The following is a 53,737-nucleotide window of genomic DNA, read 5'->3' as shown; positions in this document are numbered from 1 at the left end:
TTTCCCTATATAAAGGCCTAGCGGAAGAAGGTTGCATCAGGAGAAGATCTGACTTTGAACCAGAATTGCCACAGTGAGGGATGTGAGTTTGAGGAAGAGGATGCAATAGTTATGGCTGCGATGTAGCAATAAATAAGCCAACTTAGTTGGCAAGACCCCACGCATTGAGCACTCCTATCAACTAGCACTAGGAAGAAGAATAAACAGGTAAGGATAAAATATACACACTCCAGCCAAACTATACGTAAAAGCCCCCTGCAAACCAGTTTGAATGCCAAACTAGAGAGGACCTTATGCTGCAAAAGCTTAAACCTCAGCTCAAACTGAAAGGTCCTGCACCTCCTGCAAGACAAAATGCTCTACCAGATTTCCCTTGGCCTCTCTCAAACATACAGAAACGACCCAGTAGCAAATACTAGGCCAAGAGAATACAGCCAGCTAGAACCACAGCAGTGCTGTGTTTATTGCTTGTTGTTAGTTAAATACACTCTCCTAAAAGCTTCCTCAGTCACACTGGAAACACTAATGACCCATCCAGACACCCGGTCAACCTTACCTGGTGCTGTCTTCTACCATGGAAGGATCAGTGACTTGCCACCTCCTTCCATATGTCCTATATGTACAGCCAACAGTCCAGCTCACTATTTTCATGGTGATAAGGCAGAACTACTGCTTCCTAAAATATTGAATGCCCTTCATGGGGTGCAATGTTAAATTGTCCCCACACAATCAATGGCCAAATGACCAGCCACGAGCCATTCCCTGCTTTTGTCTGACACAGAGAAAAAACAACCACTCCCGCTGAGAAAGAAAGTCAGAATGGCTTCTACTAACCCTAACCGCCCCTTGACCACTTGGGGTAATCTCAGCCAACCAGAGAACCAGAAATGACACCATATGATTTTCATGGCCAATTGTAGCCCACCTAATGTGCTCAAAATTCAAAAAAAGCAATGCTAAAATGGTCAAATTTGACCTTAACACCAAATAAGCTATGGGAAATTTTGTTGCAAAATTTTGAAAACTTAGTGTAATCACTTCCATTTTGTGAATGTAAAGAGTGGTTTTAATGAAAATATTTATGCCTGTGGAGCTAGTTGCTATTAATAGCCCATTTCCCAAAGAGGTAGGCCCATGACATTTAAACTCAAGACACATTTGAGTGATGGAGGAGTGAGCACACACCGCTAACTAATCAAAAATCCCAGTTTATGCAGGCAGACTCTTGCACCCCCGAGGAGCTGATTGCTGGATTAGGACCTAAATTGGTAACTGCTGAGAATTTTTCCAGACAAGGTACAGCTGTGTTGTGATGAGGGTCAGTTGCTATGTTGCAATACCATGCCGGACCTGGGTAATGCAACAGTAAAGTACCATTGCATTGCCATCATGTTGTGATGGAAGGCCATACTTTTAAGGTAATGCCACCACAGGCTGCACTTAGATCAGAGCATGAGAGAGCTTTCCATCGTGCAGTATTGCCAACCTCAAGCATTCAAAACTTAGGTGTCAGGCTGCACCCATCAGGAGATTGGCTTAAAAATCTTTTTAAACCAATGAATGTTGTTGTGTGCTGGTTTCTGAGTCTTTAGGGTATATTCGCTTCACATTTGCAAACTTTTCACCGCACTCCGGAGGGCTAGCACTTCCTTTTTCTGAACGAAAGCTGAGATACTCACGCAATCTCTTGATTTCAATATCTGGAGTGTCAAGAAAAACACCAAGTATCACAGAGCTCGCAATTAAATGAGAGATGGCAACAAGGCCGCATCCTGCAATGCAGTGTCACAAAGAGATGTCTTCACAGTACCCAAGACGTTTTAGCATACTCCAAACCAGAACCCCAGTTCTTCAATGAGCTCTGTGTGGGCAGGGTCCCTTCATGCACAGGGATCCAATCACATACATGGAGCTTCCCGCAAGAGCCAGACCTTACGTTTGCAGGGTGAGGTAACAGCATCAGGCCCAGAACTATTGGGTTGGATGGTGTCACTGAGCTCCATGGTCTCCTGTATTATCCAAGAAAGAACATGAGGTAATGTGAAAACCTGGGGAAATGGGCACTGAAAGAAAACCTCCCCAGACTAAAGCTGCAGGAAGTTTGTTCGCTAGGGGAATATTTTTTCCCCTGACGTATTAAAAACTGATGCCAGTGGCTCAAGATCTGGCTTAACTGTGTTGAAAACGTTTGTTTAAAAATAACTCAACAAGCTCACGTACTAAGACAGTGGAGCCTGAGCAACAGCAAAGTGCCACAGAAAGAAAGAAGCTGCTTCAGCATTTTAGAATATTCCTGAGGGAGAGTCAAAAGGGAAAACAGAACGACCACCAGGTGGCACAATTGCTCCATACAGCCAAGCTGGACAGCTGTGTGCACCTTGTAGCAACAAGCTTTACTCCTAAAAAAAGAAGGGCCAGTTCCCAAACCTTGAAAGTGTGTCACATTCCCAGGAGTGCACAGCCAGGCCCTGCACCTGCAATCGGCTCTGTGCAAGAGACTGCTCATGCCCGCATCAGGTATGGCTACTCTGCAATTAAAACCAAACAGCTGGCCCATGCCAGCTGACTTGGGCTTGGCTAAGGGGCTGTTTAATTGCAGTGTAGATGTCTGAGGTGAAAGGGTCCCAGAGCTCAGGCTCCAGCTCTAGCCCAGAAATTTACACTAAAATTAAACAGCCCCTTAGCCTGAATCAGCTGGAACGGGCCAGCCATGAATGTCTAATTGCAGTGTAGACCTATCAACCGTTCCAGTATCACTGACTAGTCCACTCAAAAAATGCTGCTTTAGCAGGGGGCAGATGAAAGGTGTCTTAACGCATTCAAAAAACAACAACAACCCACCAATGTAATATCTATTCTTTAAGCACGGCAGGTAGCCTTCAATATGATTCTGACAGCAAAAATACATGTATCAAATAAAGATGTGATTATGGCTGGTTTTTAATAACACTACTATGGAAACCTATGGGGATAAAGTTCATTAGCTATTTGCAAGTTGCTGCCTTCACCCAACTCACGTGAACAGTCTTGGCTGCAGATGCAACGTTTGTAACCAGCAGAACGCCACATGCCTAGATTCCTTCATGAAACACACCCAGTCAGGGCACTGAGCTTTTATAAGAGAAGTGGTATAGTACTTGACTGTTTTACATGCTTGAATATACTCGTTAGCTGTAAAATAATCACCCAATGGCAAACAGTACCACAGGAACTCAGCAATGAACCACCACCTGAGCCTTTGGTCCTGCCCACAGATCCAGGGCTGGGTGCACCTTTAAAAACGGATGAATTCTGCGGCTTTTGAGTATTTATGCTAGGATCATCAGCCCACAGATTTTTAGAGCAACATTCCCTGTTGATATCAGTGGAAAATTTTGCTTTTTAAAAAAACAGATGGGTAGATATGGCCCATAAAGACCAGTGACACTCAAATGTTTGATGGGGAGACAAATCCTAACCACTTGTGGTCTTTAAAGAGCCCTCTGTACTTTTCATAAGGCAAATAGCTAAGGGGACGGGTGTAGCCAAATTCTAATTTATAACTATATTTATCTAAATTTTTCTATATAGTTTTAATTGGTTTGTATTCTTCATCTCCTGATGTGTTGGGTACAGCATTAGTGTGTGCAGTTCCTTTCCAGCACAGAGGTGGCTGCATTTCAGCGGTAAGTAGTATGAGTGTCTTAAACAGCAGGTGCAGTAATTGCTTTAGCCTCTAGAAAGCACTTTGGCACTTTCCAGGATGACAGCAATTCTCCAAAGTGCAATTCCCAGATCATGCAAAGAAAGACACACGCGTGCCTAACTTCATGCCCTGTCAACTAGTGCCATTGCTAGCTTACTGACTTCAGTAGGGCCACCCCCAGCACATGCAGAAAGGCTTTGCAGAAGTAGGATCTAAGTCAATATTTCTAGAACTGTCCCCCTCGTCCAAGATGAAATTGCAGCTGTATAATTCAGTTTGCTTCTTTATGGTCAGTAGATCAATGGAGAAAACAATGAGGGTTGCTGCTATATTCTGAGCAGAAGCAGCATTCCTGTTCCACCCCTCACTGCAAGCACAAATGCTGGTTCACGCAGGCATAGGAGCAGGTAAAACACCTGCAGTCTCTTCCCAGTAGTTTCAATGTCTGCTCCTTGAGTGGCTATTGCCTGAAGCCCTGCACATCCTAGATCTCTAGCTCAGCATGACAGTCATACAGACAAGACCATAAAACCTAGCTATTACTTTTCAATCCAAAATCATTCTGTTGAGCAGCTAGTCCAAGAAGGAAGCTGAGCAAGCCTGAAATCTTATTTTAAGGTGCAACTCACCAGTTCCACTGCAGCTGCTAACAGGTACATTTTTAACCCACGGACTGCACGCTCTTGGGGAGGAAGCGTTCTTTAGTAGCTAGAGTAGCAAGCTGGACATTTGAAGTCTTCCTTTTATTCCCAGGTCTACCAGCGCACTGGGTGTTTGAGGCTCAGCATTCATAAAATGCTCAAAGATGTCTGAATGAAAGGAGTTGCATGTAGGCAGTCCTGTGTTCATTTCAAACATAGCAGGTTGCTCAGAAATGGTGAATGCCACAGTGCACAAAAATTAAATGCACACTAAGTATGAGACTAGCCCAATTTTCCACAAATCCACAGCCGCTGCGCCTGCAAACACAGCTAGCAACAGCTCTTCTCTCCACTGGCTCATATGGGAACTCCCCCCCACCCGCCCCATGCCCTCACCTCCCAAAAAACCATTTCCCTGCAGTTTGGCACATCTAGTGTTTAGAAGCAAGACCACAAAGTTAGGAATAATTCAAACAGGACAACAGCATGTAAACAGTTGCTTAACTGTGCACAAGGGTCACTATTAAATTGCAAAAAGCCAGCAGTCTACAGCCAGAGAAACTAAAACTATATGGGCAGGCTTAGAATAGCAAAAGCTTCCCAACCTTTTACTGCCTTTTGTTTGACTGACACAGGCAGCTGAGGATTGAGCTTCAACTACTGCCCTGCAATCACAGGAACTTAGTCATACAGCAAAAGAAATCAGTTAACTCAATTTTTAGATTTTTTTTAAATTTTACTCTGAGCCCAGGTGTGAGGCCAAAATTAAAACAAAGAACAAAAGGTATCAAAACCAAGAACCATTTTACTACAGCTGGTAAAATAATGTGTAGTAAATGCTTTATCCAACACATTTAACACTTGTTCCTGTTCAGCAATCCAGACTCTGGTTTTTGCCAATTTGATATCTGTAATTTTTCAGATAAGTGGCATAAACACATGGCTGCCAATGGTCTGATTGGGACTTAATTCACTTTGAGGCCCAATATTTGTGACATGTGATGGTCACTTCAGTGGGATGTATTGCTTCCACTTCCTCTTTAGGTGGCAAGAATTAGAAATAGGAGGGCAAGAACCTTTGTCTGTATTCATGCCCTTGTTCCCAAGCAAAAATGCCTATTTCCCCAACTTGTTCTGTGAATAACCAGGCCTGCAAAAGTGAATGAGCATGCTGAATCAAACACCTACTTGTATGCATGATTTTGTAGTAATTTGCTCAGCTTTCATTACTACAAAAATAAGATCACTTTAGAATAGATTCAAGTCCACCACTGTACCTGATAGGCTACTATTTGCCATAAGCAGTACAGGGACACCAACAGAACATTGGGGGCACATGGCTCACTCTGCAGCGGCTGCCTTGTGTGAAGAATGCTCAGCAACAAGAGCAGAGATGAGGCCTGTGCCCCAACACCTAACCCCGTCCCCCCATCCATAACCAGGAGTGTCTCGTTCTGAAAATTTTAAAGTAACAGATGGCTAATTGTTTCAGGTGAAGCTAACTCTAAGCCCTGCAAGACCTGCCATCTCACCCTTCAGTGTGAACATCCTTACTTTACCGGAGTATAGCGTGCAAACAGGTTCCATTCCAGCTCTGGGAGGTGGAAACCAAATGCTGCAAGTTCCATAGATAGATGTAGGGTGACCAGATGTCCTAGTTTTATAGGGACAGTCCCAATATTTCTTATATAGGTACCTATTACTGCCACACACTCCCATCCTGATTTTTCACACATGCTCTCTGGTCACTCTAGATCAGAGATCCGCAACCTTTGGCACATGGCTCACCAGGGTAAGCACCCTGGTGGGTCGGGCCGGTTTGTTTACGTGCCACGTCTGCAGGTTCAGCCGATCGCGGCTCCCACTGGCCGTGGTTCACTGCTCCAGGCCAATGGGCCCGCGCCGCTTCCCGCAGCCCCCATTGACCTGAAGCGGTGAACCGCAGCCAGTGGGAGCCGCGATCGGCCAAACCTGCGGACGCAACAGGTAAACAAACTGGCCTGGCCCACCAGGGTGCCTACCCTGGGGAGCCGCATGCCAAAGGTTGCCAATCCCTGCTCTAGATATATGTGCACAAATCCCATTGACACCATGATGAGTTGCACAGGTATTCATGAGGGCAGTATTTATCCTGGAGTGTCAATGGATTTTGTATATTAAAACAAACAAACAAAAACTATCCAGCAGAGAATTGTACTCCCAAGAGCTTAGTCTGTTTTCCCTAAGCCCATGTGTGGAGCAGGGAACCCAATGCACACTGAGGGGGCAACTCTTCACTTCCCAGATATTCAAGCTAGCTTTTTGAGAAGTGCCTCAGAGATTTGAGCATTTAGGGTCTCTCTGTACACTGGTCTATAGCTAAAAGAATTACTGCAAAAGTCAGTCTTTAAACCAGTTTAATGAAAATACAAGGCTTATGTGTATCATCTTAAAGTCACCAAGGTAATTACGGGAAGAGTAACAAGTTATATGCCTTAGTTCAGCTCTAATCTGATGTTTTATCATCTTCCCTTCCATACCAGGTAATACTCAATGTAAAATTACTCTTCTTGTGATAAGAGTACATTTGCCATAAAAAGGAAGCCACCCTACTGACTATGGTGACTAGTAGGAAATGCTAGTAAATATTTAAATAGCTTAAATCTACCACATTGCTCTTTAGTACCCCAGAACAGATGCTGTCTTCCAGGCTGTTCCTCCCATCTAGTAGTGTAAATTCAGATGTACACCAATGTGGCTATATAGTGCAAAGCACGTAAAACGTATGCCAGGGGAAGAATCTCCCTGAGACAGCCCCCTGAAGGGGGGATGTCTCTTTAGCAGCATGTGACTGCATTTTATAAATATATGCATATATATTTATCTTATTTATAAGTCCCCAAATTCAGAACTAGAATTGTGACCTTAAAGTCAGTCTTTGCATCTCCATGTTAGGAGGATCACTGCACATGCATTTCCAGTATCCCTTCTAGCAAGGTTCTCTTCCACTTGGAGCTGTATTCTAATACCTAGGAAATCTTTTTAGCACTTGCATTACTGCAACAACTTCAGGAGTTACCACATTTAATCACTGATACTTGCCAAGAACTGTAACATCAAAGGAAAAATGCAAACTTTATCTCCTATTTCTCACTCTAAGGATTAAAGTAAATCACTGTATCTTTCACACATTCTAAATAGAAGCTTAGCATACTCCTGCTCACATGGCCAGTTGATTGTACTGAGTGGGCCTCCACTCTGCAGCCAGACACTAGTGGGAGATGTAGGGGGCATTTTTCAAGTCAGACGGTGTAGTGAGTGTATTGTACTCTCCAGACCAGTAGGCACAGAGTACGGGATAAAATGCACTTGGTCCATGGAGGGACAGGAGAACTGGAGAATACGGAAAGAGGGCCTTGTCGTACTACAGCAATAGATCAAGGGGTGAGGTTCACTGGCTCCTAAAGGAGTTCCCATCCAATCGTCCTCAGCAGAAACCTGCTTGCTTCAACATGGGTCAAAAGGACTGGGCCCATAACGGAAGCTCACGATCACTGATGACTAAGGTGTGTGGCACTACAATGATTTTATAAGTAAACTAAAGCTCACTGAGCCTTATCAATAGCTAAACTCTTAAAATATTTGGAGGCACAAATATGTGTGTGTATTTGTTTTATTCATAATTTGCGTTGTCTTGGGATACCAAAAGTATTTCTAATTAAGGTGATTTAACAAAATTGCTGACCTCATTTCAAAACATCCACTGATCCATTTCTCATTCAATGGCAATATCAAAATGTTAAAAGGAACATAAAAACAAACATGCACACAACTGTACAGTTTTCATAAAGGTCTATTTCATTATTTGTGGGTAGCGCATTAAACAGTTAAATACATTTAAATAATGTATAAGTGACTGCACTAATGCAGAATTGATAACTAGATAGGTAACCAATTTAACTAGAAACCAGCTAACAAGTAACTGTCTAAAATACTTTGAATACAGCTCTTGTTCTAGGTCATCCCTGTTGGGATGAAAAGCCTGCTGATCACACTGGAAATACATTTTTAAGGCCAAATTCTTCTGATATCCCTTCCTTGCAGCAGTTCCTTCGGCTGTTTCAAGCTTCCAACTCCAGACCAAGACCAAGTTTATGACCTCCAGAATTGATGCTCTTCCCATCTACCAGGGCAGAGAGTGTAAGCTTCACACCTGTAAGATTAAAACAATCCTGTGTTAACTTGTAATCTGAAAGTACTAACTATTGTGTCAATCAGCAATTCTTTGTTTCATCACAAGTCCAAGTTAAATTGTAATTACTTTCCAAGGTAATAATTCAATAGCAAAGCAAGTTTCTAAAGCAATTTCCACTTACGTACATCAACTCCATTCAGCTTTTAAAAGAAAGTTGTTGTTCAGCTTAATTTTGTACAATTGTAGGTACCAAATGACTATCTGGGGGCCATGTAAAATGCAACTGCTTCACACAGAAGCAAAAAACCATGCAAATTCTATATAAGTATCACATTTTATATATTGGACTTATGAGATCATTTATTTACTCAAACTAATATGGAAATGAGCCCTTTCACGCATTATAGCTCGCACACAGAAAAATATGCTATGTACATGAGATAGCCATTTGGGAAAAGTGCGATGATGGCTCCCCCCCTCTTAGAGGTAGGATTAGAGATACTGCACAAGATGTTTTGTTTGGGCAAAAATACAACAACTTCCATAAACGTGAGGGGAAAAAAGTGCAATTTTAAGAATGAAGCTATCTTAATCCTAGCTGTTTAGAGAGCTATCAGCAACCAGTAAAATCAGAGATAAGACCTTTGGAGGAAGACAGTGAAGAATGAAAGAGACCATCTTCTTTTCATCAACTAAAACTATCCCCCTAACAGAGAAAAAAATCTAGAAGTCAAGTATTCTTTTGTCTGAGCCCACAAAAGACCAGATTCAGTAAGCTACTGAGTCCCTTCTGACTACCCTAATAAAATCAAATGAAAATCCCATATACTGAAAGTTATTTAGATTCCACTCTCTGCCCCAAAACCTTGATCAGAACAAAGGAATGCTAACACAAAAGGGTGGATTTATAACTCTCTCTAATCGGAGATCCAGAAAGCATTTTGAAGCAACCCAGAAACCAAAACCTTTTCAGGCCTTCTTAATGCATCAGAAAGCAGCACACAGGAAAAAGCCCTTTTTTTCCCCCCCAATTGATTGCAAGTCACCTGTAAGGTTAAAAATCTACAAGAAACCCAAATATTTGGAAATACAGAACAATTAAATACTAAGTTATGTCAACTCTGTCCCCCACTTAACAATTCCAACTTCCCTGGTGTACTCCTTTTCCCCCCTCAAGACATAGTGGTGTTTTGGATCACAGATTTAGAAAAAGATCCTCCAGCCTGTGCATGCAATATGAGCAGCCAATGTACTTATAAAGCTTTCCATTTGTAAGTGTGCCCTACACAGCCCTGGTTTGATGTCTCCATTGTACACATGCTATATCTGTCACCTGGATCATGCACTTGCACATATAGCTATAAGGAACCCTCCGTATTAGACAGAATCAGGCCCTTAATAAGGAGTGACTACCAGTTCCTGATTAGGAAAACAGTATGAATATAGTAAAATAGTTTGCTGAGTAAAGAAGGCACAACCCGGAGGCAATTAAGAATAAAGCATTCTATTTTTAGTGGTGTCTGATAACACAGTGTTTGTAAATGGATGGATAAAGCAGTCTGAGTTTCTTAGATATGGAGCAGACTAAGAGCAGCTCAGCTACCTTTAACTGCACACATGAAGTGTTCGGAATTTCTCATTAGTTTTTAATCCTAACTCTAAATTTTCTTAAGCGTTTTTGCAAACTGAAAAAGGAGAAAAAAAAAAACAAAGGATTTTTATCTTTAAGTTATGGATACGAACAGACTTGTGTCTGGGAATTTCCTTAGTTTCTAAGAACAGAAAGACATCTTCCTCCTCCTGCCCATGTGCTTGTCCTACAAAAGCAGCAGCTGCAATCATCCAAGGTATGCAACCGAAATTTTGAGAGGCATTAACTCTTCTTGCCAACCACAAAGTTAAGAGAGGACTTATTTCCTAGTCAGAGAGATGAGTCCCAATATGTTTTAATACACTAGCAGTTAACTTTTCTAAACCAGAAGTTGCTTCGTTTCTGAAACAAAACTATGCTGACTGAGCTCGCTCCACAAGACAGCCCCATCGTGTATGTGGTGTTAATGCTATTTGGACAGAAGCCGCTCAACCCAAGACCAAAAACAGGTCAGGTTTTTCTCACATAAGTCTGGTGTCTTAATGGTTTAGTTATTCACTATCATGTTTTATAACCAAAGTGATTTAAACAAACAGCACAAATGGACAATCACTGAGAAAATTGTTACCAAGGTATTAACTGAACACAGATAAACTGTGTTAGCTGGTGATCAAAGGATGTGTAAATTACTGCACTTGCTTAATATCTTCATAATAGTTTTAATGTGAATCAGGTCTTCAAAAAACAAAACCAAACAGTTCTTTCACTCTGCTGCAAGAAGTTGATTAATGGATATCAGCCAGATAACAACTGGACATTTTCTATGAATGATGATTAGACCTTCCAGGATACTACCAACAAAAATGTTTTGGTTAAATTAAGATTACTAGAGCTTGCTTGTTGTCATAGCAGCGTAACACCGCATTGAAAGTTAGGAACACATTTGAAATCCATCCTACTGGAAAACAAAATGGAGGACACACTTAGCCCTAAATATTCCAGAAATGCCATTGGATTTAGCCAAGCAAAACTCAAACTCAGTAGGAGTTTTAGTTTATGGTATATGAAACTGTCCAAGTACAAATCAGCCTCCAATATAGATTGAAAGGGAGAAAGACTGCAGAGATAGTCATTCTGAAGAGAGAAGCAATCTACTTTAACTGGCATATGAGTGTAGAGATAATATTTCAACAGCAGTTCCATGCATAATACCTAGGAATGCATGATTGAAGCGAAGTGATTCGTTTATAAAACATTTACCTGGCCTCAAGGTCTGGGTGTAACCCACTCCAACTAAACTGGAGTTGTTCACTTTTGCCTGCAACAAAATGAAAAACTGAGTAAGAAACAGCAATTCAAAGAAAACCATGAAAGAAAGTTCTTTGCTATAATCCTGTAGTGACTATAATAATAGGTGTCAACAAGAACAGACATCACAAATTTAAAGCCAGTTTATATTTTGCAGTATCTTTATATTTACTGGATACACTACTCCCCTCCCCCGCAAAAAAAACCACACACATACACCCTTCTTATCCCAGAGGGAAAATAATACATAGTTTGAGTGGGCAGGCAGAAATTTACCTTTCAAACCACATTCCAACAAATCCCTGTTAGGACTTTTCTAGGAAGAGAGCCAATTCACCTTTTTTTTTTTTTTTTTTTTTGATGCTTCCGAGATTAACTCTATCAGAACAAGCCACAACATTTAATAGTATTCATTGAAGAAACAGAATTTCATTGATTCATTCAAATCAAGGAATGGCCATTTAGTTTTACTGGGCTGGTACATTTCTATACTAACCATCATTGTAATGCTCTCAATCAATAGTATGTGCACCAGCACTAGAAGTTCACGTTTGCAAGACTCTTATTCTAGACCCAATGACATCTGTTGCACTGACACGACCCACTTCAAAACTGAAGTTAAACTAGAGCAAGCCAAGCTCTATTGTGAATAGGGTGCTGACTGTTACAGGAGAGTTCTCAGCATGGGAACCCAGTGCAGTAATCTGAAAAAGTGTCTGAACTACCTCTCTAGAGTGATTTAATTTAATGTGTAAGGCACTGAATTGTGTTACTATAGGCATAGTAAGACGACTTTCTGTAGAAAAAGTAAATCACAGTTACTTTGTTGTATGAAACTAAAGTCACATACTTTACAAGATTTAGTTGTTAACATCTGGGCTATCACAGACCTTTACATTAGTGATACAGAAGAGTAACTGGCATACTTCTTGACCCTTCCATATCAATTCAGAATATGTATACTACTATAAAAGATATCCAGTTGTATATTTACACAGAGCAAGAGGAAGCTTAAAGCCATACTTACAGAGATAGAAGCAGTGGAATCCAACTGGTATTTAGCGGCAATGCCAAAACGAGTGCTGTTGCTGCCCGCTGTCCAAGCTAGATTTACAGCAGTATCAAGACTGTCGCTCACTTTCTGGTAAATTGAGCCACCAAATTCTGACCCATCATTGCTGCAAGATATTTGCAAGTGAAATTAAATTACAAGTTTATGTGTATAAAATATAAAGTCCTACACTTATATTTAGCTTTTAAAGTTTTACTCACCTGGGGATATTTTTTGTATTTTAAACGTAACACTAATTTATTTTTCCCTTATAAGACATTAAGAAGGAGGGCAGATAAATGTAGTTTGCAAGGCAGAATGAGGTACTTTAGCAGAGTCCATGAAAGAAGCTTACTCCAATAATTATATTGCCAAGGGTGATACTAATATATTCACTTGCACAATTAAGCTCATAAATACTCTAGGTAAATTCCTCCTTCATAGAATATCAGGATTGGAAGGGACCTCCAATCAGGTCCAATCAGGAGGTCAACTAGTCCAATCCCCAGCTCAAAGCAGGACCAATCCCCCAGACAGATTTTTGCTCCAGATCCCTAAAAGGCCCCCTCAAGGACTGAACTCACAACCATGGGTTTAGCAGGACAATGCTCAAACCACTGAGCTAGCCCTTCCTCCAAAATCCGGGCTCCATTGAGTTCATGGCAAAAACCTCTGTTTAGTTCTGAAACTAATGCAGTATGAAATGTTTGATACAGACATGCAAGTTATAAATCAGAAGCAAATATTCAGAATAATCTTGTGGTTACTGGAAACAACGTTTCTAAGTAGTATTATAGTATTACTGTTAAGAAAAAGGTCAAAGGACATTTTATTCTAGAAAAGCAATATCATTTTCAAATCTTTTAATAAACTTTGAAAGCAGTTCACTACAAGTCTGAACAATCCTGGTTAAAAATGTATTTATATTGTCTTAATTCCCCCTTCTTCCCCTCCTTTTTCAGGAAAGAGGGGGGTGCGCAAGTGTGTGATTTGACTCCAGTGACTACAAGTAAGTTGCTTCCTACCTTAACACCATGCAGATTTAAGTTAACATCACTGAGACACCAGTAATGCACCATTATTACAATCATTCAGCCTGAGAAGTCAGCAGGAAGGTGAGAAAACACACAAAAACTATATGCTTTGCCATGTATGGTTAGATTTCATAAATTTAAGTATGTCCTATGTTAAAGTTCCCTTTCAGGGCTAAAGGAAAGGGCCTAAGAATTAAAAGCACTTACAAAGCATATTTATTGTAACAAGATCATGCCAACTGTAACTGCTAATAACTATTTCCTGTAAGAGATCAGGGAACAAGTGTATTATTGAAATGCAGTTTTCCCAATCGCAAGGAGGGGACAAGTACCGTATTTTCCGGCGTATAAGACGACTGGGCGTATAAGACGACCCCCAACTTTTCCAGTTAAAATATAGAGTTTGGGATATACTCGCCGTATAAGACTACCCCTCTTCCAACGCACACCAAAAAAAATTAAAAAAACATCAGATTTGATTTCAATATGGTAATTTTAATTCAAATGCTTATGACATGCAGGTACTTAGCAGGAAAACTGTCACTTATAAACATAAGGCTGTTTGTCATCAAACATGTAAACATAAAACAGTGCAAGTGGATTAAACTTTTCCTAATTCACTCTAAAGCTGAAAGGAAGGATAAGACAATAAACCCATGGGAGCTGCCATGCTGTTTGTTTTCTAAGCTGTCAACCAAACTGGAACTGATGATGATAGGAGGAAGATAACAAACAATAGAGAGAGAGCAAGTGCCGGGCAAGTCCCTGGCGAGTTAGCAACGCCCATCATAACTGCAAGCTATGGTATTTTTATAGGTTTTGCTGGCATGACAGTTTCCCTTTAAAAGCCTTCAAAATCCTCCTGTTCGTCATCTGATATCATAAGTACATCAATGACATCTTGTGATACATTTGTAAGGCAGTCATCGTATGGATCGAATTCCGTATCAGATGGTGTGGTCTCAGCTTCAGCTTCCTCTTCAACTTGCCACAAGTAGTCGTCCTCCATACCATCTAATGAATTTGATATGCCACACTTCTTGAAAGACTTGATTACTGTTTCTGCATCAATATCATTCCAGGCTTTTATGACAAACTTGCACAAAACATCCAACTGTGGAGCACGCATGTTTCCTCCTTTTGTGAATGACTTTTTGCCGCTAACCATCCGTTCATTCCACTGTTCTCGAATGCGATCTTTAAATGGCTTGTTTAGGCACACATCCAGTGGCTGTACCAACGATGTCAATCCTGCAGGAATAACTGCCACATCTGTGTTTAGTCTTGCAAGCCTTTGCTTGGTGCTGGGAGTTAAATGAGCCCTGAACATATCCCACACCAGTAGACTACATTTTTGAACAAGTCCACCTGGTCGCCTGCTCCATACATTATCAAGCCATAGCTTTACCCCTTCTTCATCCATCCAGCCTTTTTCATTCACATGTACAAAACAACCAACAGGGAACTTGAGTTTTGGCATTGTTTTTCTTTTAAAAATAATCATTGGTCTCAGTTTGGCGCCATCAGCTGTGCATCCTAGTACCACTGTAAAACTGGACTTCTCATGTCCTGTTGTTTTAATTAAAATTGTTTTTTCACCTTTTTGATGGACAGTTTTATTTCCAACCATATCAAAATTAATTGGAGTTTCATCCATATTTCCAATACTACTTAACGCATAGCCATGTTTAGTGTGCTGTTGTATTACGTATCGATGGAAACTATATACTTTGCTATCAAGATCTGCAGGTAATTTTCGGGCAATTTTCATCTTTTGCCTCAGTACCATATTATGCCTTCCCATGAATCTAGTACACCAGGATACAGTGGCCTTAAATCTGTTGCTGTGATCTGGGTTAGATTTGGCCCATTGAAGTGCAAACAAACGTATTTTATTTCGTGTCACTACATAACCGTTTTGGCGATGCTCATTCACCATGTCTGCTACATGTTTTTCGAGTTCTGGCCAATGTGGGGTGCCTCTTCTTAATGCACACTTACCCCTTGGCATACTCTTTAATGCTTTTTCATTTGCTTTCCAGTCCCAAACCATCTTTTCTGTTACTCCATATTGTCTTGCAGCAGCGCAGTTATTATGTTCCATGGCAAAGTTTACAACTTTAAGTTTGAAACTGGCTTCATATTTCTTTCTTCTTGCTGGTGGAGCCATGATGGGGTTTTGACTGTTGGAAATTTGTATACTGTACTGTATGTACTGGTGCTATACTGTATGAACAGGTACAGATACTGGTGCTGTACTGTATGTGGTACCCAGTATACAACAGCGATGTACCTTACCGGCGATTGGCTGGTTGTTGTATACAAAGCCTGCTTGGATTGGTCAGCTCTCCCTGTCTCCAAGACTATCAGAGCGGTAGCGCAAACACGCCTCTTTCACCCGTCTGGCCCGCCCTTGTATCCTATTACCTCCTTCTCTGCCTCTCAGATCTCGCACATGCGTGCCTGTGCCGCTTCACTGCGGTCCTCAGGAGCGAGATCTGAGAGGCAGAGAAGGAGGTAATAGGATACAAGGGCGGGCCAGACGGGTGAAAGAGGCGTGTTTGCGCTACCGCGTGTTTTTCGCTCTCTTTTTTCCATACCCCGGGCGTCCCGGACGCCTGCAGCTTGCTCCACCCTTGCTGCTTTCATACGGTCGCCGCATACGGCGGGGATGCGGCCGCGGCCGTTTTTGAGCTCCCCCCACCATATGCGGTGACCGCAGATTCTCCAGTCCGGCTTGGAAGTTTCAGCACCCGCCCTATAAGACGACACCCGGCGTATAAGACGACCCCCGACTTTTGAGAAGATTTTCCTGGGTTACAAGGTAGTCTTATACGCCAGAAAATACAGTACTTGTATTTACAAAGTAGACTGAACACTTTCAGTATTGCTTTCTATATTTTGCAAACTACAATGCATATATTACAGAAATTACTTCATGTAACAAAGTTAGAAAACAAGCTATAAACACTAAACTTAGAAAAGAGGTATAGAAGTAATTACTGATCAGGTAAAGAAAATCTCATGTGTTACCCTGGTTAATTCTGTACGAGGTTCTCTCACACAGAGCATATTTGACATTTTCGCAAACAAGTGCTATTAATTCAGAATTTGAAGCTTCTGAATACTCTTACTACAAGCTTCTCAAATACAGTATTTTAATACTCACACGTTAGTGTGCAGTTGGAAGTCTCCAGTTTTGTAACCCACAGAGAAGTTATTCCTTGTCAGCTTTGATTTGGCACTATCAAAAGTCATCTGATAACCAGCAAGCCAGCCCTCGTAACCAACGACAGCGGAGCCATGGATCGCAGGTCCAGCAAAATCAAAGTCAACATCACAACCAAGATTTACGCATTCACGTTTATAAGATGACTTAATTTTGCCACTTTTCTTCCTGAAGCAAAGAAATTATTTTTAAAAAGGCTTCATCCTCTACCATCAGTCTAATTTTTACTACTTAACCTGCAGTAGGCACACAAAGGCCATTAGAGAATAGGTGTCAAGTCTGGGCAAGACATTACTGACCAGTCATGGAACCAAAATGCAACAGCCCATGAGAAAGTTTCAGAAAACACAAGGATTATACATTTGAAGACTAAAGAATGAAGAAACTTCTTTACTTCCTTATCCCACCCCAATCTCCCAATAAAGTATTCTCTTATATCTGTGCAAGCAGAGCCCTGAGTATTATTCTAACAAATCCAATTCTCTCATTAGGGTGCCAACTATCTTGTTAATGAGTAAAACATTTTGCATCAGTGCCCCAAGGAGCCACATTCAAATGTAACAGCCTGGATCAACAGCAGTAGTTTTGAGCCACCAAATTCAAGCCATATACATATTCTTCATTCACAAAGTTATATTAACCTATTAAATATTCATTTGACCTTTACATGCAAAGTTATTCCCCTTAACATGCCAAAAAGTTCTCTCTTAAAAACAAAACTCTTACCCCGTGTTTGGTGAGAAGGTTGTGTCAAACGTCAGCTTCAAACCTTTGGCAATCTAATTAGGGGAACAAAAGCTATTAGCTCAGATCTACTGGTTAAGTGAAAAAATTAAATACAAGTAGTACATCAATCTGTTACCTGATCTTCAATCGCAATTTCTGTTCCCAGAGTGTTATCTGTGTTCCATTTTTCTGTGAAAGTCAGACCATACTCAGCCCATTTGTATTTGGTCTCCAAGCTCCCATTCACTTTCCCTGTGTCTGTGTTTGATGAACCAGCTGTTGTGAATTCCTAATAAGACAGTATAGGTTATTCCCGAGTTGCACACATCCCAGAAAGTCTCACATGGTAAAGGTATCTTTAAAAAAAAAAAAAAAAAAAAAAAAAAACTTAAAACTAAACCATGTAAACAACTGTAAGGTAGCATTGTCCTGTTCAACCAGTTTGAATTATACCCACCCCCTTTTGTAACAATTTGCTAAAAAGGATCTTCCAGATTTTCAAACTTAACCAGGAAATGGCAGTGTGTGCGCTGATACTACACAGTTCAGAAATGTAAAACCCAATTCCAAGCAAGGAAGTCCATTGTGCTCTAAGCAATTGAACTATACTATTCAGTGTAGTTCATGCTTTACCCTTCTTTCTGAAGCAATTTGTTTCAAGTCATTGTTTCCTTAAAAAGCAGAAAAAAAATTATTAGAAGTACAGAGATAAGTTTGGTGCTCATATTATTGAAGGGACTAATATCACTGATCAGAGCCAGGCACAATGCAGACAGCATCCCAGACAACTCTGCCAACATGCTGCAATCCTCATATAATACGATTGCTATTCCAATCTTTAGTGTCCAAAGAGAGACTATCGTGCTACAATTGTGAGATGGCTCTACATATACATTTTAAAATAAATAAATATTCAGGGACTAGAGGAAGAAGTTTTACAGTTGCAATCAAGAAATGATTTGAACATAAGTCTCTAGACAAAAGGGCAGCACTAGTCTATTGGTTCTTAACTAAGGATTTTAATAGTCACACGAGTGAGTCAGGACTCCCAAGTAAAAATATAATTATATAGGGAGACTGTGACATTAACTGATAGTAAGTTTATTAACAAAATTCCATTCCTTACACAGAATTATATTTTTTAGATTCAGGACTCTCAATGTGTAACTGTTACACTAAGTTATTTTAAAATAAACATTGCAGTTATTTATATTACAAACAGCACCTTAGTTATTAAAACTGAAAGTTATAAACACTAGTTGCCTCCCGCTACTTATCCTTTTTCATCTCTCTTCTTGGAGAATGGAAAGACTAGTCAATATCTACCAAATTTTGAAAATCTAAAAATAAACATGGGCACAATGCTGAAGTGTTTGGCTAGCAACTGCTGCACGGAATATTTGTTAAACAGTCTTTCCACTCCATTTTATTAATTGTATGGAAAAATTTCTGATGGTCTTTCATTTAAAAAAAAAAATACTAAGTCAAAATTTTGACCCAAGATATGTCTGGCTGTGGGTTTGTCTATATGGTGCAGCAGTGCACACTAGATGGGTGTGAATTCAAAAGCACACCAACATGTTGCACACTAACTGGCCCAGGTAGACCCTGCTTGAGCATATGTATTAGGGAACTTTTATTTCATGCCAGCAGGGTCATTCTGGGCCAGTTAGTGTGCAACACATTGGTGTGCTTTAGAATTCACACTCCTTTAATGTGAACTGATGCACCATGTAGACAAGCCCTGTTTTCCCCTACGCCCACTAGAATTAGCTATCCACTCCTTAAGGTACTATATGCATTTACTACTACTAGAGGGAGCATTCGTTTTATGAGAAGAGTATATTTAAACCAAACATTTCTGGAGTATTGTATCAATCTCAACATACACTGAAGGAATATCTAGATTTCCTGTAGATAAAGGATGTATATGAATCCCAGAATTTGTTGCTAAAGATTTACCTTAGTTAAGACAAAAAACTTAAAATTTATTAAATGGAGGTAGCTTTATATGAAAAATTAACTTTGACTGAGTGATGTTTACTTGCAGCATATTATTTAGCCACTAGATGTCTGTGCAAAACACAGCGTTCCAGACATGGCAGCAGTCCCTAGTAAACAAGGGAAGAAAAAACTGGAATTCAAGTTACACAGAAGCCCGTTTGCCTGTAGCGGTCACCTTTTTCTTTAAGGAATACCTACTATTTAAGGTAGGCTGTGATTATATAAATCAAGACAGCAACTAAAGGCTGAAGACTATTAGTGATAAATAGCTTATGCCTTATCTACACTTAAGAGGGTTTGCCAATATATCTATACCAGAAGAGCACTGGGGGGGGGGAGGGGGGAGAGAGAGCGCGCACTTTTTCTGGTACAGCTTGAACCTGTTCCCCCAAAAGGAATAATCTGTACCAAAGGACTTTTTCTGCCGATATAGCTATCTATCTTAAGGCTTTTGCCAGCATAGCCATGTTAATCAAGAAAGTGTGATTTCCCCATGCACCCACCCACCCACCCCTATGTCAGCAAAACTTTTTGGTGTAGACCAGGCTTTAGTAAGATGTTTAAAAGGTTAGACATTTTCATGAAATATAATTAGTATGACACCACAATGGCCATCAACCTTCATTCTTCAGTTTGTAAACTATTCTGCTGATTCAGAAAGAAATATCCCCCGGGGTAAAATACTGAACAATGTGTCTCCTGCTCAAGAATCCAGCACTGGTCAGTGTCAGGGGTCAAAGTGACTGGTGAAACTGTTGTTTCAATGTTCAATTGTATGGAATCAGATTTATAGAAATGTAGGGCTGGACGGGACCTCAAGAAGTCATCAAGTCCAGCCACCTGCACTGTGGCAGGACCAAGTAATTACAAACTATCCCTGATAAGTGTTTTTCAAAACCTCCAATGATGGAGATTCCACAATCTCCCTTGGAAGCCTATTCTAGAGCTCAACTACCCTTCCTAATATCTAACCTAAATCTCCCTTGCTGCAGATTAAGCCCATTACTTCTTGTCCTACCTTCAGTGGACATGGAGAACAACTGATCACCATCCTCTTTACAACAACAATTAACATATTTGAAGATTTATCAGGTCTCCCCGATCCCACCCCAGCCTTCCTTTTTCAAGACTTAACATGTCCAGTTTTTTTTAAACCTTTCCTCATAGATCAGGTTCTCTTAACCTTTTAATCATTTTTGTTGCTCTCTTCCGGACTCTCTCCAATTTCTCCATATCTTTCTTAAAATGTGCCCCCCAGAACTGGAAACAATATTCCACTGATGCCTCACCAATGAAAAATAGAGCAGGACAGTTACTTCCTATATTTTACATACAATACTGCTGTTAATACACCCCAGAATGGTATTAGCCTTTTTCACAGCTGCATCTCATTGTTGACTCAATTTGTGATCCACTACAACTCCCAGATCCTTTTCAGCAGTTCTAGCAGGGTCTTGAGAGATTTACATTGAACACAAACAGAAACAAAGAATATTCAAAGAAAACTAAATTAAATTTCTATATGGTCTGATATCAATTTTACCTTTAAAAAATGGTTCTGCTATTCGTTCATTTTTACACACAATAAGTGACAGCCAAAATAAACCCTACTTAACAACTTTACAAAGACAACAGAACAACTACTTTTGACTACTGCGTGTCAGCATACATGGCAATGTGATTTATGTTTGGAGCCGCAGATCTCTATGGCCCTCTGAAATGTACTGTACAGCAAACACTTATCAAAGGATTCTGTCAACTAGCTAACTTTGTCCATAAAAGTTCCCTTTGATAAGAAGGAAAATTAGAGCACATTAATCAAAAATACTGTGAATTTAAAACTCACCACCCCGCTTGCAGACTTTGTTTTCACGTCCAGTTTCACCAGCCCAAAACCTTAAGATAAAAGGTACACTGTAATAACTTTAAAGTGTGTGCATTTGTCTAAGCAACAAAATTAAAAAAAAATACTTCAGCCATTGATGAGAGCGGTATAAATCCAATGAACGTTGGAACATCTGTAGTCAGTGTTGAATTGAGTAGGGTTCTCTCAAACTTTAAAGTGAAAAAAAGGAATAGCGAAGGCCTGTTTATTGTACACCAATGACTACTAGGGGATATTCTCTCAGTTAACTAAATGAAAGTTTGTTTCTGTCTACTTCGCCTCTCAAAGACAAGCTGTGCCCTTTCTGGCTTTTATGCTGCCACCAGTAAAAGATTCTCCAGTCAGAATTTAGCTTGATGTTATGCTGATGTGTGAACCAGAATAGAATACAGTTCATTCTATAGCACTGCTGAGTCAGCAGAGCTAACAAAGGTTAGGACTCAAACTAGGAAATACAGTTCCAAATACACAAAGGGAGTAAATTTAAGAAGGTGCCATTTTTATATTGTCACCCTTCTGACAATTAGCTGTACTTTATATTATACTAAGCAAATAATTAGATGTATGGTTTTTTTTTCAGAAATGTCATTCTTATATTAACAGGATGAGATTTACACAGTCACTCCCATGAAGCCTCCTGAAGGATGCTCAATACAAGAGCCTACACCACACAAGTTGATTTATTCAGCTTTAAAATAATCAGAAGTTATACACACACAAGAATCAGTCATATCCTCTACTTCTTTGCCACTGTAAGGTTGCTTCCTATCATAGTTATCTAGTCAAGTCCAATTACATGTCCCAAGCAACAGGTTTCTAAGCTACAGTCTAACACACCTCAAAGTTTTTATATTTGATATTACAGTAGCACCTAGAAGCCCCAGCCAAAACTAGGGTCTCATAGTGCTATATGTTGTCCAAATGCACAGTCTCTGCCCTGAAGAGATTACAGTCTAAATAAATAAGAGTGTGAGGAAAGAGAGATGGATGATATAAGCAGAAGATTGGGAACTGAAACACAGATTATGACCCCAATCGTGCAATAAATTCTGGCAGACTTCTGTGTTCTGCAGAGCACCTATGAAGTCCATGAGATTCCAGGGGTCTGCCTAGCAGGAACTCATTGCAAGATTCTGACCAACAATGTGATCCCCAAGGTCACACAGGCATTTTAATAACAGAAAGTCATGTTGCTTTAACTATACCTGCTTAAAGCAGCACAACCCTACAAGTGTGAATGCAGTTATACAAGTACAAAAAGTGCTTTGTACTGGTATAGCTATCCCAATACAGCACAGGAAACCACCGGTATATGGCACCTTTACGTTATAACAACTGTGTCCACTCTAGGGGGTTCATCAATACAGTGTGGGTTTTTTTTTTTTTTTTTAAAAACATATAATTAAAGTCCCATACCTAACCAACAATTATTCCAGGATAACTTTCAAGTGTAGACCAGGCCATAGGAACTGGAACTTGAACCTTAGTTCTTGATTGCTAGTCAACTGTCTTAACTACAAGACCACACCTTCCTCCCTAGAGTACTTACTATAAAACCCATTCCTTCCTTGTTGTTTACATCAGATATTTACATATTTGTTTCCCATCTATTAACTTTTAATTAGCCAATGTGTGTGTGTCTATCTAATTTTTCTTCAAGTCAGTCCCACAAGGTCTCTAATCATTTTGCTGCCCTTGTATGAACTCCCTCCAATTTAATTAAATCCATTAGTTTATCCCAGTGTATACAGGCACACACAAATTAACATTCCAGAACATGTGCAAATTAAAAATATTAGCTTTATGTGCTTCAGCAAAGTGACATTTCTTTATATTGCATTTTTCTTAAAGTATTATTCCTACCATAGCCTTTGTTGAAGATATCTCTGGCAGATTTGCCAAGATCTGCATATGATGGAGGGATCGCCATTGGAGCTGGAAAGATAGAAATAACAGGTATATTAATATTGAAACATATCATAAAGATAAACTATCTTTAGTTCTAAACCCACTGTGTCTTCCAACAAGAACTCATACAGGACAATTAACAACAGATGGCTCAAACTAAAGCAGTACATGATACACCTACAGATTTTCATAGAATGAATACTGACTATTTCAAAGTGGCATGGGTTTACCAAAGTTCCTCCCCATGTAGATTCCAATATGGATTTCCCAATGTTTAGTTAAAAATGTAAAATGCTCCATATTTCAGAAATTGCAAAAGCTTTCAGAGGAGAAAGATGCCATTCCAAACTGGGGCACTGGAAAGTTGTAGGAAATTGTGATGAAATCAACAGACTCTCTAGACTCATCAGGATTCTCATGAGATATTTTTGTTAAGACCCCACAGGATTTTTTCCCCTTTTTTTGAAAGGAAACATGCAGGATTGTGTATCTAGTTTGCATCTATACTTGGCCCTGTGTTTTAATACCAGATATCTAACTCAAGGAGAGAGATTCAAAAACACTAATAAGGTTATTAAATTCAACAACTGTTCTGATAAACTTTATAGAAACTCTACACATCCCACACTCTGCAATGAAGAAGCCAAATATTTTAAAGCTAACAACATCATGTCACTTCTATCACAATTTTTAGTGACATTTGTAGATCGCTGTTATTTTAATATTTTAAAAATTATTTAATGACCAATCTAGTTACTCTAGTTAATGCATCCCCTTACTATAAAAAAAAAGAGAGCTGGGTCTATTCTGTGGTCCAACCTCTCCCTTCCTCATGCTGGCAAGAGTTGGGAGCAGTGCAGAGGGAATGTGATCAGATCTTGCTGAAGAACACACCATGTTGCTCTGAAGCAACTTCTGTAACAGAAATTAGGTTGATGGGATCTAAGTGGAGATCCCCCAAACCAATGAGAGCTATCAGAAAAGTTAAAGTCAAATAAAGGCTTTTCTTGGGGAATGTAAGAAAGCTTAAGCCTTTATAAGCCAATGGAGGACAGACTGAGGTGAGGTCAAATGGGTGGAGAAGCACAATAAAGTTTTGGCAAGACTTCCTTCAGCCTGGGAGTCTTAGGCAGATTAGGGGCGCCTAGAACACTTGTCACTCTAATGTGGTTACTACTCACCCCTTTCAACCACCCAACTCCTCATGTTGGTCTTCAGGATTATCTATCACTGCCCTTTCAACAACTCATCACAATGCAAGGCTGTTAACTCCTTCAGTGGGAGCTTTCCCATAGACTTCAACCGGAAAAGAACCAGGACCTTAAAAAGGGCCACTGTCAATTTGAAATCTATTTTCATATTTTCACATGTGAAGTGTTTGTATAACCCTATCTCCCATGCAAAAGCGCCAAAAACAAAAAAGGAAACTACAAAGGGGAAACAGTGAAACTGACTAGACAAGATGTGCTGTCAAAAGCACAAGGTATGCAAACAAAGAGAAAAGTTCTCTAATCTCATTCAGTTGTAGTGATCTTGTGTTACAAGTTAATAAATAAAATTTTAGACAAATGTAATATTTAAATTCACGGTGTCTCGAATGAGGAATTAACACACAGCTGCCTCCAATATGCCACCTGTTTGCCTCCTTATTGAGGCAAGAGTACAAAGGAATTTACATTTTTACTATCTGTATGCCAGAACATTCAATGCCTCCATTTTGTTTTGTAGAGTAGGGCACTAAGTTGTCATTCATTAGGTTTCAAAGACTAACATCCTATTGAGATGAACAGGGCAGCTCACACTTAATTTTTTTTAAAGGGGTAAATCAAGTCCTGCAGAAGACAATGGGAATTCCACAGTGTTGATTTTTGGAAATCTCTGCGAGCCTTAAAGCACATGGGATCAAAGCAAGGTTCAAGAACTCACACTTTTTCAGAATGTTTCTTTGTAATTTTTAAGTACCAGAAATTGCTATTGTAAAGAGAAAATTCAATATTCAGGAACAAATAACAGTCACAATACTACTTTGTTTTGGGACTTAACATTACCTTTCTATGGTGCTAGTACATATGTCAAGTGTACCTGTGTAACTAAATTTCATTTTAGTAGGTTCACCTATAGTCCAGCTATCCCTTAGCTAAGTGTTCTAGGCCAGCTCATTATTCTGAAAAATAGTTGTATGTCCTTAATAAAAAGTGGAATAACCTCGGCATTGCAATGAAGCAGTTTCTACCTGCCCTTTTAAAAAGAGTGATTAATATTTATAGATTAAACAGCAGATCATATACATACAGAAGAATGTTTTAACAGCTCGTTTGAAATTGCTTTGATTAAGTTACAAATTATAATACCCAATTTAAATATAGTTTTAAAAAGCTGCCATAGCAGACTAGTTACCACCTTAAAGAAAGTTAGAAAATGTTTCAGTTGTTTAGAAATGAACAGCTGTTGTTCTGATTGAGCTACATAAACAATAAAGGAAACATTGCTATTTTCCATCCTACTGTGCAGCCAGACTTACAACAGCTCTTGATAATGGTTACCATTTTAAAATAAAGCTAGAAAGTGTTAAGCCACATATTTTGGGGCTTTCTTCCAAACCACCACCGCCCAAGAAAAAGCTATTTCTGATTTCATTTTTATAGTAACCTTCAGCATCAAAACATTTTGGCAGTGATAAAGTAAATAAGCCTTTTGTTTTTGTGTAGTACAATTTAAGTTCAAAAGGACAGTCTCATACTATGGCATCAGATTTATGCTAAACAATGCAGATGCCATGGAAAGTTATTAGAGGAGGTACCAAACAATTTATAATAAAATTGCAGATTAGATACTATGAAAATTATGCTAGTTCAATTACAGTAACAAACATTTGGGTTGGTACATATAAATCGCTAAATATTTGTTACATGTCCTATCTGCAAATAAAAGGTGACTATAACTGCATGAATACCACCATAAATACTGCCCTTGTCTTAAAATGCAATCTAACCTACAGGCCTGTAATTTTTAATCTTATATTAGTACAGATCAAGTGAGGGACCAATGATTAACATGTGTCCTCGATGCTTTTATAATGATCTTTCCTATAATGTAGGGTGACCAGATAGCAAGTGTGAAATATCAGGACAAGGGGTGGTGGGTAATAGGAGCCCATATTTAAAAAAAAGCCCCAAATATCGGGACTGTCCCTATAAAATCAGGACATCTGGTCACCCTACTGTAATGCTGCTACATTCAATGAAAGAATAATGCTAAGCCCTGTCTGTCATCAACTCTTTACTTCACCGCCCTCCATTCCAATTAACCAAAAAAACCCAACCCAAGTGAAGTCAGAAGCAGTTTTTTTCAATCCAGTCTCAAATTGTCAGTTTCTTTTACTAAAAATTAATATTAACCAGGTAGATTTTAAACATTATACTTATAAATCCTAGACACTTACAAACTGTAAATTTATGAAGAGAAATCAACTATTTGAACAATCCTGTTCTGGATTGTGACTGATGCAAATGGCAGCTCCACCCTTATCTGTGGCTTCAAGCTATCCCTTTTTCCTTGTGCATTCCTGGAAACATGGGGGTCACAATTGTTGCTCCCAAGAAAGCCAAATTACATTTTTCTCTTTACCAAAGAAGGAAGGTAATTGGTGATTTAACAACCAGATAAGAAAATACTATTAACCAACCCTAAAGAAATACAATTAGTGCACAGTGTTACCACAGTACACCTTTCCCTCAAGGTATTCTGTCTAACTCCTTCACACCCTCATATTAAAGACACCTTGAGGAATTCTTAGAGGACTGATGTAAATTTTAAAACGTCAGAAGGTGGATCGCATTTTTAGGCAAATAAAAACTGTCTTGACACCAACTTTAGGAAGCCTGGATTTTATTCTAAAACGTTGGACCTGTCGAGGGTGGATGCCTTTCTGAGGAGAATGCTGGGCTGATGTTAGCCCTCTGGGTTCAGTATTCATCCGCCCCTTCCAACCTTATACAGCTACTAATCTTACAACAATTATACTCTTTCCCTACTTACGTCTCGGAGGCGGAGGGGAACATGGTGGAGGATAAGTCATAGCTAGGCCAATCTAATGAATCTACAAAGAGGGGGGGAAAACCAACATTCAAGAGTGAGTGAGTGATGGCTCTCTAAGCATGGACCGGGGGCCAGGGCCGCCCCGCTACCGCCCGGGGACGAAAGGCCCTGGCAGGGAACGGGCTCCCCGCGCAAAGGCCCAGCCAGACACGCCGCGGCTGCAAGGTGAACGCGGCCATCTTAGGACGCCGGCCGGCCGGCCCGGCTCTCTCGTCACCCTGCTCTGAGCGGGCCTCGCAGCCGCCCCCTCGCCCCCATGTACCCAGCCGCGGCCCCAGACGGGCTCCCAGGAAAGTGGCCCATTCCCCTGCAGGGCAAAGCGGGACAGGGCTCGATCCCAGGGAGGGACCGGAGGGGCACGGGCTGCCCCCACCTCACCCCACTCACACAGCCCCCCGCCCCGCGACCCCAGCCCCGAGGCGGGGCCGGCCCCGTCACCTGGCCGGCGGGGCTGTCCGAGGGAAGCCGGGAGGGTCTCGCCGTGAGGAGACCGCGCTGGCTGCGGCCGCTCGAACTGGAGGACGAAGTGAAGGAGACACCGACTAGTCGACCCGCCCGCCGCCGCCGCGCAGGACCCCAACGAGCCGGGGCCGCCCCACCAACCGCCTGCCCCGCCGCGGTCCCTGCCTCGGGCAACACCTCGCCCTCAGCTGGCACACACCGAGCTCACCCCGGGGGTAAAGCGGGGAGCCCGGCGACAGAGGGTTAAGAGAGGAGGAGACCGCCGCCGAACAGGCGCTGCGGAGGGCAACCCCAGGCGAGAGAGGGGTCCTCTTGGCCCTGAGTGAGTGAGTGAGTGAGAGAGAGAGAGAAGGGAGGCGCCTGCAGGAGCAGAGGAGAGAAGGCGGGGGGGGTTACTCTGAGGGGGGAGGGGCGAGAAGGCGGGGGGGGGGGGGTTACTCTGAGGGGGGAGGGGCGAGAAGGCGGGGGGGGGTTACTCTGAGGGGGGAGGGGCGAGACGAGGAGGCTTTAGAGGACAGGTGCTGGGAGGAAGCTGTATGGGAGATATTCAGAGAAGGGGATGGGGTGAGGCTGGGGCAGAGAAGGGGGCCACTGCGGGGATACTCGCAGAAGGGGGCAGGAGGAGATGCTTGGGGGGAGAGGAGAAGGAGGGCTGTAGGTGGGAATAGATATTGAATACTGTGAGATCATATCCCCATCTCCTCTCTCACGCTCCTGGGATGAGGAAACCGTTTTTGGTAGAAATGAGAATTTGGGGGTGAGGTGGGGGTAATTGAACAACCCTTGCTAATGTGCATCACAGCTGCAAGGCTTCCCAGAATAAGGGCCAGGAGAAATAAGACACAGGCCTTTGAAAGCATGCATCTGCCCTGTTGTGTCCCCAATATTTGAGGTACTGTTGGGGATGCATTTTTTTTTAAATCCACACTTATCTAAGGCTGTCTACACTACCACTTATGTTGCTCAGGGGTGTGAATATTCCACCCCCGAGCGACATAAGTGCTAGTGTGTGCGCAGCGCTTCTCCCACTGATATAGCTACTGCCGCTCGTTGGGAGTGGATTAATTATGTCGACTGCACAGCTCTCTCCAATCAGCATAGATCTTACCGTGGTGCAGGTGCATCGGTACAGCTGAGCCAGTGTAAGCTAGTGTATACCTAGCCTTAGTCTCCAGCTCCTTTGTTTCTGATAAGCCAGTTTGCAATACTGCAGCCGTAAAGACATAGCAGAAGACTTCATCATCTGGTGGAAAGTGTGGGTGTGATGTGAGGGTTGTACTCAACATGACTGGTTCAGAGTTGATTGTATGCATGGTGGAGAAAACGTCAGAGGGCGCATGAAAAATGCAAGAGATGCCTGCCCACACTCCGCAAATATCCATATTGGGGAAATAATCCCCATTCAAAATACTGTTATACACTAGAAATGGTGCTGCTGTAGTATAGACACTACGGAGATGGAAGGGGTTCTTTTGTCACTGTAGTAAATTCATATCCGAGAGGCGGTAGCTAGGTCAATGGAAGAATTCTTCTGTCAATTAGTGGGATCCATACTGGGGCTTAGGGCAACTTCTCTGGAGTGAATTTTTTCACTCCCCTGAGCTACATACCTAGAACAACCTAACTTTGTAGTGTAGACCAGCCCTGAGTAGGGAATCTAGAGTCAGTTTTAACTAACCAAAACAAGAGTCCTTTGCTGTGTCTGGCATGCTATAGACCATAGGTCCATATGATGTAAGTTTAAGACATTCATGGTGACAAACGTATTCCTATTTAAATAAAGAATCAAATGAAGTCAGCATCCAGCCCCCTGCTGTGCAGTTTGGGGCGATGGGAATAAAGGTAATTGTGCCATTATGGTGCTATTATTGGAAGGGTATATGATCAAATTGGCTACTTGTCTCTGAAAAACAGGAAATAGTTGCACTCGGTTTCAGGGTCTGTCCTTGTTTCCAATTTACTACATACATAAAAAAGCCACTGCGTTTTATGCTGTTTTCCTAATTCCTGCATGTGGTAGCAACATAAAGGTACCACCAGGCAGCTAAGCAAATGAAACTGCCATGTGCCTCAAGGATTGCACTACTCTCACCCCACACCTGGTCATTGCCACCCTTTCATTTCCCCTGTCCTTGGTGCACAAATTCTCCCCACCACAGTTTCCAAAGCCTTTTTGTGCACACCTCCCTAGCCCTGACACCCCACCAAAACCATCCCGTGCTTCCCTACTTCCCTGCTACTGTGGTCCTGGCTTTTCCACTTTGAAAATGTGGGCACCCTATACATAATGTGTGAACACAAAAATAACAAAGCACCTGTCCTTTAATTGTTTCTAGAATACATATTGACTAGGATTCCTCCCCTACAACTAGTGCTCCTGAATACTGTGGTCTAATCAGTCAGGTCACCGGCACCAATAGCCAGAAAACTTCTCTTTTTACAGTGCTCATCTGACCACAGAAGAGATCCCTTTCTAAGAACGGAAAGCAAAGCTAGACTGAGTGTCACATGACTGTTCTGCAGCAGTCAATCATGCCCTATGACAAACCCCACAGCAGAAATTGCTTAGTCACCAGTACAATATTTGTGCTGGGCCAAGGAACAATCTGTATGGCACAGCTGGTTCTAAGGTTCCTAGTCCCCTCTAATAGTATTTCCTTTTTAATTTATTTGGGACACAAAATGAGGTCCCACAAGAGAGTATAATGAATTCACTATTATATGATACAGTGGTTCATAATTTATCAGAATATATGGCACTAAAGTAATATTCTGGATTATGGAAAAGAAAGCCATTTAGGAGCCGGGTCCAATATATTCTTGTTTGGTATCCATAAATGATGTGCAGAGTTGAACAGCTGAATACAGTTTTCAGGTCCAGCATAAATACATTCATGCTGGAGGACCCAATACGCTAATACATTTAAATAAAGAAGATGAGCATGTTACAGGAGACAATGTATTAGTGAGTGAATACCAAATACACAGACCAAAGGAGTGAACAACAATTGGGGAGAGAGAGAGATAGAGGGATGGGAGGAGGAAATCAATGTTTTGGAATATTCATTAGAAATGAATAGATGTCTTGTTAAATACAAAATGGATTGTGGCATAAATTGTATAATAGTCCATTATTTAAAGCCACAAGTCCACTACTTAAAGAAACAGTCAGCCATTATGAACAAACCTCTAATCCACCTACCTGAAATCAGGTATTTTTAAAAAAAGTTTTAGATATGATTTGGTTTTATTTTTAGAAATTAGAGACTGCAAGAAATAACTGCCCCACCCATAGGAAATGGTGGTGAATCACTGTTCTTTCAGACTGCACCCGCTTCCCCTTTGAGTCAGCATTCTATTAAGGGTATAAAAACCATGCATCCATCCCTCAGTTCCTCTTTAGCTACAGACACATCCCTTAAGCCAGTAGTTCTCAAACTATTGTACTGGTGATCCCTTTCACATAGCAAGCTTCTGAGTGCAACCCCCCTTATAAATTAAAAGCACTTGTTTATATATTTAACACCATTATAAATGTTGGAGGAAAAGCGGTGTTTGGGGTGGAGGCTGACAGCTCGTGACCCCCCATGTAATAACCTCGTGACACCCTGAGGGGTCCCAACCCCCAGTTTGAGAACCCCTGCCTTAAGCCTTCAAAGTATTGTGGAGGGAGGGTCACTGTGGATCTGCAGAGATGATGTATTTGGAAAACAAAGTTACTTTGGTAGGTAACTTCCTATGCCTTCATAACACTGTCTTCTCGAGATCTTAGCCGTTGTCACAACCACCCCTCCCCATTCCCTTCTCTCTAAATTGGCTTTCCTCCACTGTCTGCACCATTCAGCCAGCTCCTCCAGCCCATATTTCTTAACTAACACAACTTTGTATGGATCCAGGCACCAGTCTCCGTCAGAATGCTTGTGTCTGATGTCAGTGCATGGGGTTGGTTGAGAGTGATTGTAAAGTTGTCATGCAAATTTACCAGCTCTTGGAAAAACTCTATTGACCCATACCATGATGATCTTGAAAAATATTAAAAGTGAGGTACTTGCCCATTAAAGAAAAAGAAAGCAAGTGGGTAGAATTCATATGTATTTCCTCTAAACAGCTTGGCTAAGCTGGAGATAGGGCTGAACATACATATCAATAATTTAAGGCTAAAAAACGTAAGAACTTTGCAGATACCACTTACTGAGTGGTAGAAACCCAGGAAATGCAGAGTTGAGGGCAAACTAAAAAGAAAGCCAAGCATAACAGCTAGGGTACTCAAACTGCCAGAACTCTGCTAAGGACACGCTGAATTGTCCCAGTTTAATTAACTGTGATTTTAAACCAATTTCATGAAACTGGTGCAAAAGTATCCATTCCTATTTCAGTTTAATCCAGGCTTCTTTCATTTTTGTTTAAATCAATTAGAAGCAGGATTAAATTAAACCAAAAAAAGTCACTCCTAAAACTAAAGCAGAATGTCCACACAGGGCATTGCACCAGTTTAAATAAACTTGCATCAATGCACATGTAGGGAAAGGCTGTGCTCACAATAGCGCCAGTGGGTGGTATTCATGGGACCAGGAGAAAGATGGTTCAGGGATTCCAGCTGGGGAGCCAGAATGGCTGCAGGAGTCACCAGTGTTAAGGGAGTCCTGAAGCACTTTGAAATTGTATAGGCAACCTGAGCTGAAGGAAGCATAGGTGCCCTTAGCACTATAGGATCATTGGGTCGAAGGCAGCTGGACTCCCTCTGCTTATACTAGGCTTTATAAAGGGCAGCATCACTGCTGGTGGTGGCTGCAGGATCCCAATTATTCACACATATAAAGTCAATCCCAAAGCTCCTTAGTCTTTCACAAACAATAAGAAAATAAAAGGGGCCAGGGGAAAATTCCATTGCGAGAGAGAGCTTAGGAACTTAAGGGAAGGGGACAGTAGCCAACCTAGGACACATGAATGAGCTTGTACTTACTTTTACTTTTGTGCTTTTCTTTGCTTGATGAATCCTTTCTCTTCTTTTTCTTTTTTCTTTTTGGTGGGGTTTCCATCTCCCTTGAGGTTTTTCCCTGTGCCTCAGGGAATAAGTCCTGGTCTAACATAGGTAAACACTGCTATGCTTTGTCTCCTGCACTAGTCTGTTTTACTAAGGCTTTAGGGTGGCTAAATTGGTGGGACTTTATCCCTTGTAGGAGGAGCTATTGTAGAGCCTTTTACGGGGAGGGGTATTTTGAGTTTTCTGCTTTAAAAAGGAGTAAGAGGTTCTGATAAAAGCACAATCTAAGATTGTTCAAATACTGACTGTTAATAAAAATATAACTGCCCTTGCAAATCTAAGGCTCATAGGAAAGTTGGTTCAGATAAAGAGCCCAGTTTCCCTAATTCACTGAAATGGAGTAATGAATCTGAGTGATGTAAAATATGTGTATAGCAGTTTGCACCTGAAATGGTAGTCAGTAAACATGAATACAAATATTAACTCCTGCTGTATTGTTGGTGTTTTTCTGTCTCTCATTTCTATTTGAATTCTATGCAGCACTAATCATACTCAGGGCTTTACAGACATTCACTAATTAATCCTCACATCACCTTCTTGAGATAATAGTATTCCCATTTTACAGTCAGCGAAAACTGAAGAAGAGAACTTAAGTAGCTTCCCCAAGGCCGCAAAGAGGATTGTTATAAAAGGCAGGACTGGAAGTTGGGATTTCCAGACTTCCAGTCTTGTGTTTAGACCACATCTCATCATCTGTTACTATTTTTTCTATTATATTTTTGGATACTATTTATAAGGTATTTATTTTCAATGCTAATGGATCCAAATGCATGTGGGATAGCAGTTAGAGTTGCTAATAGCCTCTAATTGAGGTGAAACTAACATTTAAGAGCAAGGTACTAGAATATGTCCCCAGTTAACAAATGAGGAAAAGTGTGGCATGAGTACACTTTTGGGACTGAGACCACTGAAAGGCTATATAGAGATGGGCCACAGAAGGAGAAATAGTCTTCTAGCCTACTGAGGCAAGGCCTTCATAAACTTCCTAGCATGTGGGGGAGGGCAGCATTTTCTGTTTGGTAGGATCACTGATTATGATGGGAGGGTTAACACTTCCTTTTCCCTACTACATGCCTCTGCAGGGTGCTGCTTTAAAGGGGTTGAAACTTCAGCAAGCCTTGCCCCTACTTTGTACTATGCTAAGGGCCTGTAAAGGGTTAATTTTGAGGCAGCTCCCCTACATGGAATAGTATTTGAATGAATGGCTTTCACTTAACTATATTCATCCCAGCTGCCCACCCAGTTACTACACTTATTCTCCTACTAGCTAGTGGTTTCCACCTGAAAGACTACTAGGGCACCTTGGCCCTAGCCCTACAAACACCGAGGAATGTAATTTTACTCGTGTGAGTTCTATTGGTTTTGATGAGACTATTCCCAGGAGTAGAGTTACATATGTGCGTCAGTGTTTGCAGGGTTGAGGCACTGGAATCTAAGGGAGTTAGGAAGGGCTCTCCCCAAATCCCATGGTATTCTGAGGAGAAAAATTAGGCTTTTCAGGTCATCTCTCGCATTTTTATTTGATTCAGCTGTGTTGCTGTGGATGTCTTATACATCTGGGGAAGTCTATACACAACCCCTAGACCAGGGGTCTCAAACACACGGCCCGCAGGGTTCTTTCATGCGGCCCACCAAGCTCCCCGTGTGCCCCTCTGTCTACCCGGTGGCGCCGCGAGTCCCGCACCGCTCCCTGAAGCAGCTGGAACTATGTCCCTGCAGCCCCGGGTGGTGGGGGGGAGTAGAGGGCTCCGTGCTCTCACTTCCAGGCACTGCCTCCCGCAGCTCCCATTGGCCGGGAATGGGGAACTGCGGCCAATGGGAGCTTTGGGGGAGGTACCTGGAGGAGCAAGAACAGCACATGGTGCCGTTCTCCTCCCCCCTTCCCCCCCTTGGGACTCCGGCTGCTTCCTGGGAGCCTGCCCTGGCCACAGTGTGTGGTGCTGCCACCCCGGAGCTGCTCTAGGTAAGCGGCGCTGGGCCGGAGCCTGCACCCCGCACCCCAACCCCCTGTCCAGAGCCCCCTGCCACATCCCACACCCTCCTGCACCCCAACTCCCTGCCCTGAGCCCCTGCCACAACCTGCACCCCAAACCCCTGCCACACCCCTCACCCCTCCTACACCCCTCACCCCAATTCCCTGCCCTGAGCCCCCTGCCGTACCCTGCACACCTCCTGCACCCCTCACCCCAACTCCCTGCCCTGAGCCCCCATCACACCCTGCATCCCTCCTGCACCCCCTGGGGGCAGAGTTGGGGTGAGGACTTCGGGGAAGGGGTTGGAATGGGGGCAGGGAAGGGGCGGGAAGAGGCAGGGCAGGGGAGGGGCCTCATGGAAGGGGTGGAGTGGGGGCGGGACCAGGGGCAGCAAGGGGTGGGTGTCAGTGATGCGGCCCTCGGGCCAATGCACTAGTCCTCATGCGACCCTCGTGGTCATTTGAGTTTGAGACCCCTGCCCTAGACTAGAGACTCTAAAGAAACCTGCACACAGATCAGAGAAGGTGGTGGTTATGATTCCAGTTCAAAACATTTCCTTTTAATCAATAGGTTTAAGTCCCTGGCATTGTGTGAAAAATAGCGGGTGTATAACAAAAATTGAAGGGAGACATGTGACCTTTGAAGATTTACGTCCTGATCTTGAAAACACTTACATATGCAGAGTTACACATGAGAGAGGCCTCACTGAATTGTGTGGTGCCAGAGGAGTGCTGTTGATTGTAAGCTTCTGGGGGTGCCTTAAATACACCTCTACCCCGATATAATGCGACCTGATATACCACGAATTCGGATATAAAGCGGTAAAGCAGCACTCCGGGGGGGGCGGGGCTGTGCGCTCTGGTGGATCAAAGCAAATTCGATATAACACGGTTTCACTTATAAAGCGGTAAGATTTTTTGGCTCCCAAGGACAGCGTTATATCAGGGTAGAGGTGTACATCACCCTTAAATCAGGCTACCAAGTATTGTATCAGAACAAAGTATGGTGTATCACAGCACTCCACCCAGGGAGATGATTATAGAATTTACTTCGTCAAGCAGAAGCCATAAAGTTGGTCTCAGAAGTTTCAGACTTTTCACTTGTCTAAAGTTTTTCCAAGAAGTTGTAAGAGGATCACCTGCCTCAGACAAACTCCATGGGCTAAATGAATCCGTAATACAACTCCAGTGAAATTCCATCATAGCTGAATAAGCCTCCATGTGTTTTACTTACTGAGGTGATCTGCATCATAGTAGCATACAATACGATTGCCTCTGCCAAATGGATTTCTAGTCCCTTGTTGTCAAGGCTGCTTCCCCACTCTGAACTTTAGGGTACAGATGTGGGGGCCTGCATGAAAACTTAACTACCAGCTTAGATCTGGTCCGCTGCCACCACCCTCGATGCTAATTCCCTTCCCTGGGTAGCCTTGAGAGAATCTTCACCAATTCCCTGGTGAATACAGATCCAAACCCCTTGGATCTTAAAACAAGGAGAAATTAACCATCCCCCCTCCTCCCTTCCACCAACTCCTGGTGGATCAAGATCCAACCCCCTTGGATCTAAAACCAAGGAAAATCAATCAGGTTAAAAGAAGGCGTTTAATTAAAGAAAAAGGTAAAAATCATCTCTGTAAAATCAGGATGGAAAATAACTTTACAGGGTAATCAAACTTAAAGAGCTCAGAGGACCCCCCTTTAGCCTTAGGTTCAAAGTTACAGCAAACAGAGGTAAACACCCTAGTAAAAGGTACATTTACAAGTTGAGAAAACAAAGATAAACTAACACGCCTTGCCTGGCTGTTTACTTACAAGTTTGAAATATGAGAGACTTGTTCAGAAAGATTTGGAGAACCTGGATTGATGCCTGGTCCCTCTCAGTCCCAAGAGCGAACAACCCCCAAAACAAAGAGCACAAACAAAAGCCTCCCCCCCAAGATTTGAAAGTATCTTGTCCCCTTATTGGTTCTTTGGGTCAGGTGTCAGCCAGGTTACCTGAGCTTCTTAACCCTTTACAGGTAAAACGATTTTGGAGTCTCTGGCCAGGAGGGATTTTATAGTACTGTACACAGGAGAGCTGTTACCCTTCCCTTTATAGATATGACACTTGTCTTGGAGCTTGATCCTGCCAGATGCATAGTCCTGCAAGATGTTGTATGTTCTTGCGATAAACACTCCCATTGAAATCAGGAGATGTTGAGGGTGCTTAGCACCTTGCGGAACTAAGATAAGGTTCCCCGGACCTACATCAGGGCTTGTCATGGCTGGAAATGCTGCAAGAAAGCTTTATGTGAGGAAACTGCTTTAGCCAAGGATTTTAGCCTGTTAAAGTTAAGTTTAGACTCTAAGAAGCATAAAAAGCAACAGAGGGTCCTGTGGCACCTTTAAGACTAACAGAAGCCACAGGACCCTCTGTTGCTTTTTACAGATTCAGACTAACACGGCTACCCCTCTGATCTAAGAAGCGTGTTATACTTACATTTATATGTAATAATTTGTTTCCATTGTTATCCTTACTCAGTATCTCTTAAATCTTAATCTTTTTCAGTAAACTTATGATTGTTTTCCTATAACTCCATGGTGGGGTGGTATAAAGGACCTGATTCTGAGTTGTACCAGTCAAGCTATGAGTATACTGTTCCCGTGGGATTAGCGAACCTGGTAGTTACTGTGAGTGTGCAGTGACAGAGACTGGACGACTGTTCAGAGTTGCTCAGGAACAACACCAAACGTTAACCTGCAAGGCAAAGTAAAGGCAGGCAGAATGCTAAGGAGATTGTTTGGGTGGCTAAGAGACTGGGAGTTTCAGGTGGTTGACTCCCAGTTTAGCACCAGCAAGTCTTGGTCTTGCTGAGGCAGGAAGTAACACAGTGACTCACAGGCCTGGGCACTCCAAGAAAGTGACCACTAGGACAATACAGTTTATAAGTACAGGAAATCAAGGACCAACAGATAAGAATAAATAATGTTTTATTTCCAGAAAGGCAGGGCTGAAAGAGAGAGAGAAAAAAAAATGGCAGGAAACAGGGACAAAAGGAAAAAAGCAGGGGAATCAGGGAAACAAATTAAATGACAGGTTTCAGAGTAGCAGCCGTGTTAGTCTGTAGCCGCAAAAAGAACAGGAGTACTTGTGCCACCTTAGAGACTAACAAATTTATTAGAGCATAAGCTTTTGTGGGCCAAAAACCCAGCAATAATTAAACACTTCCTCCTTTCATTACTCAAAATCCCACAACTCAGGAATGACCAGAATGGTCCCCAGAGTGTCCCACAGGCCGTAGCTGAAGGGTGGAGGTGGAGGTCAGTGAGCTGGCTGGTGCTGTTATTTTGCTTTTGCCCCAGGGTAAGGTTAGGGACCACGGATGTTCGCGTGGACGCTGACCAAGGGGAGTTCCGGGTTCAATGACTGGAAGCGGTGCTAGAGAAATCAGATATGAGGAGATCATGTCCAGGATGAAGAACAAATTAGTTATTATTGTTTACAGCTGTCTTATGCCTCTGGAAAGGTCCTGGGACCAGCTTCACAACAACAGAAAAGAGGCTGCTCACCCACAGTTACAGCTGCCATCTGACTCTACCAAAACCTGTGGCCAGCCTCCTTGAGAGCCTTTCCCTCCTGGTTACCACCGCTAACCACCACCAGCTCCCTTCCCCCACCCTGCAGAGTCTTAGAGCTAGCAATTCAAAAACCCTTCAGTTCGGTCAACCAGGGCCATGGCTTCTGGAAGGGGAAACCCTCCCACTCTGATTGCCGAGTCTGCTCTGGGCCTTTCTACATATAAGCAGGAGGACTTCCTGCAAAGTCCATCTCCACACCCCAGGGGTCAGGCTGTGCTTATTACCACATGGGACTGGGACCTAGCAGTCCCCTTTCTCCCAAACAAAATTTTAAGTATCTGCACCAGGTTCCGATGCTAAGAATTATGCTGTACGAATCAGCACCTACAGCTAATATGCAGCTGCACATTTCCACAATGGAGTGTGGCTTGATCCAATTTAACTCCAGTTTTGAAGTGGGCTGTGTCAGTGTAACAGATGTCATGCGGTCTGGAATAAGAGTTTTTTAAACCTTCTAATGCACATACTATTGACTGAGGCTTAGTTTACACTACAAAGTTTTGCTGTCATAGCTATGTTGACTAGGAGTGTAAAAAACCCCCACACCCGCTAGCCAACATAGGTATGCTGGCAAAACACCTGTGTAGATGCAACTATGCTGACAAAAGGAGCGCTTCTGTTGGCTTAGCTAATGCCATTCAAGAAGGCAGTATAACTATTCCAGCAGAACTCCTGTTGATTTATTCTGTCTCTCCACTGGGGGGCTCTGCCAGCATAGCTATACCAGCAAAGGCTGTGTAGTGTAGACCAGCGTTTTTCAAACTTCGGGTCGCAACCCAGTACTGGGTCGTGGCATGTCAGTCACTGGGTCGCTCTGGTCAGCACTGCCGACCAGACGTTAAAAGTCCCATCAGCAGTGCTGCCCAGCTAAGGCAGGCTAGTGCTACCTGCTCCGACACCGCGCTGCGCCCTGGAAGCGGACAACAGTGGGTCCAGCTTCTAGGCAGGGGGCACAGGGCTCCGCCTCCCGCCCCGAGCACTGGGAACTGACCAATGGAAACTGGGGGGCAGGGGGCGGTGCCTGCGGGCGAGAGTCGCGTGCCTCTGCCTAGGAGCCAGGCCTGCTGCTGGCTGCTTCTGGGGCGCAGCATGGTCCGCGGTGCCAGGACAGGTGGGAAGCCCGCCTCTGCACGCCAGCTGTGCTGCTAACCGGGAGCCGCTGGAGGTAAGTCTGTGCCCCAACCCTACGCCCCAATCCCCTGCCCCAGCCTCGAGCCCTCCCAAACCTGGAACCCCTTCCTGCACCCCAACCCCTCATCCCCAGCCCCACCTCAGAGCCTACACCCCCAACCCAGAGCCCTGACCCCCTCCCGCACCCCAACCCCCTGCCCCAGCCCTGAGTCCCCCTCCAAATCCAGAACACCTTCCTGCACCTAAACATCTCATCCCTGGCCCCCAGCCCAGAGCCTGCACCCCAAGCCCAGAGCCCTGACCCCCTCCTGCACCCCAACCCCTACCCCAGCCCAGAGCCCCCTCCTGTACCCTGAACCCCTCATTCCTGGCCCCACCCCACAGCCCTCACCCCCGCACCCCAACCCTCTGCCCCATCCCTGAGCCCCTCCTATGCCCAAACACCTTATCCCCGGCTCCGTTGGGTCGCGAGCATCAACAATTTTCTTTAATTGGATCCCCAGAAAAAAAGTTTTAAAACCACTGCTGTAGACAAGCCGTAGACTGTTATGATGGTGGTCAATATAGAAATGTAGATCCCAGTAATTTAAAATGGTTACTCCTTGATTGAAGGAATTGATAAAATACTGTTTCTTTAACAAATGCAGTTACATGTTGTGGCTTGTTCTGACAGTTCATCTCAGAAGTAGCAAAAAGGTTGAATTGGCTGCCTTCCTAGAAAAGGCCAGAACAAACGCCTCAGGTAACGGGGATTAGGTTGGAATGCGGTTTGGAAGGAGAATTTCTACTCATCCACTCAAAATGATATTCTTTTCCCTCTCGCGTAAGAAGTGTGTTGTTGTAATGGCTGGGAAGTACAAAGAAGTACAAAGATACTGAAACTAGCAAGTATAAACTCTGGCTTAAGTTTGTGATGGCTGTTCTTGTCTCGGTGGCTGCTATTCTAGTCATTATAGGATTATAGCAAATAACATTGCTTGTTAGTTTTCTTTCAACTGCAGCTTTACTCATCTTTTCACCGTGTTGTAGGTACAAGTGAACAATTCTAGTATAGTTGGAGTGGGATACATCCTTTTTGACAATTGCACAGACTGTAACCCTAAAACTCCTGCTGAGTTTTAGAGTTTTGTTTGGTTAAATCCAACGACACTTCTGGAATATCTATGGGTAAGTGCATCCTTAATTCATTTTCCAGTAGGATGGATTTCAAATCTGTGTTACAAACTTGCAGTGCAGTGTTGTGCTGCTATGACACACAAACAAGCTTAATACTCTAGTAATTTTAATTTATCAAGAATATTTCTGTTGGCAGGATTCTGGAAGTTCTAGTCATCATTCATCGAAAATGCCCACGTGTTGTCTAGCAGGAATCTATTAATCAGCTTCTAATAGCAGCTTCTAATAAAATAACTGTCTTTCAAACTTTAGTTCTTACATTTACCATTATTTTAAAGAAGCCGAATGGATCATGGCAAAACATCAGGCTTATATTTTTGCACATAGCTACCATTTCATACATCCAACATTTTGACCAGGGTTCATTCAGGGTAACAGGCAAAATACCAAAGAGTAATGCATATTCTACACCTCCTCCAGATCTTAAGATGCTCATAGATTTTAAAGGCCAGAAGGGATGATTATGACCATCTAGTCTTACCTTCTGCATAACAGGCCCTATGTCATCTGTCTGTCCTGGGCACACAGGAGGAATTGTAGGACAGCAGTGGAGGACTATCAACACTCAAATGACCTAGTCTGCATCCTCACTGCAAAGTGGCACATGAGCATTATATTAACTCATATCCCCAATTGGGCCAGTTAGCCCAGGTTTAAACAGTGGCTCTCAACCAGGGGTATGTGTGCTCCTGGCGGTATGCAGAGGTTTTCCAGAGGGTATATAAACTCATCTGGATATTTGCTCAGTTTTACAGCAGGCTACATAAAAAGCACTACCAAAGTCAGCACAAACTAAAGTTTCATACAGACAATGACTTGGTTATCCTGCTCTATATACTATGCACTGAACTGTAAGTACAATATTTATATTCCAATTGATTTATTTTATAACTATATGGTAAAAATGAGAAACTAAGCAATTTTTCAGTAATAGTGTGCTGTGTCACTTTTATATTTTTATATCTGATTTTGTAAGCAAGTAGTTTTTAAGAGAGGAGAAACTTGGGGTGCACAAGACAAATCAGGCTTCTGAAAGGGTACAGTAGTCGGGAAAGGTTGAGAGCCACTTGTTTAAAACACTGCTAAATTTGGGTGAGACTTTTTTTGTTTGGCTGGGAAGGGAGTTAGAAGCAAGGGCATGTCTACAAAGGGAAAATCACCAACATAACTCCCCCGTGGACATTCTACTCTGGAATAAAAGTAACTTTACTGTGGAAAAATTACTCTGCTTCATCTTTATTCCAGAATAGACTGTCTACATATGGGAGTTATACTGGTATAGCTGTAGAGGAAAGTTAATCCACTGTAACTATGCCAGTCATTTCCCTCTGTAGACAAGCTAACTCTGCAGTGAAGACATGCCCTAAGAGAAGCAGAGTATGCCTACACTGGAGTGGGAAGGTGTAATTTCCAGCTTGAATAGACATACTTGCGGTAGCCCTGATCCAGCTAGTGCACTAAAAATAGCAGCAAGCTACTCCAGCTCTAACATTAATCCAACATTGGAGCTAAACACAGATATAAAGGTTTGTTTTATAGTTAGCAACTGAGATCAAGAGGGGCCAGCCCACATTCAAATGAATGAAAAATCTAGCAACACAAAGTAATATTTTATTGCTTTTTTAATTCAAGATGAATGGCCAATGCATTCTTCTTTGAAAGGAGTCTATTCCGTATGCACAGTAACTGCATTTCAAAAGATTTCATAAGGATTTTATATATGATAATATGTATGTACAAGAGACTGCAAAAGCTGGTAAAAATCATGCCATTCAATAGTATGATTTTTAAGCACCTCTGTTTTTATAAAATAGGCACTCTAATTAGAGGTAGCTGATTGATTGGCAAAGATTTTACACAAGTCAAGCTTAATACAAACCGTCCACTGAATATCCCAGAGGAGTTGCTGTTTCCAATCCAGCCTTGGTAGTGACTAGAGGTATTTAGCTGTTGATAGTTATTTGGCAATAGATGTGGAATTGGTGGCTTCACCCCATTCATGGTGGCTTGGGGTCACCATTAACCCCCTCCCCTCCCCCCTCATAGCTTGCAGGCTCAATTTAAATGTCAAGAGAGAGAGAAATGGCAGAGATTTAACAACCTTGTCACCAAAAGCGATTATCCCTCCAGATCCTAGTTGAAGCTCATCTCAATGCGCAAGATGGTTACAATATTCATGACTGCTGCGTTGAGCTGAGCGGGCTCCATGCTTGCTGTGGTATAGCATCTGTACAGGTAACCCAGGATAAAAGGCGTGAAACGGTTATCTGCCGTTGCTTTCCCGGCTGGAGGGGGAGGATGTACCCAGAACCACCCGCGACAACATTTTTGGCCCCATCAGGCATTGGGCTCTCAACCCAGAATTCCAATGGGCGGAGGCGACTGCGGGAACTATGGAATAGCTATGGGATAGCTACCCACAGTGCAATGCTCCGGAAGTCGACACTAGCCTCAGTACATGGACGCACACCGCCGATGTGCTTAATGTGCTTAGTGTGGCCACATACACTCAACTTTACACAATCAGTTGCCAAAAATCGAATTCTGTAAATTCGGAGTAATCCCGTAGTGTAGACATACCTTAAGTCAATGTAACACTTGCTTACTAATGTGTAACACATTTACACTGCTAGTTACCTCTGAATTTTGCCCAGTGATCCAAATTCGGTATAAATGGGAGTACCTCCACAGAGTTCCTTTGCTTTCACCAGCAGGAGTTTAGCTCGCTGATTAAAGAGATCTTGCAAGCTGTACCAATTATGACAGAAGTGTTTGCACATTAGATGGGTAGTGATACGAGTCACAGTGACCAGAACTGCAGGAAGTATTCAAAGTGTGGGCATACCATGCTTTTATAAAGTGGCATTATAATATTATCTGTCTTATCTCTTTCCTAATGGTTCCTAACATTCTGTTACCTGTTTTGACTCCTGCAGATGTTTTCAGAGAACTATCTGTGATGACTTCAAGATCTCTTTCTTGAGCGGTAACCACTAATTTAGACCCCATCATTTTGTATATATTGTTGGGATTATGTTTCCCAATGTGCATTACTTTGCATTTCTCAACATTGAATTTCATCTGCCATTTTGTTGCCCAGTCATCCAGTTTTGTGAGATCCCTTTGGAACTCTTCACGGTCTGCTTTGGATTTAGCTGTCTTGAGTAATTTTGTATCATCTGCAGATTTTGCCACCTCACTCTTCACCCCCTTTTCCAGGCCATTTATTAATATGTTGAATAGTACAGATCCTTCCAGGACTGTGACAGAATGTACCTGTGTCCATACCCCAGACACAATTTTAATAATCTTTGTATGAAGTATGTTGTGTGCGGTATCATTTGAAAATTCATAATTTGTTGGTCATTATTGTCCTGATAAAATGTGTGTGGCAATGTTGTGTATGAAGTTAAAAGATTCCACTGTATGATGTTAACACATGTTCCAAACTGAGGTTCGCAAACAGGTCTGTCTCAAACAAAGGAATGGGTGCTCTGCTTAAGTGCATTTAAGCTGTAAACAGTCATCAAACAGGAGGGGAAACAAAGGACATGCAAACAGGTGAGGAACAAGCAGCAGGGAACATCCTTCCATGTAGATTCTTTGTTTCCTGAATCTCAGAGGGACTGACACAATACAAAGGAGGAACAAACACCCCAAGGCACACTCCTGCCCCCCCCCCTTTGCCCACAGCATTCATGGCACCAGAAGCAACAAAGGAACCATTTGTTGAACTCTGGGAGAAGGGGGCTTGACATAAGGGTTTGGTCATAAGACTGCTGAAAGCCTATGGTAAGAAACTTTGCTTGAATCTGATGTAGTTTAAGTTAGGCACCAGTAGCACTGTAATTTCATTTTCTTGTAACCATTTCTGACTTCTATGCCTCATTACTTGTACTCATTTAAAATCTCTCTTTATAGTTAATCAACTTGTTTCATTGTTTTATCTAATCCAGTGTATTTAAATTGAAGCGTTTGGGAAACTCCATTTGGGGTGGCAAGTTGTGTGCATATTATTTCTGTTAAAGAAATAACAGGCTTTAAATAAGCTTGTATTGTCCAGGAGAGGGCTGGGCAGTGCAGGACATACATTTCTGGGGGAAATCTAAGACTGGGAGTGTGTTGTGGTCACCCTGCACTATAACTGAGGCTGGTAAGAGCCAAAGGTATGGCTGCCTGGCTGCAGCACACACACAGACATAGCTGGAAGTGGTGGAGGCTGTTTGTGAGCAGTCCAGGCTGAAGCTACAGCAGCAAAGCAGGTTACAGGGCAGGGGTGACACAGCGGGTATGTCTACACTACGGGATTAATCCGAATTTATATAATTTGAATTTTGGAAACAGATTGTATAAAGTCGAATGTATGCGGCCACACTAAGCACATTAATTCGGCGGTGTGCATCCATGTACCGGGGCTAGCATCGATTTCCGGAGCGTTGCACTGTGGGTAGCTACCGCAAGTATGTCTATTCCCGCAGTCTCCTCCGCCCATTGGAATTCTGGGTTGAGATCCCAATGCCTGATGGGGCCAAAAACATTGTCGCGGGTGGTTCTGGGTATATCCTCCCCCCTCTCCAGGGAAGCAATGGCAGACAACCGTTTTGCGCTTTTTTCCTGGGTGAACAATGCAGACGCCATACCACGGCAAGCATGGAGCCCACTCAGCTCAAGACAGCAGTCATGAACATTGTAAACACCTCGCGCGTTATCGTGCAGTTTATGCTGAACCAGAACCTGCAAAACCGGGCGGCGAGGAGTAAGCTACAGCAGCGCGGCGGCGAGAGTGATGAGAACATGGACATGAAATTCTATCAAATTCTGTCCAAGCCCCGGTGCTTTGGAAATCATGCTGTTAATGGGGCAGGTTGTAGCCGTGGAATGCCGATTCTGGGCCTGGGAAACAAGCACAGACTGGTGGGACCGCATAGTGTTGCAGGTGTGGGATGATTCCCAGTGGCTGCGAAACTTTCGCATACGTAAGGGCACTTTCATGGAACTTGCTTTCCCCTGCCCTGAAGCACCAGGATACCAAGATGAGAGCAGCCCTCACAGTTGAGAAGCGAGTGGTGATAGCCCTATGGAAGCTTGCAACGCCAGACAGCTACCGGTCAGTCGGGGAATCAATTTGGAGTGGGCAAATCTACTGTGGGGGCTGCTGTGATGCAAGTAGCCAAAGCAATCACTGAGCTGCTGCTACGAAAGGTAGTGACTCTGGGAAATGTGCAGGTCATAGTGGATGGCTTTGCTGCGATGGGATTCCCTAACAGTGAGGGGCGATAGATGGAACCCATATCCCTATCTTGGCACCGGAGCACCGGTGAGAAGTAACTTTCTCAGGCTGAGAAAAAGATGCTGGCTGTTGGGGAGAATGGAGTGCTGTGTGCTCTCCACAAGCTCATCCTCCTCCTTCTCATCTTCCCCGTCCGCAGAATCCTCAGGCATGGCTGAGATTACCCCCTACTCAGAATCCACGGTCAGAGGTGGGGTAGTGGTGGCGGCCCCCCGCTAGAATTGCATGCAGCTCAGCGTAGAAGCGGCATGTGTGCGGCTCTGATCCGCAGCAAAAAAGGACCTTCCTTTTGCTTCTTTGGTTTTCTGGTAGGTTTGTCTGAGCTCCTTAACTTTCACACGGCACTGTAGTGAGTCCCTATTGTGGCCTCTCTCCATCATGCCCTTGGAGATTTTTTCAAAGGTTTTGGCATTTCGTCTTTTGGAACGTAGTTCTGCCAGCACAGAATCCTCTCCCCATATAGCGATGAGATCCAGTACCTCCCGTACAGTCCATGCTGGTGCTCTTTTTCGATTCTTGGACTGCATGGTTACCTGTGATGATGAGCTCTGCGTGGTTACCTGTGCTCTCCACGCTGGGCAAACAGGAAATGAAAGTTTGTGGGACTTTTCCTGTCTACCTGCCCAGTGCATCTGAGTTCAGATTGATGTCCAGAGCGGTCACAATGGTGCACTGTGGGATTGCTCCCAGAAGCCAATACCGTAGAATTGCGGCCACACTAACCCTAATTCGAAATGGCAATGTCGATCTCGGCACTACTCCCCTCATCAGGGAGGAGTACAGAAATCGATTTTAAGAGCCCTTTATGTCGAAGTAAATGGCTTCATTGTGTGGACGGGTGCAGGGTTAGTTCGATTTAACGCTGCTAAATTCGAACTAAACTCGTAGTGTAGACCAGGCCTTACACCGCAAGGGGGACAAAAAGGAAGGTGAAGCAGGAAACCCGCGACGTAGTTGCTACTGTGTGTTTGAAAGGAGTTTAGGGAATAGATACAGTGAGGAACGGAATAAATAATCTTATAGGTTCTACCCAGTAAGAAAACATCTGAGAAATCACCTTCTTTGCTAAATAAAAACTATATGGTTATTTCTACATCACTTTCAGGTTATGGAAATGCACAGGTCAAGCACTAGCAAAAATAATTTTAGGAGGATGTATTGAGTCTGAACATCATCTGTGAGCAGCATAAGGGACAAGAGGAAGAAGGCTGTCTACAGTAACTGCTTTTAGCTCAAAAATGTTTTTAGTAGACAAGCTCCCGGGATCTTTGAAGTTCAGAGATAAATTCAGTCCTTTACAGTGGTAGGAATCAGCTTTGAAGTTTGGATTCAGAGCTGAATTTAAGTTCAGAGGTGTTTGGATCAGAGGTTTTGTTTCATATGCATGTGTAATTTTTAGGTTCAAGTTTTCAGAAGTAGCCTGTGCATTTGTATCCCCAGTTGGCGCACAATTTTAGTCTACACAAACCTCCAGATTTGCACCTCCAATTACCTGATTTCCATGCACTAGTGCCATTGCTATTCATAAACACATGTATATACCCACACAAAAATATTGATCAAGCAAAGCTGCAGGCATGGACCTGGAGGCTTAAGTCTAATTAGGGGGATTGGATTTCACTGCCTGTAAACTAATATTGTAGTTAGGTTTGGACAGGATAATCTCACCAGGTTTTTTTTTACATTTATAGCCAATTGAGTTTAAATAATCCATAAACGCAACAGCTAAGTGATCTGAGAGCCCAGACAAGTCAAATATATTGCTGATATTAAGCAATTTAAAAAGTGGAAATTAAATTAAATTTGATGCACAATCGATACACACTATTCAAAGTGATAGCCACAAGCAGATTTAAAACCATATATACACATAGTATTTCAAATAAGTGGATAGGTTTTCTCCAGATGGATTATTGTAACAGTCCATCACCACAGAACTAACCCAAAACTTGCCTGGTTTGGCACTGAATAGTGAGGAAATGACATTAAAGCTGCACGTGAAACCTTAAGTTCACGTATTTTTTCCTGGCACCAGGGCCTTTTCCTGGGTCACGTGGAAAACTTTAGCACTGAGTTTATAAAAGGAAGAGCCACAGCAACCAGTATAGGTAAGGGGGGCATAAGCATTTCCAGTCTAAGATCAAATTTTTCAGTTGCTCGTAACTTCCTGTATTTTTCGCATCTGATCTGAAATTTTCCAGACTTGATCTCTGCCCAAAGGTGATTTTCTTTTCATAAGACCTGAGCCAAAATGGTTCAGCTGTTTGTTATAAGGAGAAAGGGAGTGGGGGAAGAGAACTTTCCCCCACCATTATTAAAAATCTCTACCAGTCTTTTTTGAACAGCTCGGTAGCTGAAACAGGTAGGGTTTGCAAGCAGGATCCTGCCATGGAAATACCCCTCACCCAGAGAAAAGGCCTTTGAATGCCGTGGTGAGATCTGACTTGTTTTGATCCTGGGAAAATTGAATCACAATAAATTTCTTTTGCTAAGCTCATAAAGTGCACCAATAAAGAAGGCACGTTATTCATGTGCTTAGCTGATTTAGCTGCATGGTGAAACGTCTAGTCAAGCATATCATGGCTCCTGCACACCATTTAGAGACAAGGGATGGTTCTCTAGACTGGAACTAGTTTGGGTTCAATTCCAGATCTGCCATAGTCTTCATGTGTGACGTAAGGCTAGTTGTTTCATTACTTCTTTGCACCCCATCGGTAAAATGGGAACACTACTACCTCCTTTCTCCCATGCTTAATCTATGAAGATTGGAAGTACATTGGGGCAGGAACTCTCTCTTACCATGTGCCTGTGCAGAGTCTAGTACAAGGAGTCCTTGATCATGGTTGGGGCTTCTCAATGCTTCTGGAACCTAAACAATAATTTCTGTGCCTTTGCTAAGGTCTCTAGGAAGGAACACATACTGTTTCTTTAACTCTATAGAAGGAAGCCAGGCAGAAAGGAACTGGGGAAAGTTCTAGGCAGAGTTCCAATGTGAAGAGGAGAGATGGAGAGGAGCTGTGGGGATACCACCATTTTCTTATTATAGCTTCCTTGTTCAGTGTAAAGGGAAAGTGACTCTCTCCCATGACAAAGTCTGGAGTAGGGGTTTTATATTCATCTCCCTGCAACAGATTGCTTAACCAGCCTTCTTAGTTTTTCTCTTCTCAGTTTCTACCCCCATAGTGAATAAAGCCATTCACAGAGAACTGCCCACCCCCAGCGTTTTAACTGTCCACATGTCCGGTCTGTTGGCTCCTATAATTGCAAGCAGTCTCATTAGCTTGAGTGGGCTACTCTGGCTGTATTGGTGCTCTTCCTCAGGAGGGTACAAAAGCTCACACTCAGGATGGGGGGGTGCTGTTCTCACAGCTGGAGGCACTGAGCCATTCTTTCAGCCAGTCTCTCTCTCACTCTGCTGAGTATCTCTGCCACATTCTAGTAACAGTACTGGCACCCCACCAGCGCACACACAAAAATAAACAAATCACAAGTCGGACCCTAACAAATCATTTTTTTTTTAAATGTGTGTTTTAAGTTTTCATTTTTAAAAACTCTCTGCCCCTCTATCCCCCCCCCCCCCCCCCCAACATGTGCATGTGACAATGAGTACTGGCAATTTATAGTGAGAAATACCGACTTTGGCCACCAGAGAAATTCAATTGGGGCCTCACCCAGACACTGACTTTGCACCAGTGCCCCAAACACGATTAATGGTGAGCTCCCCCCCTCCACATCTGCTTTTTGCCCACCGGTCCCATAACAATCCCCCCCCCCCCCACAAACATCTGACCCTTGCTGCCCAGCTCATCTCTGCTCCTTCTGTAGCTGTGCAAGGTCTTCATCCCCTCCCAGGCTTGGGGAGAGAAAGCCAGCTTCAGCAGATCATTGCTGTCTGCTCCCGGGGTGGTGGTGTAGGACAGAGGGGAGAAGCAGAAAGCAGACCAGCCCATTATTCATAAAGCAGGGAGAGGGGAGCAGAGCCACCCCGAGCTCTCTTTCTGCTCCCTCTTCTCATCCAGCTTTGGCTCTTCCCTCCCCCACCGCTGTTTCCTACAGCAGTTCTGATTGGCTTCTCTTCCCCAGGAGGCAGGGAAGCAGGACAGGCAGAAGGGAAGTCTGGAAACCCAGAGCCTTTCAGCAGTGGCCAAAATCCACCTTACTTGCGGTAAGTTCATGAGAGTGGGCAGCACTGGAGCAGATGTGTTCCCCTGCTAAGGGCCTGATGAGTGCTGCGTTTTAGTCACGGGTATTTTTAGTAAAAGTCATGGGCAGTAAACAAAAATTCATGGCCAGTGACCTGTCCATGACTTACTAAAAAAAAGCAGTGAATAAAAACCAGGGGCCCCACAGGTGCTGGGGGAGGGCAGCCCGGTTGCTTGGGGGCAGTGTGTGGGGATGGGGGAAAAGAGGAAGAGGAGGTTGCAGGAGCCAGAGATGGGAGTAAGCAGAGGATGGTTTAGGTGCTAGTAAACGGGTGTGGGGTGATGGGAACAAAGTGTGTGTGTGTGGGGGGGGGGGGGGGGGCAGAGGTTGATATGAGTAAGTAGACAGGGGTCAAGTGACTCACCAAAGGTCATAAAGGAAGTCTGACCGTAGTGGGGCTAGGTGTTGAGTCCTGACACCCAGGCCCCCTGTTCTAGCCACTATTTTCCATGTTTACAAATGTAAAATAGATACTTGACCAGTTACTTAAATTTAAAATAAAAAAGCAGTCTTCAGCCATCTTCCAAAGATTTTATTTTTAATGCTTTTAAATATTTGTTTTAATACAAGATAAAAATAATATATTAATTAAATCTGGGTTTAATTTTAGAGTCAAAACAATATTTACTTATTTACATTACTGTGCTTCAAACTTCACTGCCACAGGAACTTTCAAACCTTCAAGTAACGTGTGTGTGTGTGAATACTTAACTAAAAGATCTGTGTTTAGTGCAAAGAAACATTTTCCCCAAAAACCTTTAAGTACTAGTTTTTATACACCTTGTTATGCGAAGCACTATACATTAGTGTAGTTTGTAATTCCTCTGTATAATAAGTCACTTACAGTTGAAAGAGGACATTACATTAAGTTTAAAGTAAAGTCACTATTTAAATCATGGGGTTAATACATGAATTCAATATGCTCCATTTTTTAAAAGTTATTTTAAATTCTTATACAACTACCACAACTCTGTTCTGAAAACGTATTTCACGTAGAACTATGTACATTCCATTCATTGTAGCACACTTGTGGCTCAAGCTATGAACATTACCAGAAACTACAAAATGGATAACTGAAAACAGATGTAATATAGTACTGTGCCTTTTAGTGTTCAGAAAGACATTTACAATGAAGGAGAACTATTTTGTAGGTTAATTCCATGTCAACTTTGCCCACAACAAAACACTGTTTCAGTCAAATCATAAAAATCAGACAATCTTTCAAAATCTCTCCATGTCTCAAAGGAACACCAGAAAAATACATGTATATGGATTATTAGTGGTCTACCAATTAATCCTTGACACAAAAAGGCCTTTAGGCAGGTGAGGTAATTCACAGTTCACGTTAGATCATTGCTGGGGTATCTACTAATTACAAACTGCCAACCCTACAAAGCCATGTTGGCTTTATAATTACCATGGGTGAACTTTTTTTTAAAAAAAAGAATCCTAAATTGCTTTGAATAAAGCAACATAAATTATGGCAAAATCCTTCTTGACAAAAATATCTTAATCTTCTCAAATAGAAAAAAATACAGGAAGGAAAGGACTAATAATTCATTATTTTTATTATGTGGTACTTGAAGGCTACAAAAGAACTTCCATTAAACTCAGACAATTCCAAGTAACTTGATTTTGTTGAAGTAATAAGAAATTGTGTAACTAGTAATGAAACAGTATAGCACTGTAGTGTGTAAGTAGTTAATACCGCTGTGCTAATAAAGTTATGCAGACTTTAGGAATGCTGTTTTAAATATTGATTTTTGTTCACCACAGTAAATTCCACTAATACCATCCCCAAGTGTTATTCTTTTTTGCACCATATGAAAATAATACAGTTAGCCATATGGGAAAACAGATCAAGAATTGCTACACTGAACAATCTACACATTTATAAATTAGCCAAGTTTTGGGGCTTGGGGGGTTAGAAACTTGTGAAAAGGTTTTATTTACCATATTAGCACTGGCAGTTGGGATTTCCAGCTCATTTTCACTGAGCTCTGCTTCTTATAACATCAAACCACTAATACCAACGGTCCTAGATTTGATGTCATCTCTACAGAAGTGACTTTACTTTGAACATTCGTTTATCTTAGATATTCTATTGGAACATGTTTTCCATATGGTGCATGGAGATTTAATGTGACCTAAAATAGAAAACAAAATCATTTGCCCACTTATTTATAATACAAGGGCTCGGTTCTACATGGCGCTGAGCACATTGGCCCAGATCCAGGGAAGCACTTAAAGCACGAGTAATCTCACTGAAGCTAATGGGTCTACTCATGTGCTTAAAGTTAAGCGTATGCTTCACACCTTGCAAGATCTGGCTCTAAGTCAGTCTGAAAGTCTGAGGACTTGGGGGCCTATTGAAATGTTTCTGCTTATTTGATTTTCTTAGAACTATCAGAACTATCGAGTTGTCCTGTTTTTGCTGGAGGACTCCATAAAAGGAATAGAGGAGTGGAGCGGAAGCTGAGTCCTCAGTTGAAAAGCAGAGGTGTTGAATCTTTGATAAAAAGATTCTCTCCCAAGTCTTTGTCAGGAGTTTGCGTTAAACGGTTTTAAAAAGTACTTGTTTTTTTTATTCAGGTTCATTCTCTGGTAGTGTCACAATCCCACTAATTTTCCAGTCCTCAGAGGAAAAAGAATCAAGACCTGATACTTTGAACACAAACAGTTTGCATGTAGCTTTCAGCCTTCTTATGTCACGAGACCGAGAAAGGGCACTTTTCCCTTTGCGTTTCACCTTCACTATATACGCCAAAAATCGAAGCCTGAATTTACACTTTTGCCTCAAGTATTAAGCCAGAGTCCCTCAAGACCTCAACTATTTCAGCCAAGTTAAAAGGGACCATAATCAGTTTGGGGTTTTTTGTTTTTGGAGGACTGGGGAGGGGGGGAAATCTGTAAATCTGACCCTACTGTTCCAATAATCTCAGGTATTCCTCGTAACTGAAAGATTTAGAGAAATGTTTCTCTATTTGATTCAGTTTATTTACTTTGTGTGTTTGAAAGTCCATTTCTCATCATTTGCACTTCCTGTATAAAGCATTAACCTGATGACCTCACACATGTCCTATTTTGAGGGGGAACTCACGTATGGTTTTACCCCAGGCTCTGCAACAGGGCATCTGCCAGAAAGAGCAGCAGGTAAGATGAACTAGAAGAGGCAGCATGCAGGTGTGTGAGGTCATAAAAGGGGAGGCACAGCAAGCTTGAGCATGTTTAGCATTATTCAGGCCCACCCTTTCTGCTGCAAAAACAAACACCAAGACTTGTTAACAGCAGGGGCAAAAAAACCTGTATAAAAACATTTTAAAAATTCTGTACCTCACTTGACTTTGAAACGAATTGGGGGGGGGGGGGGGAGTCTAATCAAGTTGCCAGTATTGCTTTAAGGGCCAACCCTTGTTTTAAAACTCTGAATAAAAGCACCTGAAATATTTTGTTTTCTCTTTATAGTCAGAAAATCGTTATGAACTACTGCATTTGTATCTATTGGCA

At 42.4% G+C, this 53,737-nt stretch overlaps 1 protein-coding gene across 3 annotated transcripts; it reads right to left on the bottom strand.

Moving 5' to 3' along the window:
- Window positions 1-6,705: 6,705 nt before the first annotated feature.
- On the bottom strand, window positions 6,706-28,146 carry VDAC2 (voltage dependent anion channel 2). 3 transcript variants are annotated; one of them, XM_005278761.5, is made up of 10 exons: window positions 27,773-28,127; window positions 27,275-27,335; window positions 23,192-23,263; window positions 21,290-21,339; window positions 17,576-17,728; window positions 17,440-17,492; window positions 16,654-16,881; window positions 12,427-12,577; window positions 11,352-11,409; window positions 6,706-8,518 (listed from the first exon to the last, which is right to left on the bottom strand). In XM_005278761.5, the coding sequence occupies exons 2-10, from the start codon at window positions 27,312-27,314 to the stop codon at window positions 8,427-8,429; spliced, it is 897 nt and encodes a 298-aa protein (XP_005278818.1). In that variant the 5' UTR covers window positions 27,315-27,335; window positions 27,773-28,127; the 3' UTR covers window positions 6,706-8,426. The 3 variants fall into 3 exon arrangements, with proteins under 3 accessions (XP_005278818.1, XP_065407763.1, XP_065407764.1); XM_065551691.1 differs by lacking the exon at window positions 27,773-28,127 and adding an exon at window positions 27,597-27,736; XM_065551692.1 differs by lacking the exon at window positions 27,275-27,335 and having other exon boundaries at window positions 27,773-28,146.
- Window positions 28,147-53,737: the final 25,591 nt, after the last annotated feature.

This window comes from Chrysemys picta, chromosome 7 (genome assembly GCF_011386835.1).
Source record: "Chrysemys picta bellii isolate R12L10 chromosome 7, ASM1138683v2, whole genome shotgun sequence".
In the NCBI taxonomy this organism is placed as follows: domain Eukaryota; kingdom Metazoa; phylum Chordata; order Testudines; family Emydidae; genus Chrysemys; species Chrysemys picta.
Note: the sequence above shows the minus strand (reverse complement) of the source record. Positions and strands in the feature narration are given on the sequence as shown.

Excerpts from the sequence above, each read along its gene's own strand:
- VDAC2 (XM_005278761.5), bottom strand. The coding sequence starts at position 27,314 with ATGACTTATCCTCCACCATGTTCCCCTCCGCCTCCGAGAC. Across the intron at positions 23,264-27,274 it reads TTCCCCTCCGCCTCCGAGAC|CTCCAATGGCGATCCCTCCA; the intron begins GTAAGTAGGGAA and ends CTATCTTTCCAG. Across the intron at positions 17,493-17,575 it reads AAATTGCGATTGAAGATCAG|ATTGCCAAAGGTTTGAAGCT; the intron begins GTAACAGATTGA and ends TCCCCTAATTAG.